Below are 72,089 nucleotides of genomic sequence, written 5' to 3' on the forward strand. Positions count from 1 at the left end.
TTTTTTTCAGTCTAACTTTATTTGGGCTTTCAATGGCTAAATTGAAGATCTCTCTTGGTAAATGGTATATTGCACTTGAAAATGTGTGGGTTATTTTCAAATATCTTTTGATATTGATTTCTAACATAATTCCACAGTGATAAGAGAACAGACTGTATAATTTCAACATCTTTAGATCATTAAATTTTTGTATTTTTTTTATTTCCTTAAATATATTCCAGTGTCTCCTAGTTTATAGTCTATCAGTTCAGTTCAGTTGCTCAGTCATGTCCGACTCTTTGCGACCCCATGAATTACAGCACGCCAGGCCTCCCTGTCCATCACCAACTCCTGGAGTTCACTCAAACTCACGTCCATCGAGTCGGTGATGCCATCCAGCCATCTCATCCTCTGTTGTCCCCTTCTCCTCCTGCCTCCAGTCCCTCCCAGCATCAGGGTCCTTTCCAATGAGTCAACTCTTCGCATGAAGTGGCCAAAGTACTGGAGTTTCAGCTTTAGCATCATTCCTTCCAAAGAACACCCAGGACTGATCTCCTTTAGAATGGACTGGTTGGATCTCCTTGCAGGCCAAGGGACTCTCAAGAGTCTTCTCCAACACCACAGTTCAAAAGCATCAATTCTTCGGGGCTCAGATTTCTTCACAGTCCAACTCTCACATCCACACATGACTACTGGAAAAACCATAGCCTTGACTAGATGGACCTTTCTTGGCAAAGTAATATCTCTGCTTTTGAATATGCTATCTAGGTTGGAACTTGAATAGAATTTGTATCCTACTGTTGCATGAAAATTGTATAAATCTTAATTATGGTGAATTGGTTCATAGTGCTTTTTAGGTCTACTATATCCTTCTACTTCTCTGTATATTCATTCTATTAATTTTTGAGAATTTGATATTGAAACTCCAACTAAAAACCTGAATTTACTTAAAAAATAATTGTAATATATAGTGGAACTATATGTAACTGTATTTTTCAAGTCTGTGTTATCATAATTTCATAATTAAAAAAAAAGACTTCAACCCTTTCACTCTATAATCCATTCATAAAAATATATCCAAAGGATCAGATTCAGGTAAAGATTTATGTATAAAGATACTCATGAAGTCATTATTTATAATACATAAACCACTGAAAACAGACTAAATACCAAAATGAAATGAATAAATTATGGCATATTCAGACATTGTTCTGCTATTAGTTTCAAAGAGCATATATTGATATGGGGAAATATGAAAGTGTAAAAGCAATATACTTTGAAAAGTTTAATTATATACACATATACATAAAATTGTAGTATATAGTAAAATTATGGGAGATTTTTTCTTCTTCATACTTCTATTTCATATATTTTCTAGTAGATGTAAGTATTTTTATAATAAAGAAAAACTGATCTTAATGGCCATATTTTCCATCCATCACACCCTAATACAGATCCTTATTTAAGCATAAACTGATTTATTTCTGGTTGCATTATCTGAACATATTGAATCTAATTTATTCTTGAAATGTTTTTCCAAATTAAAAAAAATTAATATCATTTTGGTTCAACATAGTAAAAATGAGAAAAAATAATCAGTAGTCCTAGCTAAACAAAACACAGGACAGGTTTTATAGATTCTTACCTAGAGTTCTTAACATGGTGGTATCACCTTAGGCAATATTACTCTCGAGGATAACAAGGAAGGTGCTGTTTTGGGTGCATGGCAAAACTTTGTTGAAAGTTATAATGTAAAGATCAGTTCTAACGTGTTGGTCCTACCTGCTTGTGGCTGTGTTTCTCCAGATGGGGTCTTTGATGCTATTGTTTGGAAGCCTGGTCAGTTTTATTAACACCGTCACTTCATCATCATCAACAGGCCCTCAAGGCAAAATAATTTTAAATACACCTATGTCACAAAATCATCTCATGGACACTCAGAATGTCAGATTTAAATGAGGCTGTAACAATTGTCTAGTTTATGGAATCATTAAATCAAGCGTCCATTATTACTAGGTAACATCAATGAATGCAATACGTGAACGTGAACGTGAAGTCACTCAGTCGTGTCCGACTCTCTGCGACCCCATGGACTGTAGCCTACCAGGCTCCTCTGTCCATGGGATTTTCCAGGCAACAGTACTGGAGTGGATTGCCATTTCCTTCTCCAAGGGATCTTCCCAACCCAGGGATCGAACCCGAGTCTCCCGCATCGTAGACAGACGCTTTACCGTCTGAGCCACCAGGGAAGTCCAATGAATGCAGTAGGTGCCGACTAAAAAAATGCACAACCTAACAGTTGAGAATTGTTTTATTTGGTGGACAAAATTGAGGCCTTAACCCCTAAACACAGCCTCTCAGGTAGCTCTGAGGGACTGCTCTGAAAGGGAGCAGGAGTTTTGCAATAAAAATCAGGTAGTTTGAACTTTAAATTAAAAAATTAGTTAATTAAAGAAAACCAGACTTCTAAAGTTGATGAATTAGGTGCTTTTGTGTGTGTGGACTCATCAAAATTACTCTTTTGATATGCACCTTAACTTGTAGAGCCAGTATCCTGCTGGCCCATTGTAAATCACCTCAGGATGCACAGTTGGGGGTGGCTGCAGTGGCTGCTGGCTTGCAGGTTGCAACATCCTCCTTTGTTTACTGATATGGCAGGTGACATTTTTCATCCACATAGGTCATTAGTAAGTAAACACTTCCCTTCCACAAATAAGGCACTCTCTCCATACCTCCAACCAAATGAATATTAAATAATACATGTAGCTACCGTGGTCTGCATCTTTTCCTCAATTTTGAAAGAGATACGTGTTCAAGAAATATATTGCTTCCTTTTCAACTACATCATAAGACAAACAAAATAATCTGAGTCTCACGGGGACAAGAGGGAATAGTATTACACTGGAAAAACAGAAAATAAATACTCCAATCTCACACCAGTCAGAATGGCCATCATCAAAAAGTCTACAAAGAATAAATGCTGGAAAAGGTTTGGAGAAAAGGAAGCCCTCCTAAATTGTTGGCAGGAATGTAAACTGGTACAGCCACCATGGAGAACAGTATGGAGGTTCCTTAAAAAACTAGAGTTACCATATGATCCAGCAATCCCACTCCTGGGCATATACCCAAAGAACACTCTACTTAAAAAAGACACATGCACCTCAATGTTCATAGCAGTACTATTTACAATAGCCAAGACATGGAAGCAATTTAAGTATTAATTGATAGATGAATGGATAAAGATGTGGTAATATACATACAGTTATAAAAAGAATGAAATAATGCTATTTGGAGCAACATGGATGGATCTAGAGATTAACATACTAAGTAAGGTCAGACAAATATATCACTTATATGTGGAATCTAAAAAAATTACATAAATGAACTTATTTATAAAACAGAAACAGATTCACAGACATAGAAAACAAACTTATGGTTACCAAAGGAGAAAGCGGGGGGCGGGGGGGAGACATAAATTCAGAGCTTGAAATGAACATGTACCCACTATATATAAAACACCAAGTTCCTGCTGTATAGCACAGGGAATTATATCAATATCTTGTAATCTATAATGGAAAGAAATCTGAAAATGTATATGTAATAAAAGAACAAAAAGTATACACACATATAACTGAATCACTTTGCTGTACACCAGAAACTAATTCCACATTGTAAACCAACTATACTTCAATTAAAAATAAAAACCAAAACACAAATTGATAGCATTGCATTGTGTAAATGTACCAAAATTTACTTAGTTGGTCCCTCTTAATGGCTTTATTTTCCAAGTGTTCTGTTCTTATAATGAGTCATGCTGATGTCCATTTTCTTATTACACATATATTTGCACAAATGCTCCCCACACCCATTTGTTGTCATTGTCTTTGCTTGTGGTATGTATAAAGATCAATTTTGCTTCAACTGTATGTGGTCAAGTTTATCAAATATTAAAAAGAGACAAAAAGAAAAAATACTCCATCAAAAAGGGGCAGGTTGCTACTCAGCTCTTGCTGACTGTTTACATGTGGAATTTCTCACAAAGACAGAAATCTGGTTTTCTACATGAAATCACTTAATTGCTGGCAACTAATTCAAAATGTGTTAAAAAAAATTCTGCAGGTCAAAAAGACATGTATCTGAGAACTGGTTATAGTTTAGTTTGCAACCTTGCTCTAACCCAACTTCCTACCTTAGGGATGATGGATAAAATCAGACTAAATGACCTGATTTTTGCTAGAGGTCACTCGGGTGATAGAACAGGGATAACAACTCAGATTTATGGTAGTTACAACTGGAGAATTTTCTATCCCGCAGAGAATTTCCTACATTTAGGTAAGTGAAGTATCCCATAAACTGTTAAATATTATTTAATGGCAGATTTAAAGGCCTGGCTCTGCCCTCAACAATATAAAATGCAATGTAAAAGTATTTCTTACATAGCACATCCTATACCACATCCAAGAAATTATCAATGAAAAGTATAGATCTTCATCCACCCATATAGTAACATTTCAAAAAAGAATTTTAAAACAAAACATGAAACTTCTCTGTATGTTTAAGTGTGTCATCTTCAATTTAACATTTTGAAATTTACAGTCTTTGAAATGTTCAATACAATTGACAAAGATACTGGGAAACATTAAACAGTTTTTCTTGTTATTTACATTTTGCCGTTTTGCTAAATTTGCAGGAGTTTGGAATAAGTTTTTAAAAATCTAGTATTATTGCATGTTAACCACCTTGAGTTAACACTTAGTGTCATATAGTCTGCTGACAAGAGTCAAAACTTTTGCCAAATAGCTTCACATTTCAACATTTCTTGTATTAAAACATTATGCTTAGTACGGTGGAAATCCACTTGTACTTTATTTTTATAATTCATAAGTAGGCATACAAGGTGAATGCAAAGTTGTTTAGAAACAAATTCCTACTTAGTCAAATGCCAAACCCTGGGCACAACAAAGGCCCACAAAACCAACAGAGAGCGTGAATTACAGTATTAGACATAACACTAGCAAATGTGGGAGGGGGCAATATGCAAGACAAACATTTTAAAAGGAATCCTTAGTTACCTTATAATGATGAAAGCAGGGATGGAAGAAGGAAGATGCACCAAAGAATACACAATTCATTAACAGAGATTTGCACTTTATTGTAATTTTGCATCCTGAGAGAATAAAATTTAATATCTGACAATTGAACAACAACAGAAGCAGCAGTGAAAGTTTCAGAGAGGTAGGTATCCTTCCTTTTGGCACAGGTATATAGGTTGAGTTTTTCCAGGAGAGTCACTCCGGAACTCAAGGGAGAAAAAAATGATTCATTCCACAGGCTATATAACAATACAATATGCATGAAAGTTCTTGGCTTAAATGGACATATTCACTTTTACCCTTTTCTGGTAAAACTGTCTCAACAGGAATCCTCTGCCCCAAAGTAGAAATCCTAGGTTTTTCAGACAAATATTTTGATCAGTGCCCACCTTCTAGCAGGATTTCCTATTTTTGCAGCTGACTTACATTTGTACATGGTTAGTTCAAGGATGGCAAACTAGCTTGTAGATCATATAATTTCAAACATAGGTAACTGGTTTCAAAGTCCAGGCATTAAATCAATTTTATACTATTTGCTTACTATAAAATGAAAAATTAAAAAATTAAAGATCATAGCAAACAAAATAAGCAGGAATAAAAGAAACATTTGAGAAATTATTGCTTAAAGCAATAATTGACTTCATGTTGACTTTATACACAGAACTACTTTGAGACTCAGATATTGGTGTTTACTCCAATGCTAGAAGACAACATTATAACACTTTCCACACTTGTAATCCTGTATGTGTGTATATGAATGATTTACACATATATACCCAGATAAATTAGCTCAATTATATCATCTTGAAACAAAAAAAAAAACTGAAGGCAAATTCTAACCTGAAGTTATATAGCCCAGTCTAGCTAAAACACACACACATACTTTAGCATTTCATTATTTAGGGACTAGGTAAGCAACCTGTGGAGGTCAAATAATTTCGGTTCCTTTATGAAAGTGGCTCCTAACATTTCTGCCATGAGGATTCCTTTATTATTCCTTCCCCATATTTTCAAGTATTTATTAAACTGCATATTACAATAGGCTTTCTCATTTAAAAAAATAATTAAAAGCCTAACCACCATTCACAGTTTCTGATCAATATAGATAACCAGTATTAGAATTGAAGAAATATAAGCAAAATGTGTAAAAATTCTGTCTTAGTTGGCTTGTGCAGTAGAAATGTTATGGGTAAATGCATGATTTCTAGTATACTTTTTAAAATGCTGAAAAAGGTTCAGGATGACCCCACTGCTATTTTCATCTGCCCCAAGTTGAGAACCATTGGTTTATATCCACGTGCTTTTCCTCTCTCAATCAAGTATTATAACACAATATAACACAATTATAACACAATTATCCATATTAACACATAAGGGATTAGTAACAAAATTACTACCAAAACTAGATTAATTGCAATACTCTTTCTGTAAGGTTTGACTGAGAAAGAAAACATAACAACATAGATTTAAAGGACTCTATTTAGAAGTTACAAAATTATGATATGCAATATATCCTTCAGTCAATTTCAAAAGCACATTTATATATGAAAAAATCCTCAATTCCCCTGTGAGGTAGGTCCAGATTATTGTCCCCACTTCCACCATGAGGACATGAGGTATAGAGGAATTAAGCAGCAGAGCTAAGAATTAAACCAGAAGTGACTTGGGTTTGACTTCTATACTACTTTCCTTTCTAATATTACTAATTTGTTCCAACAGATGTTTTTGAGGATATGGAAATAATTAAGACACTGAAGCAGATATTGGATGGGATATAAAATTCTTTTTCACATCAATGTCAAGGTGGGTCTTACCATACCTCCACATCTGTTGCAGCCGTAATTCTTGCTCAGGTACCAACGGCATATATAGTCAGATTCCACATAGGTAAAGCCCACAGACCTCAGTCCTCAGTTTCTAGAGAAACTACAATCATTCTTATCAGCAGGGAGGTGCTGAGATCTCACAGGCATCAGGTTCTTTGAGTCTGTATGATATGAACACATACCAGCTAGGTGCCTGTTGGCAAATCAAACTTTTATTGTGTGCAAGGCACTGCGAGAATTTCCACAAAGGGTAGTAGATTTGAGAAAAATCATTTCTGAGATTTTGTAGAGTAAAAACTTTCTAAGGATTCCTAGTATCACAGAATGTCAGGTGACCTCTAATTTTCTGTCCAGCTCTAGGTTAAATCTCATGATTTTACAGATGAAGAGACTGACATGTAATGTAAGTGACTTGCCTGGAGCACATTAGATCATTTCCTCATATAGTATGAATCTGACAAAGTTCACAGAAAATGGAACATATTCTCAGGTTGCCATCATAAAAATGAAAAGGCTGGCTCAGAATCAGGAAAAGAGAAACTGGGGGCAATAATAGGAAGATGTGTATATATAATATACACACACATACATATATATATTCCACATATTACATGGACAGGTATTATTAATAAAATCTATTCATTATTCATTTTCTAGGGAAAATTTTCCAACAGTTCATCATTTAAAGTAACCCAAAGGATTTGACAATTGTTACACAATGGATTAAAGTAGAATTTTATAAGCATAAGAGGACTTAATTTCAGTGAATTTGAGCATCTTATTATCAAATTAGCAAAAAGTATTCCCACTATGTGAAACTGCTCCAATTAAATGGGTATATACAAATTTCTATATATCCTCTCAGGTCAATATAGTCAATTCTAATAAAAAACCGTTTGGAGGCTTTAAGTAGTGAGGCCTGATTTTTTGAGTGGTAATTTATAAACAAAATTAAAATGGTAATGATTTTTAAAGAGATTTTACATAAAAAAACCCATTTGTTTGAAGACTTACAAATGTTATAGAACTTCACTCAAATTATGATAAAACAAGAATAAATTTCATTAAAATGGTAGAGTGTTAAATAGTAACAGTTTGATTAACTAATCAGACATTAGTGTTTATAGGTCATGATAACATGAACAGTATGTTAAATACTTCAGTAGGCTTTAGTAGAGCTTCACTCAAAGACTACTGCTATTACAGGACCATGTTAAATTACATGTTTACTAGCATTAGAGTTATACTAGTTTTATAAGTGCCTGATACTTCTGTAATATTTTGTCACTAATATATCTCATGATTGGGGAAAACCCAGGAAATAGGCTTTAAATATACCTGTGGCGGATTCATTTTGATATTTGGCAAAACTAATACAATTATGTAAAGTTTAAAAATAAAATAAAATTAGAGAAAAATAAAAAAAAAAAAAAGAAATAGAAGAAATACAATATACTAGTAAAATATTCTTATATTATACTTAGCTGAAAAGGATGGTTTTAATGTAATGATTTACCAATTCATTTGTTCTGCTTCCTTCAACATAAAATGTTATCTTTATTCAAAGACGACAAGGCACTTCTCCATCTACTTCTAACATTTGACTACAATGGTTTCTTCCTAGATTAGTATAGAGGGTAGAAAGAATCAAAGAGTAGCTTAAAAATGTTAAAGCTTATTTCATTTTATACACAATTTATGGGGGTAGAGATGCATAATGGAAAGTCAGAGAAGGAACAGTTTTAACTTGTAACCTCAAAACTTTGTAAGATTTATATAGTTCAGCAGATACATGTTATTTTCTCTGGAAACATCCATAGCAGGTTTCACAAATGAATATTATATAACAAAGAAAACTCAAATTTGTTTCTTTAATCTAAAAACAACTGGCACAAAAATACTTCATTAACTTGATGTGCTCTATCCTGAGGATATAAGAAAAAAGTCAGTGAGTGAGAAATTAATGTCCACAGTGTACTCTGTCATTTCAGCATTCACTGCTGCCAATATCACTGAAAAGAAAACAAGTCTCTTAAAGGACTCAAAAATACTCAACTGCTAATTAGTCCCCTCCAAAGGAAAAGAGCTTGAAAAAGTAGTCATAGAAGAAAGAAAAAAATTGGGTATTTTCTGAGTAGTTCAAGAAAATAAGTCAATCAACATAATGAATAATAAGATAATAAATTTAAGAGTTACTAGAATAGGTTTTAAAATTAAGTTTACACATGCTGGTAAATTTTTTTATGATAAATACTACTGTAACTTGAATTATATACTCTGTTACCTCCAGATGCACTCTATTCCTGTCTCAATATTTGTTTTATAGAAACAATTCACCACTTCCTGCTGTTCTTTGAGCAAAACAAGTGTGATCTATACATGGCAGAAAAAGTTACTATGACCATCATATGGCCAAATTCTAAGTTTACAGGAAAAAAATGAGATTATAAGGGTTGACTCAAAGTAATTATTCTATCAGTGATAATTAGAAATTTTGTATTATGCTGAAATCAATTTTGGTATTAAACTGTCATAATTTGAAACCTAAACATGATATTAGCTGGAACATAAACCACAGATGCAATTTTTCCCCGTATTAATCTATAAAACAAGACATTTGGTATACATTTTCAGAGGTTTCCACTTTGTCTATAAAAATACACCTTCAATTTTGCAGCAGACAGACAAATGATATTTGCGGGCACACACAATATATTAAAAGTTAGAGATTCTGGGTGGTATGGGGGTAACAGGGTTCTACAGAGAGAGGTGGAAAAGTTGTTCATGCAATTATATTCACATATCAAAAATCTCTTTTTTCCCCTCTTCTTTTACTGGTCCAGGACTGTGGATTTCAAATTAGGCATAAATTTTAAAAGTGGCTTTAAAAGGCTTGACCTTGTATGAAAAAATGATTGCTTCTTCATTGGGATTAATGTTTGCCTAAAAAAGTTAACTAATAGACTAAAATAATAAATAAAATATTATTCAGTCTCAGATACTTTTATTTTTAACACTAGGAATTACAAATAGTGTCTGCATACAGGCATAAATTTGCAGTTGAACTAATGCAATGTAAAGCTTTCATTATGTTAAAAACTCAAATTCTAGAAGAATTAAGAGTGCCTGCTCTTATTCCAATGTGAAGAGAAATAGAGAAATATGCACATACCAATGAAAAGGCTGCATGTGTGGCTACTTTAGAAACTATTTTAGTTAAATTCTTGTCTTTCCTCATTAATAGTATCCATACCTTTACAAAAGATCCCCAAAATGAGGATTAAGAATATTTAATCAATTATGAATCTGCCACTTTAGGTAGAGCTTTTCAATTAGCTCTCTCTTTCTCAAAGTGGATCATAACTCCAGATAGGGGTTAGCGGTGGCTTTCCTGGGGATGGGGTCTGCTGCTGCTGCTGCTAAGTCGCTTCAGTCCTGTCTGACTCTGTGTGACCCCACAGACGGTAGCCCACCGGGCTCCCCCATCCCTGGGATTCTCCAGGCAAGAATACTGGAGTGGGTTGCCATTTCCTTCTCCGATGCATGAAAGTGAAAAGTGAAAGTGAAGTTGCTCAGTCGTGTCTGACTCTTAGCGACCTCATGGACTGCACCCTACCAGGCTCCTCCGTCCATGGGATTTTCCAGGCAAGAGTACTGGAGTGGGGTGGGTGGGGTCTAGATACTTCCTAAAACACCTGAAACTTGAGACACTCCTTAAAAGGTCATAATCCTGTGTATTTCCAAGTGAAGAAAAGGATACATAAAGGGAGACAAATGAGGAGAGTGAGGCTGTGAAATGTGTCAGACGTCAAATGAATTCTTTTGTAAGTGGAAGACAAAATGGGATGTATTGAACTAAATGGAAAAAATAAGGTTCTTGGTTTCAGGTGCAATGCAGAAGATCTCAGACAATGATTTCAATTTTAATCTTCTCATTACAAAGGGCCATCCTGCCCACACCTGAAATTTTTAACATACTTATTATGGCTTTGCCATAACACAGCATGTTAACAATCTATACATTCGAAAGGATGCTTGCAAACTTCATTCACATTAAAATTTATGCAGAATTGTTGGCAACATATTAAGAATAACAGTACATTCTGTAAACCATGACATATCACATTTTTTTACTTTATGCAAAGAAACAATATTTACAGGTCTTTAGGAGTTTAAATATTTTATCTACTAATGTAAGTGATAATTAAGCAAAGTGCAGGACAAAACCAGTGCTATTAACCGCATGTCCTTTAAAAGCAGGTAAGAGTAAAACCGTTTCTAAAAGCTACCAAAAGCTTATTTATGTATGTTCAGTAAGGGATTACAGAGCATTAAATAGCCTAGAAAAATGATGCATATTTAGAAACAGTAAGTATGAAAATTATAAGGCAGCATGCTCAGAACATGTTTTTGTTTTTTAAACACCTGCACTGATGTTATATTTAGTGGCAACTATATATATATATATATACACACATATACACACACACACACACATATATATGTGTGTGTATTTATTTAAAAATTGACAGTGCAAAATACAAGCCTCATTTAACAACAACAAAAAGGATGTGCAAAATTTCTTCTTAAACCAACACAAATGAAGTGTGAGGAGAATATTCTACGATTATAAAGAATAAATTGAAAACAGCAAAGGAGACCATCTTCATTCCAAAATCATCTACAAGGCACTAAGGGTAGGAAATGACAGGTAAAACAGAAGTGACTGAATAAAATTCCTCAGTCAGGTCGGAATATGGGATATTTTGGTAAGAATTCTATTAGTATTACCTGTAAAATAAAAATAAACAAGAATATATTGACAAAATTTTCATTTACTGTAACTTATACATAACCCAAAAAGTCTATAATCATTTCTCACAGGACTATGTTTTGGTCTTATACTATAAAGCAAGTGAAATATATAAAACAGTTACAAAAGGAACTTACCACAAGTTATTGTTAGATTGGCAATTAAACTGAAAAACATAATTACTTGCTATAGCTCATAGTTTTTATTATCTGATTTACAGTAACCGTTTAGTTAACAGAAAAGCAAACCCTATTATATTTTAATGTCTTTTCCATTTTCCCTTGGTTCCCTTTTTTTGTAGCAAAGTGGAAGGGATTAAATGGGAAGGATACAAATTTTATTAGAATCTCTAACAAAAATTTATTAGGATTAGGATTAGAAAAAAATACCTTCACTTATATTACATTTATATATTTTTCAATTAAAACAGCTGATATTGGTTGAGTATTACTATCTTTTAGAAGCTTTTTTGTAAAAAATAGTGTTCAAATGGATTGATTAAAACATTTTAATTTAAAAAAGGTTTGGGAAGAAAAACAATATATTTATAAAGTTACATAAAGTTACAATAATTTATACAAGGTTTTACCTACAGAGAATTTTAGATTTGTGGTCATTTGCACATTATCCTCAAGACTATTCAAAGTGGAGAAAGATACATAATAATCCTTACTTATGAAATAGAAATGGAATGTTTATTATTAAATATATATTACATGTCAGCAACTTAAAGTTTGGATAAATTTCATATTCTTTTGAATGTTAATGATATTCAATTTATCACATTGGCTATATGTGACTTTATGCATTGTGACTAAGATCGCAGATCTTTCAGTTTAAAAAAATTAGAATCTATAGTTTCTTCACTGAAAGCTATTAATAAATATCAGCTAAGGGAACAAAAAAAAGCCAGGAATATGAATCCAGAAGTCAATTCCTATTTTATGTAAGTTTTGACAAGATTACATTTAGGAATATTTGTTCATCTGCGCCCATCAACATGTGTTATGGTTTGCACCCGCGTTAGAAGATTAAGGTTTTACCACGTTTTCATCTGAGCATAGTAGCTAAAGTTTCTCTAAGATATAAATAATTGTCAGCTTTCAAGATATTTTATGTTGGCTACAAACCTAAAAATGTGGAAGGAAATCTCTATGTTCCAAATGACAAAAGTTCAAGCTGAGAAGAAAAAAGGTAGAAAGAAGATGTGACAAATGATAAATACAGTAAAATGTAACATTCAGGATGGAATCCAAAAATATGCAATTAAAGATAACTGCATACTTACATACTCCATCATATTGCTAGTTTCACATTTCCTTTTAGTCAACTTCCAGTGCAAAGCAAGCTAAGAAGGTAAAGTTTGTTAAGAATTTTAACAACAATTTATATTAATTATTACCTACACATTAGAATAAACCACTGAACAACAATCCAGGAATAAGATACTTTTAAAAACACTTTGTAAAGAATAAATATTAAAAAGTGAGTATTCTCTAATCCATGCTTTTGTGGCTGAAAACTTTCCATTTTTTCAATTTATTAATGCAAATATGAATGGAATACTTATTTGCTTAAACTTTCTTACCTTGTGATACAATCTGTTATTTTCCCATTCTAACAACTTCTGAATTGATCTTCTGGTCTATGAGAAAGAATAAGACTTTGTTACAAGATGAAGAGCTTTGTAAACTATGTGTATATTCTTCTGCATACTTGTAAGATCCCATTATTTTCTCCTCTTGCCTTTTCTTTTCAAAACAAAATATGTACAAATTACTCTGTGTTGTGAGTCCATTAAATGGACTATATAAAAACATTACCAGTACTGCTAGTAGTCCATTTATGAACCTAAATCTAGACTTTCGTATATCTATTCACAAGGTTAGTTTTTTAATATACATATAATATGCCAAGCTAATCTGATTACTCATCAAATGTTTTCCTATCAGAGTTCTTAGCATAATACCTGACAAATAGTAGTCAAGGTCTACAAGTTGAGTAAAACAAACCAACACATATCAGAATTTACACTGAAAAGAAGTACAAAATCAGGCAGTTGAAAAATTTGTATTTAGAGGAAAAAGTAAAAACAAGAGAAGCAGTACTGTAGTAAACAGGAGGACAGAGGCTGAGTTTATCATTTGGAGTGCATGTATTTTGAAAGGAATAAGAAAAGTTCGCAAAATGTTCCAAAACATTAAAAGACTGTTAGGCATTTTTGATTTTTAACCAAACTTGGGTCTCCTGCATTGCAGGTGGATTCTTTACCATCTGAGCCATCAGGGAATCACAATAAATGGAGAGAGACTAAATATTTTCCTCCTAAGATTAGGAACAAAACAAGGATGTCTCCTCCCGCTAGTTTTATTCAACAGCATATAGATGTTATAGCCAGGGCAATTAGACAAAAATAATAAAGGCATCCAAATTGTAAAAGGAAACATGAAACCATCTTCATTTGCAGAGGACATGATCTTGTATAGAGAAAACCCTATGGAATCTAAAACATTACTTGAACTAATAAATAAGAATTCTGGCCCCCATGATCTTTACTTCCTGGAGTTACACCTGTGAATGTTATACTACATTGCAAAAGGGACACTGCAATTGTAATTAAAGTTATTAATCATTTGGCTTTAAAATAGGGAGATTATTCTAGATTATTTTGGCAGACCCAATGTAATTCCATGAGCCCATAAAAGCAGAGAATTTTTTCCAGCTGATGGAAGAATACCCAGAGGGGTCTGAAACACAAGAAGTACTCGAACCATCATTGCTGGCTTTAAGATGGAAAGGTCACATAGAAAGTCTAAGGAGGAGATGATTTCTGAAATCTGAAAGAGGCTGGGAGTAAATTCTTTCCCAGAATCTCCAGAAAGGCATGCAGCTTTGCCAACACCCTGATTTTGGCCTTATAAGATTCTAATAAAAAAAAAAATGTGAAAGTGAAGTCACTCAGTTGTGTCCAACTCTTTGTGAATAAGAGAACCCAATTAAGCCACACTGTACCTAGACTTCTTACTGTGAATTAATAAAATAGTGTTAAGTCATTAAGTTTGTGGAAATTTGTTATGCTAGACAAAAAAGTAATACAAGGTTCTTACATATAAAAATCAATTATATTTCTATATACTATCAGTGAACAATCTGAAAAAGAAAGTAAAAGATTAATTCCATTCACAATAGATTTTTCTTTTTATATGTTAATCCCATACTCCTAATTTATCCCTATTCACAACAGATTTAAGTATAAAATATTTAGGAATAAATTTAACAAAAGAAGTATAAGATGTGTAAGGTGAAAACTAAAATACATTGCTAAAGGGAATTCCCTGGTGGTCCAGGGAGCCTGGGTTGGATCCCTGGTTGGGAAATTAAGATCCTGTAAGCTGCACAGTGTGGCCAAATAAAAACTCCAAAGAACAAAAAACACTGCTAAAATAAATTTCAAAAGAGGTAAATAAATGGAAAATATCCCATATATATATATTCATGAGTCAGTCCTCACATTGACATTCTGGGTGGGCTCTTACTAACTTGATGTTATATTTGACACATAAAAACTTTTAATTTGATTAAGTCAAATTTATCTTTTAAAGTAGTGTATGCACAAAACTAACTTAAAATGGATCAAAGACCAAGTCATAAGAAACATTAAAACAACTAGAAGAAAACACAGGAGTACATCTTTTAAATCTTGAGTTAGGCAAAGCCCTCTTAAGATATGATATAAAAGGCACAAGCAACACTATTTTAAAAGATAAATTTGACTTAATCAAATTAAAAGTTTTTATGTGTCAAATATAACATCAGGTTAGTAAGAGCCCACCCAGAATGTCAATGTGAGGACCTTAGGGAAATCTCTTTCCTGGAGAGACAACTATTAAGCTTATCAGTATTACCAAGTACAATCATTCAAATGTTCTAGAGATTGATCAAAGGGTTTACAACAGATTGAGAAGTAGTTATTCAACAAAATCTATGGGAAATAACAGTGGGAAGCCTTGGCATTGGAGCTAGACACTATACTCATATCTGCCTTGTGGAAGAACTGCTTCAGTGTAAGGCAGTTTCCACATCTCCCAGATACGTGGAGTAGAACAGTTCTTCTGGTTAGTTTGGGCAGACAATGAAAATAGGTAGATCCCATTTTCTATAGTTCTGTGCAATAAAAGGCCTAAATCAAGTGGGTGATGTCAGGAGAGCAGCACCTATTTCCCTACCCACAGCTTCTGAAAAATAGGCAGGATAGTTGGCAAAGAATGCAGTCCCTCTTTCTGGTACACATCTACGTTGTAGGTGAGCTGTTACAGTTGCTCTGACAACTGAGTGGCAGTTGCTATCTTCCCAGCATCCTATGGCAGACATATTCTGGGTAGATATGAAAGATGGGGAATATTAGCAGACCCCACTCTCCCTGGCTTTAGGTTAAGAAAAAATCCACAACTAATATCATACTAAATGGTGAAAGATTGAAAGCTTTTCCTCTAAGACAGAAAGAAGACAATGATTGCCACTTTTATTCAACATATTACTGGAAATTCTAGACAGAGAAATTAAGCAAGAAAAGAAATAAAAGGCATCCAAATCAAAGAGGAAGAAATAAAATTATCTCTCTTTGAAGGTGACATTATATTATGTGTAGAAAACCTTAAAGAATCCACAAAAAACCCTGTTAGAGCTAGCTAACAAATTCAGGAACATTTCAGAATATGAAATCAACATGCAAAATTCAAATGCATTTCTATATAACAGCAGTAAACAATTCAAAAAAGGAATTAAGAAAACATAACATTTCTAATAATATCAAAAGAAGAAAATACTTAATAATTAATTTAAGCAAGGAGGCAAAAGACTTGTACATATAAAATTATAAAATGATACTAAAAGAAACTAAAGACTTAAATAAATGTAAAGAATCCCATGTTCATAAATTGGAAGACTTAATATTGTTAAGAAGACAATATTATCCAAAATGACCACAGATCCAATGCAATCCTTATTAGAATCCCAGTGACTTTTTATATAGAAATAGAAAATTTCATCTTAAAATTCACATGGAACCCCAGAAGACTCTTATTAGCCAAAAAATCTTGAAAATGAGAAACAAATATAAAGGACTCACATTTCCTGATTTTAAAACTTATTACAAAGCAATAATAACCAAAAGAATATAGTACTGGCATAAAGATAGACATATAGACCAATGGAATAGAACAGAGAGCCTAGAAATAAACCCCTCAAATAAACAGTCAACAGATTTCTGACAAAAGTGACAACCGTTCAATGGGGGAAAAGGACTTTTAAATACTGCAAAAACTAGATATCCATATGTGAATGAATTAAGTTGAATTTTAAATTTATGCCATATGCAAAAATTAACTCAAAATGGATCAAAGAATTAAACATAGGAATGACAATCACAAAAGTCTTAGAAGAAAATACAGGAGACAATCTTCACGACACTGAATTTTGCAATTATTTCTTAGATATGACACTGAAGCACAGGCCAAAAGGATGGCAGAAAATATCTGCAAATTACATATCTATAGGGAATTAATAACAAGAATATATATGCCACAACTCAACAACAAATAACTAAACAAGCTAGTTACAAAATGGGCAAAGTACCTAATAGACAAATGGTCAATAAGCAAATGTAAAATGCTCAACACTACTAGTCATTAAGGAAATACAAATCAAAACCACAATGAGATATCACTTCACACTCATTATGGTGGCTATTATCAATAAAATGGAAAATAGTGAATTTGGTGAAGATATGGAGAAACTGGAAACCTTGTGCACAGTTTACCAGAGTAGAAATGCAGAAGAGGAAAACTCTGTGGGAACTAGGACTAGGATAGCAATTTTTGTTGTTGCTGTTTGTTTGATATCAATGCCTGAACTTTAATTGATGAATTGTTGGAAGCTCAGTGGGGACAAGTTTGAGAGTTTGAAATTCCAAAGGGGTCCAGTCTTGGTGGAGACTCCCACACTTTTATGACTTTATTACCAGGAGACCTATCAGGTTCTCACAGTGATTGCAGAAAAATCCCCTCATCCTTCCAGCAGGAGAAAGGGAAGAACAGTCAGTCACATTTATATATGCCCATAACATTCTGTTCTTCTTAGCAAAGCCTGCTCTTCAGAGAAACTACTGTACCAGAGCCTAATCTACTAGGATATTACTAGAGCCTAACCAATCTCGGAGAAGGCAATACACAACTCTAGCATCCTCTAGCTTTCCTGTCCCACCTAAAGGGGAAAACAAAACGACAAAAAATCTGAGAAGCACTTCTGTAGGGTACAGCCGAGGAGCACAGTCTCAATAAAAAATTAAGCCTAGACAGAATACAATAGAACATGTCCAGTCCCCCAACACCTTGTTTAGTTGTTAAGTTGGTCCTACTCTTTGAAACCCCATGGACTGTAGCCTGCCAGGCTCCACTGTCCATGGGGTTTCCCAGGCAGAAATACTGAAGTGGGTTGCCATTTCCTTGTACTTGGGATCTTCCCAACCCAGGGACTGAACCTGCGTCTCCCTCATTGGCAGATGGATTCTTTACCACTGAGCCACCAGGGAAGCCTCCTTCCCCAGCACCTTACCACTAAATCAATAAGGTTTCTGTATTATAATACAAGGAATACAATTAAAAGAACTGTGCATCTCAGATGATATCTAAGAAGTCTGTAGGGAAATCCAAGGAAAATAGGCCAGACAAAAACAAGGACACTAAGAAATATTTAGCCTTCTATTTCTAATAGCTATGTGCATGTGTGCTCATTTGTGTCAAACTCTTCGCAACCTCACAGACTGTAGCTCTCCAGGCGCCAGTGTTCATAGAATTTTCCAGGTGAGAATACTGCAGTGTACTGCCATTTCCTACTCTAGGGGATCTTTCTGACCCAGGGATCAAACTTGTGTCTTCTGCATTGGCAGGCAGATTTTTTTTTTATCATTGCACCACCTGAGAAGCCCTGTAACAGCTACAGTAAACAGTAACACAGTCAAACAAAAAAATAAAATCTCACTTTAAACGCCTATTTATCTCAGTTCCTTTTACCTAGGACATCATGTATAGCTTTCAAACAAAAATCAGAAGTCATACTAAAAGACAAAAAGTTTGAAAAGACAGAGCAAGCATTAGAATCAGACTCAGAAATGGCAGAGATGTTGAAATGATCAGACTGGGAATATAAATCAACTATGAAAAATATACTACATGCTCTAATGAAAAAAGTAGATAACATGAAAGAACAGATGGATAATGTTAGAAGAGAAATGGAAACTATAAGAAAAAAATCAAAAGGAAATGGCAGAGAGCCAAAATATCATAACAGAAATGAAGAATGCCTTTGATGGGCTCATCAATGATTGGAAATGGCTGAAGAAACCACCAAAGAAGATTGAAGGCATATCAGTAGAAACTTACAAAACTAGAAGAAAAAGAAAAGAAAAAAGAAAAACAAAACAGAATATCCAAAAACTATGGGACAATTACAAAAGGAGCAATAGACCCATAATAGAAACTCTACTTCTGTGCCACCAGGGAAGCCCTACATAATAGAAATATCAGAAGGTAAAGAGAAAAAAGAGGAGATGAAATAGTTAAAGCAATAATGACAATACAATTTCCCCAAATTAATGAAAGGCATCAAACTCATAGATAGAAAAAGCTCAGAATACAAAGCTGGATGGTGGTGGTAGTTTAGTCGCTAAGTTGTGTCCCGACTGTTGTGACCCCATGGACTGTAGCCTGCCGGGTTCCTTTGTCCATAGGATTCTCCAGGCGAGAATACTGGAGTGGGATGCCATTTCCTTCTCCAACAAAGCTAGATAAATACTCCAAAATCTACACCTAATCATCTCATATTCAAACTACAGAAAGTCAAGGAAAAATGTTCAAAGATGCCAGGGGAGAAAATACCTTACATATAAAGAAGCAAGGATAAGAGTCATATTAGCCACCTCCTTAGAAACTATTCAAGCAAAGAAAAAAGTGGAATGAAATGTTTAATGTTTTAAAATAAAATACTACCAATCTAGAATTCCATCTGTGCCCAGCAAAACTGTCCTTCAAAGATCAAAGGGAAATAAAGACTAAGACCAAAAATTAAGGGCCTCTGTTGCTACTAGACCCTCCTTGCAAGAAATGTTAAAATAAGTTTTATTTAGAAAGAAGTAAAGCCTGACGTGCTGCGATTCATGGGGTTGCAAAGAGTCGGACACGACTGAGCGACTGAAACTACTGAACTGAACTGAAAACACTACAACTAAGAAATCTGGATCTACATACAGAAAGAGTGTAGAGAAGAAACAAATGGATATAAAATAAAATCTTTTATTTCTTCTATTCTCAACTGATCTAATAGCAGTTTGTTAATAACAATAATGTATTCCATGATTATAGCTTATGGATAAGTAAAGTGAATGACAGCAATGTTATAAGGGATTGGAGGGAAGAGCTGGGAATATTCTGTAATAAGGTAATTGTTCTACCTGGGAAGTGGTACTGTGTTATTTGAAAGGGGACCTGGATTGGTTTTATATGTATATATATTGCAAACTCTCTTTAGTGAGCAACCACTAAAAAGATTAAAAAGTAGGATTAGTGATATAGTAAGGGAAGATAAGTAATACTGTCATACAAAAATAATTAAGCAGAAGGCAAAAAGACTGCAAGATGAAAATATGAACAAAGAACAAGAGTAATGAATAGAAAACAGTAACAAACAAGGTAAATATTAGTCAAATTATAACAATAATCACTTTAAATATCAAAGGTTTAAATATATCAATTAAAAAACAGAGACTGTCAGAAGGGATCAAGAAATAAAACAACTAAGTGCTGTTTACAAGACAACCACTTTAAATATGAAGACATACAGAGACTATAAGTAAAAAGACGGAGAAAGATACACCATAGTAATACTAATCAAAGGAACGCTAGAGTCACTTTAGCAATTTTAAACAAAGCAGACTTCAGAGTAAAGAAAATATTCAGAAATAAAGAGATATTACATAATGAAAAAGGGTCAACTTTCTAAGACATAACAATTCTTAACTGAATTTAACTCAGATGACCATTATATTACTACTGTGGGCAAGAATCCCTTAGAAGAAATGGAGTAGCTATCATGGTCAACAAAAGAGCCTGAAATGAATTACTTGGATGCAATCTCAAAAATGACAGAATGATCTCTGTTTGTTTCCAAGGCAAACCATTCAATATCATGGTAATCCAAGTCTATGCCCCGGCCAGTAATGCTGAAGAAGCTGACGTTGAATGGTTCTATGAAGACCTACAAGACTTTCTAGAACTAACACCCAAAAAAGATGTCTTTTTCATTATAGGGGACTGGAATGCAAAAGCAGGAAGTCAAGAAATACCTGGAGTAACAGGCAAATCTGGCCTTGGTACAGAATGAAGCAGGGCAAAGGCTAATACAGTTTTGCCAAGAGAATGCACTGGTCATAGCAAACACCCTCTTCCAACAACACAAAAGAAGATTCTACACATGGACATCACCAGATGGTCAATACCAAAATCAGATTGATTATATTCTTTGCAGCCAAAGATGGAGAAGCTCTACACATTCAGCAAAAACAAGACCGGGAGCTGACTGTGGCTCAGATCATGAACTCCTTACTGCCAAATTCAGACTTAAACTGAAGAAAGTAGGGAAAACCACTAGACCATTCAGGTATGACCTAAATCAAATCCCTTACAATTATACAGTGGAAGGGAGAAATAAATTCAAGGGATTAGATCTGATAGACAGAGTGCCTAATGAACTATGGACAGAGGTTCATGACATTGTACAGGAGACAGGGATCAAGACCATCCCCAAGAAAAGAAATAGAAAAAAGCAAAAAGGCTATCTGAGGAGGCCTTACAAATAGCTCAGAGAAGGTGATGGCACCCCACTCCAGTACTCTTGCCTGGAAAATCCCATGGACAGAGGAGCCTGCTAGGCTGTGGTCCATGGGGTTGCTGAGAGTTGGACACGATTGAGCGACTTCACTTTCACTTTTCACTTTCATGCATTGGAGAAGGAAATGGCAACCCACTCCAGTGTTCTTGCCTGGAGAATCCCAGGGATGGGGGAGCCTGGTGGGCTGCCGTCTATGGGGTTGGAAAGAGTCGGACATGACTGAAGTGACTTAGCATAGCATACAAATAGCTGTGAAAAGAAGAGAAGCAAAAAGCAAAGGAGAAAAGGAAAGATATACCCATTTGAATGCACAGTTCCAAAGAATAGCAAGGAGAGATAAGAAAGCCTTCCTCAGCAATCGATGCAAAGAAATAGAGGAAAACAACAGAATGGGAAAGATTAGAGATCTCTTCAAGAAAATTAGACATACCAAGGGAACATTTCATGCAAAGATGGGCTCAATAAAGGACAGAAATGGTATGGACCTAATAGAAGCAGAAGATATTAAGAAGAGGTGGCAAGAATACACAGAAGAACTATACAAAAATTATCTTCACGACCCAGGTAATCACGATGGTATGATCACTCACCTACAGCCAGACATCCTGGAATGTGAAGTCAAGTGGGCCTTAGGAAGCATCACTACAAACAAAGCTAGTGGAGGTAATGGAATTCCAGTTGAGCTACTTCAAATCCTAAAAGATGATGCTGTGAAAGTGCTGCACTCAATATGCCAGTCTATTGGGAAAACTCAGCAGTGTTCCACAGGACTGGAAAAGGTCAGTTTTCATTCCAATCCCAAAGAAAGGCAATGCCAAAGAATGCTCAAACTACCACACAATTGCACTCATCTCACACACAAGTAAAGTAATGCTCAAAATTCTCCAAGCCAGGCTTCAACGTAAATGAAGCATGAAATTCCAGATGTTCAAGCTGGATTTAGAAAAGGCAATAGGAACCAGAGATCAAATTGGCAACATCCACTGGATCACTGAAAAAGCAAGAGAGTTCCAGAAAAACATCCATTTCTGCTTTATTGACTATGCCAAAGCCTTTGACTATGTCGATCACAATAAGCTGTGGAAAATTCTGGAAAATATGGGTATATCAGACCACCTGACCTGCCTCTTGAGAAATCTATATGCAGGTCAGGAAGCAATAGTTAGAACTGGACTTGGAACACAGAGTGGTTTGAAATAGGAAAAGGAGTACATCAAGGCTGTATACTGTCACCCTGCTTATTTAACTTATATGCAGAGTACATCATGAGAAACGCTGGGCTGGAGGAAGCACAAGCTGGAATCAAGATTGCTGGGAGAAATATCAATAACCTCAGATATACAGATGACACCACCCTTATGGCAGAAAGTGAAGAAGAACTAAAGAGCCTCTTGATGAAAGTGAAAGAGGAGAGTGAAAATGTTGGCTTAAAGCTCAACATTCAGAAAACTAAGATCATGGCATCCAGTCCCATCACTTCATGGCAAATAGATGGAGAAACAGTGGAAACAGTGGCAGACTTTATTTTTTTGGGCTCCAAAATCACTTCAGATGTTGATTGCAGCCATGAAATTAAAAGACACTTACTCCTTGGAAGAAAAGTTATGATCAACCTAGACAGCATATTAAAAAGTAGAGACATTACTTTGGCAACAAAGTTCCATCTAGTCAAGGCTATTGTTTTTCCAGTAGTCCTTGTATGGATGTGAGAGTTGGACTATAGAGAAATCTGAGTGCCAAAGAATTGATGCTTTTGAACTGTGGTGTTGGAAAAGACTCTTGAGAGTCCCCTGGACTGCAAGGACATCCAACCAGCCTATTCTAAAGGAAATCAGTCCTGAATATTCATTGAAGGACTGATGTTGAAGCTGAAACTCCAATACTTTGGCCACCTGATGCGAAGAACTGACTCATTTGAAAAGACCCTGATGCTGGGAAAGATTGAAGGCGGGAGGAGAAGGGGATGACAGAGGATGAGATGGTTAGATGGCATCACTGACTCAATGGGCATGAGTTTGAGTAAACTCCAGGAGTTGGTGATGGACAGGGAGGCCTGGTTGCTACAGTCTATGGGGTCGCAAAGAGTCTGACGTGACTGAGTGACTGAAGTGATGCCTAACAAAAGAGCATCAAACTACATGAGGTAAAAACTGATGGAAATGCAAGGAGAAACAGAGGAGTCCCCTATTATAGTTGGCAAATTCAATAGCCCTCTATCAGAAACAGATCAAGTAGGCATAAAGTTGGTAAGGACACAGGTGAACTCAAGAGCACTACTGATCTACTGGATATATTTGACATCTACAGACTACTTTATCTAACAACAGCAAATGATAGATTATTCTCAAGCTGAGGTGGAACATATACCAAGACAGACCACATTGTGGGTCATAAAACACATCTTTAGAGATTTCAAAGAACAGAAATCATACAATATATGCTCTCAGACCACAAGAGAAAAATAGTGGAAAATCCACAAACACTTGGAGATTAAACAGCACGCTTCCAAGTAACACATGGCTAAGAAGACATCTCAAGAGAAATTTTAAAATATTTTGAACTAAATGTAAATGAAAACAAAACATCAAAATTTGTGGGATGCAGTAAAATCAGTAGCACTGAATGTATATATTAGTAAAGAAGAAATACCTTGAATCAACCATACATACTTACACCTTAGGGGAAAAAATAGCAAACCAAAGTAAGAAGAAAAGAAATAAAAATTAGAGTAAAAATCAATCAAACTCATAATAGGACTTCAATAGAGAAAAGCCAACAAATAAATAACTGGCTCTTTGAAAGATCAGTAAAATTAATGTGTCTAGGCAGGTTAACTACAAAAAAAAGAAAGGAGACAAAAATGTTACAAAGTTTCAGAAACAAAATACAGGTTATCACTACTGAAGCCATGGAGATCAAAAGGAAAATATAGGAACGTTATTAACAAATCTATGCCCATGAATCTGATAAGCTAGATGAAAAGGGTGAAAGACACTGTCTACTAAAGCCCATGTAAGGAGAAATAGACAATCTTGATAGGCTTATATCTATTAAAGAAACTGAGTCAATAATTAATAACCTCCCCAAATAGAAAACATCATGCCCAGATGGGTTCAAACATTTAAGGAAGAAATACCAGTGCTCTACTGTTGCAGCCTGGTGGAACAGAGACCAGACTCGAGGGTGTGGCAGACTGTGCCCTTGTGATCATCCAAGTATGCCGAACAGACATTCTTGGGGTGGGACCTGCTCTCTGCTCCACTTCACTGCATAACCCTGCATCCATCTCCATGGAAACAAAACAAGATATTCCTGATCAACAGCAGAGCCTGTGCTAATCAAACTCCCCAGTATAGCTATTCCCTAATGAGCTCATGTGACTTCTGCCAATAAAAGTGCAGGCTGAAAGGAGCCATTTTGTCTTCCTGCCATGGAGAGCAGGAGGGCCCCCTGATTCCTCATTTGCCAAATTATATGTGTCTGTCTTTTCATTATGTGCTCACCCCTGTTTTAGGTCTTTCTCACCTGTTGTGCTGGATGTGGCACTCTACAATCTCTTCCATAAAACAGAAACAGAGAGAATATTTCCTAATTCATTCTATGAGGCCAGTATTACAGAACCAGACAAAGGTATTATATGAAAAGAAAACTGCAGACCCAATATTTCTCATGAACATAGATGCAAAAACCTGTACAAAACATTAGCAAAGAAATACAACAATATACACTACAATAAGTGGGTTTATCTGGTTTATGTAAATCTGGTTCATCATTCAAAAATCAATTAATATGTAAGCCATCCCATTAACAGATTAAAAAATAAAAATCACATAATCACATCAACGGAGGCAGAAAAAATATTTGACAAAATACAACACTCATTTACGATAAAAATTCTTGGCAAACTAGGAAGACAGGAACTTCTTCAAGTTGATAAAGAACATCTTACCAAAAAACCTACAGTTAATATCATACTTGATGATGAGAAACTCAAAGCTTTCCTATTAAGATCAGGAACAAGGCAAGGATATTCCCTCTCACCACTGCTTTTCAATATCATTCTAGAAGCCCTAGGTAACGCAATAAGATAAGAAAAAAAGGTATACATAATAAGAAAGAAGAAATAAAAATTATCTTACTTCATAGATGACATGATTGTCTATGTAGAAAACCTGAAAAATCAACAAAACTCCTTGAATTAATATGCAATTATAGAAAGGATGCAGGATACAAGATTAACATACCAAAGTATACTGGTATACATGATGGTACACATCTTTATACATTGTCAAAACCCATGGAATGTACAACATGAAGAGTGAACTCTTATGTAAACTATGGACTTTAGTTAGTAATAATGATGTGTCAATACTGGCTCATCAGTTTTAACAATTGTACTTCAATAGAGCAAGATGTTAATAACAGGGAAAATTGGGGGTTGAGTGAGGGAAGTATATGGGAACTTTGCTTTTTCTCAATTTTTTCTGTAAACCTCAAATTGTTCAAAGATAGTCTATTAATTAAGATATTATCTATAAAAAGTACTAATGAAATGATATTCTTGGATAAAAACTGAGAGAATCCACTGCCTACAGACCTACCATATAAGAAATACTGTGGGGAGTTCCTCAGGCTGAAACCACAGCACATCAGGTATTAGTATGAGTCCACATACAGAAAAAGGAAAACTGAGAAGCTCAATGAATTCCAAGTAGGATAAACTCAGAGACCAATACTTATAGAAACTTTATTCAAACCTTTGAAAGCCAAAAACAAAAAGAAAAATCTTGAAAGCAGCAATAGAGAAGCAACTTATGTATAAAGAGCTCTTCAGTCAGATTAACAGCCAATTTCACATCAGCAACCAAGAGGTTCAGAAGAGGTAGAATGACATTTTTAAAGTGCTAAAGGAAAAAAAAAAATGTCATTCAAGAATTCTATACTTAACAAAACTATCCTTTCAAAAAAAGGAGAAATTATGATACTCCCAGATAAGCACCGAGGGAGTTCACTGCTATTAGAATTGCCTATAAGAAATGATCGGAGAAGGCAATGGCACCCCACTCCAGTACTCCTGCCTGGAAAATCCTATGGATGGAGGAGCCTGGTAGGCTGCAGTCCATGGGGTCGTTAAGAGTCAGGCATGACTGAGCGACTTCACTTTCACTTTTTACTTTCATGCATTGGAGAAGGAAATGGCAACCCACTCCAGTGTTCTTGCCTGGAGAACCCCAGGGACGGGGGAGCCTGGTAGGCTGCCGTCTCTGGGGTCACACAGAGTCGGACACGACTGAAGCGACTTAGCAGCAGCATAATAAATGATAAAAACTGTCCTTCAGACTGAAATGAAAGAACACTGGACAATAACTCAAGCTATATGATGAAATAAAGAACATTAGTAAAACTGAATAAATAAATACAAAAGCCAATATTGTTGTTTTTGTTTTGAAATTTATATTTTCATCCTATATGATTTAAAAGACAAATGTATAAAATGATAATTATAAATACATATTAAAAGATATATAATATATAAGATGCAATTTGTGATAATAACACATATGGGGAGGTATATGCATGGACAGAAGCAGAATCTGTGTATTACTGAAGTTAAAGTGGTATTAATTCAAACTAGTGTGTTATAAGTTTAAGATATTAGTTATAAACCCCAGGGTAACAAATAAGAAAATAGCTAAAAATACATACAAAAAAGGAAATGAGAAGGCACATGGCACACTATAAAAATTATTTAAATATAAAATAAGGAAGTAATGGAGTGAGTATAAAAAAAAAGATATGACACATGGAAAACAAAAGACAAAATGACAGAAGTCCTCCCTTATCTATTACAGATTGAATTATGTTCCCCCCAAATTCATATATTCAAGTGTCACAATCACCAGTACCTGGGAATGTGACTATATTTGGAGATGTGGGCTTTAAAGTGGTAATTAAGCTAAAATGAGATAATTAGTGTTTGTGTGTTTAGTCACTCAGTTGTGTCCGATTTTGCAATCCCATGGACTATAGCCCACCAAGCTCCTCTGTCCATGGGGATTCTCTAGGCAAGAATACTGGAGTGGGTTGCCATGCCCTCCTCCAGGGAATCTTCCCAACTCAGGGATTGAACCCAGGTCTCCCACACTGCAGGCATTTTCTTTACGATCTGAGCCACCAGGGAAACCCCAAAATTAGGGTTTGCCCTAATCCAATATGCTGCTGCTGCAATATGACTAGTGTCCTTATAAAAAGAGATTAGGACACAGATATGTATAGAGGGAACCAGGTGAAGGCACATGAAGACCCAGGGAAAAAAACAGCCATCTATAAGCCAAGGAGAGAAGATTCAGGAAAAAAAATAAAAAGCATCAGCTTTCCAAAAACCTTGACTTCAGACTTACAGCTTCTGGAACTTTGAGAAAATGCATTTCTGTTGTCTAAACCACCTAGTCTGTGGTACTTTATTAAGGCAGCCCTGGCAAACTAATATATTATCATTAATGACTCTAAATGCAAATAGATTAAACTCTCAATTAAAAGGGAGAGATCTACAGCATGGATATAAAAATATGATCCATGAGTCTACAGGAAACTCAGTTTAGATTCAAGACACAAGTAGGTTGAAAGTGAGAGGACAGAAAAAGACTTTCCACTGTAAATAGTAACCAAAAAAAAAAAAAAAGGGCTAGGGTAGATAGTACTGGACAAAATAGATTTCAACTAAAAAAAAGTTACAAAGATGCTCAGTATATGTGTTAATATACTCAGGCTACTATGACAAAAGACCATATTCTAGGTGGCTTAAACAACAGCTCTAAAGTATGGGAAGTCTTAGATCAGAGTATCAACATGGTTGGTTGAATTCTTATGGGAGCACTCATCCTGGCTTATGGATAACTTCCTTTTTGCTGTATCCTCACACAGTAGAGAGATAGAGAACAGCTCTCTGATCTTTTCTTATAAGGGCATTAATGCACCATGAGGACCCCATGTTCATGACTTTATCTAAATCTAATTACCTTCCAAGGGCCAAAGTACCAACCACCTGTAAATACCATTAGATTAAAGGGGAGGGCTGGAACATATGACTTTTGAGGGAACACAATTCCATAACAATATATAGTGATGAAAATAAAATCTTTCATTTCTTATACATGTTTTAATGCCATTCTCCCAAAAAAATAAAATAAAATTAAAAAAAAGAAAAATAATAATAAAATCTTTCAAGAGGAAATGACAATTATAAACATATATACAACTATCAACAGATCTGCAAAATACATGAAGCAAAAACTGACAGAACTGAAGGGAGAAATAGACAATTTTACAATAATAGCTAGGACTTCAATACCCCACTTTCAATAGTGGATAGAACAATTATGCAGAAGATCAATACAGAAAGGCAGGACTTGAACAACACTGTGAAACAACTAGATCTAACAGGCATATATAGAACCTTCCACCCCACAACAATACAATTTTCTTCTTGAGTGTACATGGAGTATTCTCCAGGATAGGCTATATGTTATACCACTAAATAAGCCTCAATAAATTTAAAATGATTAAAATCATACAAAGCATCTTTTCTAATAACAATGGAATTAAATTAGAAATCATAAGGAAAACAACATTATTGGTTCATGTTGTAAGCCTGAGATAATAGTCCCTTCCCTCTGAACATCCCTCTCAATTTAGTAAATATTATAGCAAAAACAAAGGTAAATGTTAAAAGTAATTTCAAATTTAAGGATGGTAGTATGCTTAGGCCTGAAAATTGATGTAATATCACTGTGGTAAATATAAAAATGGTTAAGTGAAAACCTTCATTTCATATATCATGTAGCCATAGAATCCTATCAGAGCCAAGAGAGACTAGGAGCAGCTCAGGGCATTCTGGTTTGTATTTCTTTTCTTTCAACTAATTTGCTAGAAAAATAACCATGATGTATACTGGCAAAAAATAGTTTACAAGGCAGACTGTTTACATAGTTCTTTCTTGGAAACATTTTATAATCATTCATTTATACAGCAATGACCTTTGACACAGGGCAGATTAATTATATTATTTCCATTTTATTTTGTGGCTAAACACAGACATGACTGTCATGAAGCTAGATTCCTCATTAGAAAGGCAAGAGCCGCTCTTAAATTGTTGCATTTTATTTTTTATTTCTCCATGTAGACAAAAAAAGCAGTGAGGTATCTTAAATCTCTTCATCTTCACAACCACCTTAAAGTAAGTAATATTATCTGGATTTTATAGGTGAAGAAGTTGAGGCTCCAAAAAGGACAGTGTCTTGTACAAGGTTACTAGAATATGCTTGCTGCTTCATTGTCTAGTGTGTTTAACAAGTTAGTATGTACAACATTGAGGGTCCTAACGATAAAGTGTACAGAGCAAGGCAGATAATGTAAATGCTGGGTAGTTCTGTGGTGAATCAGAGACCACATGTCCTATTTAAAGGAAGCAGCCACCACTCAGCAAGGGCCAACTGCTGAAATGTAGGCATGTGGGTCCCATATTGCCAGACTTTTAGATTTGACAAGAGACACTGGCTATTTCAAATTTTATTTATATATGGAATTTAGAAAGATGGTAACAATAACCCTGTGTACGAGACTGCAAAAGAGACACTGATGTATAGATCAGCCTTATGGACTCTGTGGGAGAGGGAGAGGGTGGGGAGATTTGGGAGAATAGCATTGAAACATTTATAATATCATGTATGAAACGAGTCGCCAGTCCAGGTTTGATACACAGTACTGGATGCTTGGGGCTGGTGCACTGGGACAACCCAGAGGGGAGGGTAGGGGAGGGAGGAGGGAGGAGGGTTCAGGATGGGGAATGCGGGTATACCTGTGGCGGATTCATTTCGATATTTGGCAAAACTAATACAATATTGTAAAGTTTAAAAATAAAATAAAATTAAAAAAAAAAAGAAATATTCTAATTTTTAAATGCTAGCAATTGATTTAAATGTTTAAAGAACAGAGTGGGCTGGATTTAGCCCACAGGACTACAGTCTGCATATCTGTACTTAATAGACTGTAAAAATTGACAGATCAGTGATCTAAGAATATACTGATACCTTAATTTCAATATGAATACTTAATTAACCATAGAGGGCGTAGGGAGAAATCATAGCATCAGCGTTAATGTCAAATCAGTAGTGCTCATAGTGAAATCACATGACTGAATAAACTGCTTCTATTTCAGGCCTTGTGGTGGAGGTGTTAATAAACAGGCAACTATGTAAACAGGTCATCAGAAAAAAAGATCCTGGATAATATTAAAATCAAAAACTCTGTTCTTAAAGTAACTGAAATTGGCTATATCTGTGTGATGAAAAAAATCCCATAATTTAACTTACAGAAAGCCATTTGAGAACACTGTTCATGCTTTGACAAACAATAAACTAAGCTCTATTTAAAATAAAGCTCTGACCTACTGGTAGTGACCAAAACGATTAATAAAATGTCCAATTTTCCATTCAAAAAATGATAGGGGTGGCAGCATTTTATTTTTTGAAGCAGACATTAAGAAGGGCAGGAGAAAGATGGAGAGGAAAATATGAGTACTTGGTGGGAATCTTTCTGGTTTTTATGAAACAACTGTACCATTAATTATACCCCATCAAGGTGCTGTGAATTTGAATATGCTTATTATTTAGAAGTTTAAGTGAATCATCAATGTTGTACAGGGAAAAGAATTGGAGGTAAATGAATTAATTTTCCTCATTGACTTGAATTAAAAAGTGTAAAGATATCTTTCCAGTGGGTAAAATATCATTCTGAAGATCAAAATAAAATTTTAAAGAAAATCAGATTAAGATAGTAGTCTTAAATCTATGCTGCAATGAGTAATGTCATGCCAGAACGTTGTTTCAACATGTTCAAAACTAACCAAGATTTCCCCCACCAACTTTGTAGATTACTTTCACTTCTTCAGATCAAGAAAAAACTCTCCCATACACTTGTGACTTGGAAATACTTTAAATCATAACTTCAGATTTTGTAAAAAGAATAAGTAGCCAAGTTACATTTACTTAAGTACTCCACTTACTTTGTACTTATTTAAAATAATGACTGGAACCCATATTAAGTAATAAAATGTTGATAAAGATTGGACAAATGGCTCAATATCACTGGCCCTGAGTTTCTTTATGTCTAGAATGAGGACAGCATTGCTAGGAGAATTAAATCCTGTAAAGTACTTGGCACACAACAAGTGTTCAATAAATGTTAGCTCATTATTATTACACAATAAAATGGTTACTCACTCTTTTGTTGAGACAAATAACAGGCCACAGGCTGCAACCCAATGTGCAACAGCAGCAGAGACAACCACAGAGCAACCATTTCACATTGACTGGGAGAGCCTTTTTCAAACATGCATTCACACGGCCAATGCTGGTCTTAAATTCTTCTGGGGCCACCTACAACAAGGGCACAATCTTTAACACTTTGAGGGCAGCTTTCTACTATTTATCTCTAAACCTAAATAAAATGTTTGTCTTATTACAAACACTTTAAGGAATTAACATATTTATTTCCTCCCTATCTTTTCCTATAAATAGGTATTACATGCTCTTGGATGACATTAGAAAGCAAAACAATGTAATTTCATGTTTACAGAACTTATTCTGATGTTTGAAAACAATCTTCTGAAATTACCAATAATAAAATGACAACAGTAAAATTCGTAGTAAAGGATACCGTCACACAGTTTTCTTACCAGTTATTCTTATTATTATGGCAATATTATTTATAGTTTCCAGTCACTCTGACTAAAGGTTGAATAAGACTAGAAGCATAAAATAACAATAAAACCTCAATACTACTAGAGGAAATAGAATTAAATTTAGACCTCGGTAATATTCCTGGATTACTTTTAAAAAGGCAACTCTCAAATCTTTTCTCCCTGGTAAATTTGCAACATAACAACTTAAACACTTGCCATTGTTTGTAGGGAAAAGGTACATTAACAAAAGACAGTGAGAAATGATCACATTCAAAAAACACTTTAGCGTAAAATGGATTCATAACTGCTGCAAATTTTAGAAGTTGAGAGATCCTTAAATATACAAATTTAATATTTTTAATTACTACCTCCATTCCTGGAAGTGGATGCTTATGGTTCTCTGTAAACAACGACAAAGTCAGTTCAAAGGCACGATCATGACAAGCATAATTAGATTTATACCGAAAATTCTGCTTGAAGGTTATACAATTCAAAGGTATACTAAAAAGACTGCTTTCAGTGAAATCACATTTCTAGATCACAAAAATGATTCCCTTTCATTTAGAAAGCTGTCACACTGTAAAATCTATAAGAAACAATTCTACCATCTGGCTATGCAGGCAAGAATTAGGAAATTGTTAAGAAAAATAAGTTGCTGTAAAATAAAAATCCCATTAGCATGTTTGGCATCAAAAATATAGAGCTCCACAAACCTTCTAAGTAAAAACTGTTCTACAGGAATCAAATTATTACATTTTTGTCTTTTAATAGACATGTCTTAGAATCAATAATACATACTGATTAATGGATGTTAGAAAGATACACGACCACAGAATTCAGTACCATCATGATTAAAACATTAAGTAATTATATTAGCTTTATTAGAATTGTTCATGCTACCTAATAATGCTGCTTGCTTAACCTATAAATTTTCCTTTTCTCCTAATATGTTAATTAGTTATGAACTTGTAAGGCTCAAAATTGTATTTACAAGAGGAAAGTAAATTTATTTCATTCTCCAATATGATTTAAAGACAATCACCGAGGAAAAAGAGTTCCAAATAAATAACTAAATTTCTAGAGTCAATATGAAAATAAATTCAGGGAACTATGGCTGACAACTGGAAACAAAACACCAACAGGCTAAGCACATTAAGACAATAAATCAAGATCTAGATTCTTTCTTATTAGTTATAAAAAATTCTAGGTAAGTTCATTTAATTTTTGTGAGCTTTAGTCTCCCATCTGTAAAATGAGAAAAATAATATTTCTATTATATACCTCATGGGGAATGGAAATTATACCTTAGAAAGAACCTCCTGCCTAGAATGCTTTGAAAAAGGACGATAGTGAATCATATCTCTGCTTAGATTTGGGGAAAAAAAGCAAGGCTTTTTTTTGCATGGAGTATCAACTGAAGGTTTGGATCAGGTAACTTAACAGTGTTAAACTCCACAGGTTTTCTACACATTCTATTCTACATAAAAGGATAATCTGCTACATTTTGAATGCAAATTTAATGGTTTTCAATTCTTTAGAGAAAAAAATGTTCTTTTTAAAAATCTAGGTACTAAGTTGCTATCTTCATTTACCTCTTAAACAGTGACATTCAGCTTCTTTTTTCCTAGTGAACCAGTGAGCAACCAAATGGAAGCTAAAATAAGGAAAATGTATTTATATATTTAGCTCTAATCTGTAATATACCATTATCAATTTTCTTTAAATTGTGTATCTAGAAACACTAATACATTTTTAAAATATGGCAAATTTTGATATACTCATATTAAATCTGTCCATTTACAAATTTAAGTACCTGTAATTAGAATTTAAATTTTGTTTAAAAAGTAAAATTTTTATATATAACTTTTATTTAAAAGTGTGTAATGTAAGCACAGATGAAAAAAAGTAAAGAATGAGGCTAAAGCCAGAAAAGAATCAATCCAAAAAGTAAAAGTTGATTTTTGTTTAAAACACTGTGAATGAAATAAATTGCATGCCAAGGTATGTAAAATTTGTTATAAGATTTATCTGTCATTACATGCTTCTGGAAATGAATTAATAAAACCATTTCTAAAATGTGGCAATTTTCCTTCTTCCCCACCAATATTTTCCATATGTAATACATAATATTCATAGCTTGTACTCTATCACTATGGACAAATTAAAAACTAAAACATTCAAGTTTCTAAAAATGACAATTCAAATTTTTTGAAGTCATAACATAAACATACCGAAAATAAAACTTTTACTAGAATTTCACACAATAAACTAAAATCTGCATTTTGACTTTAAAAGGAAGCCAGAATTGTCTTTGAAAAAAAAAATCTGTATTTGAATAACAGTAAAAGTCATAAAACAGAAATAAAGGCATAGGAAATGAGAACTGGTTAACTCCCAATTTTAAACAATGTGAAAGAAATGTTTAGTTAATTGTGTGGAATCAGAGTTAATAACATTTTACTCATTTACTTCCATATAATTTGAGTATCACTAGTAATGAAGGTTAGATGGAAGTCTTTTACTTTGTAGCTGAATGGCAGGTTGTAAAGAAACATTTAATTCCTCTTGACTTTCTTAGAAAAAAGAAAGTCACATCATGAAAGTGGGGGAAAGGGTCATAATATTTTATAACAGGATGCAAGAGACTTTGCAAACAGAAGAAAATCTAAGCAAAACCCAGCAGGACTGATTTGCCTCCTTCAGTCACGGGGAACACAACCCCATCAATCACTTGTCATACTGGATCACAATAGTAAAGGTGGATTTTATGGTTTACAATTCCCAACACTGCACGCTAATTTCCTTGTAACACCATTTAACTGTTTCAAGCTGAGGGCTGAAAGCTTTTATTTCTTTTCTGAAATTCTGTGGTTCTTTCATTTTCTGGTCACCAAAATTTGTATGTACACACCTGTTCCATACATCCTATCATGACAGGACTTATCTTAGTGAAAGATGGAAACAATCTTTGCTTAATTTAATGTAAAAGATTATCTTTTTATTTATATTAAAAGCACTAACACATAAGAAGCACAAAATTAATACTAAGCCATAGAGCTTAACAAAATGGCTTTTGAGATTTTTGGAATTCACCCTGCAATTTTGCTTAGTTTAGGCATAAAAGCTATTTAAGAATTCCATTCATGCTAGAATACTGGTTTTATAAAATACAGATTTAATTTTCTATTTTAGCTACTGCATTTATTCATTGTGAAATATATTTACACTGCTGCTCAGTCTGGAATTCAAACTTTTTTTCTTTAGCTTTTTCCTGAAACATGTAAATTTTTTTTTCTGCTTCTTCTTCATAGTTATCAGAGATGCATTTTGATAATCCAGAATAACCTTTACACGTGAAATAGTGCCTACTGGAGAAAAATAATCTCATGAAAGGGAAAATAAAGAGAAAACAAAGCCACCATATGATTTTTCAAAATCAGATTTTCAGAATTCCTTCAGCGTTTTCCATCATCAAACACTAAACTAGGATCACTGTATCATTTATGCCTCATTCAACATATGAGAAATTTTGTGCATTTAAATAATGTACACTAGAATAAATATCCAATCATTATGTGTTACAAAAGTGGTCACCTGAAAAGAATGGATGTCTTTAAGAACAGTTCATATCCAGCTTAATATTCCTGGTGCTTCTGCTTAGTTACTTCAGTTGTGTCTGACTCTGTGCGACCCTATGGACTTCAGCTTGCCAGGCTTCTCTGTCCATGGGATTTGCTAGGCAAGAGTACTAGAGTGGGTTGCCATGCCCTCCTCCAGGGGATCTTTCAGACTCAGGGATCGAAACCAGGCCCAGGTTGCAGGCAGATTCTTTATCAATGAGCCACCAGGGAAGTCCAATATTCCTACTTCCCTAGTTTAAAGAACTGTACTATTCTTTGCGCTGGTGGAATTTCAGTTTTTAGAAGACTTGGAAAGGTGAAGAAATATTCTGAAGATTACTTGAGCATATAAAACTGGCCAATTTCAAAGATGGAAAGATGGATAAGTCTTATACCTGGAAACTCTATTCTCTGACTTTTTCAATTATTCAGGTTTTAGAATTACTTGGAATTGTAATTCAAACTCTTTCTAACTAAACCAATATTAAAACTGGATGCAACTGCTAAGACCACACATTTGGCAGCAACAAGGGAAATATAAAGAACAAGTTTTCCATTGGAGACATCTTAATTCACATTGTCTTTAATTTTAATATTGAATTTGCCATCTTTCTACAAACCAATTATTATTCAAGAGATTTTTTTTCCCATAGCTATTTTTCCTTGGAAAAAAAGTTTATCTAAAACAAATCTAAATCTGAACTGCTGCTTAAATTGGTGAACTATTCTATATGATCAGGACAGGAAGGTATAACATACTAGAAAATGAGGCCAAAATCTCAAACCAAAGGGCTCTTTGTAACCTAAAAAGATAAATGGCCACATATTTTCTAATGTTCACTTAGCCAGGGACTATCACTACTTGTTTATTACTGTATGGAATGATTTGACATCATATATCAGGAGAGAGAACAAATTATTGGTGGGACTGAGAACAAAAAATTACTCAGAAGAACAAGGTTAAAGTAGCAAAAGCAATTAAAATGGAAAGATGTTGAGTAGAGAAAACTGGAAAAACAATCAGGGTGAAACTAGGATATACTGATGAAGAATTGTCAATAACAATCACAAACTTACACTGTGAAACTAATAAGTACCTGACAATACACTAGGCGTTCTATATACTCTCTTTTGTCTTATCACAGCCTTTTCCTTTGGGCTTAGAAGTTAGCATTACTGTTGTAAGAGGATTTTCCAAACACTTTTGAATCCTAGAAGCTCTCTGAAGATTGAACCTCAATGCTAGAAGATACTACTGAGTGTAGAGGAACCAGGAAACAAAAAGGTTGGTAACAATTTATTGCAGTGAGTCTAATTATAGAAACTCAAACTGTCTAAAGTGCAGAAAATTTTGATTTTTTTTTTATGTACTGGTATAACAAATCACATCACAGGATACTTTAAAATTCACAGAGTGATACAAAGTTGAACAATAATTTTGTTAACTCTAAAATCACTGGAAATTACTGATCTAAATTAAAACAATCATAGCTACCAGTGCTGAGAAAAAAAAGCAAAACTGGAAAAACTGAATAGATAAGTAAATGATAGCTGGCATTATTAGACAATGAACAAAATAACTGGTCATAGGCTAGTAGTCACGGAGACAGTTTTCAGTCACTAATGATACAGCCTAAAATTATCCTGGCCTCTTACTATTAGACTTCATTACAGTGCATCAAAGCACCTGTCATAACACTAAATCAGCCATACACCAATGCTTTTAGAATTGAAAAGTTCAATGCAAACTCTCACTTACCTTCCCTGTTAGAACTGAGGGAAATTCAGTATCAAACTTGTTGCTCAAGCCAAACCTTAAAAACAAAGAACAAAATACATTCTACCCAGCGTATTTAACTCTTTTCCTTAAAAAAGTTACAAAGCCATGCATTTTTCCTTTGATTCTGTGACCTAAAAGCATGTCCTATAAATAATTTTATATTTATAGAAAATAAGTGTTTGACTATTAATCCAAATTAAAAGTAAAAGGAAGTTAAGGAGCCAATGTTAAAGTAGGATTCCAACAAGAGCCATGATATGAGATTAAAAAATAATACAGAAACACTGATATAGAGCTGGAAATATTATACTTTTTGATTGAAATATTTCTATTAAAACCCATTGTAGTTGATAACTGTTGGAACTGATGGGTTGTATGCGGGAGTGGATTATACTGTTTTCTTCTACTTCTGTGGATATTTCTGGTAAAACCCATTTTAGTTGATAACTGTTGGAACTGATGGGTTGTATGTGGGAGTGGATTATACTATTTTTTTCTACTTCTGTGGATATATAAAAATTTTCCTAATAAAAATTAATGCAGCTTTTAGAACTATAGAGCTTGATAACTTATGATCAGTGACTATTCAGATAATCAAAGGTTGATCCTTATGAATGGCTTTTATGTATATGCAACCAATTTTAAGAAGACAGATCCCAGCCTCAAAAGCTCTGACTTTCTTTAAGTACACTTAACTGAAATCTGTACTATGTCAAGATGATTTTTATAAGCCTTCCTTCACCTCCTTGTTGATTTCAGTAGGAACAACAAAAGTCACTTCCTGCACATTAGATGATATATCAGAGCGACTACAATTTATGTTAGTGTAAGCAAAAGGAAAAAAAAAAAACATCCAACAGTTAATAAGAACTCATTGTGAGGTAGACAATAATAGTAACAGTTATTAGTAACTATCTATTTACCATGAGTTAGACACTGTTATAGGTAAATATATTACCTCTAAACTTTACAACCCTGCAATAGAGGTATTGTTTTCTCTGTTTTACAGAGAAGGAATCTGACAGAAAATTTTTATTTCAAAAAGTAATTAAATGATTTGCCCAAAGTTATTATAGTAAGAGATTGTGCTTATTTATTTATTTTGTATTCTCTTGTGCTCAGTCGCTCAGTCGTGTCCAACTCTTTGAGACCCTGTGGACTGTAGCCCACCAGGCTCCTCTGTTCATGGGGATTCTCCAGGCAAGAATACTGGAGTGGCTTGCCATTCCCTCCTCTGGGGGATCTTCCCAACCTAGGGATGGAACCCAGGTCTCCCACATTGCAGGCAGATTCTTGACCCTCTGAGCCACCAGGGAATAAGAACAACCAAAATTCAAATGCTAATCCTTAAATTCTTTCTGTTCTATATTAAGCTCCTGAAGAACAAAAACTATGGCTTATTTACTTTGCTATCTTCCATTATGCTTAGCAGCACAATGGAATCTAAGTGCTTAATAAAAGTTTGTTGAAAAATGAGCTACTGTGTGTACTGTTTGATTCTACTGATGTATGGCATTTCGGTCTTAGGGTCATTTTATAGACATCTTAAGAATCCAATGTCCTATTAAAACTCTGTGAGAATATCATAGTCTCCTTGTATTATTTATGCTAATAGCTCCTTTACAAGGACCCAAGTGAGTCTTAAACACAAAGACTCTATACTTAGTAGCTAGCAGCAAGGAACACATCCATACATAAATAAATTTTACTTTATATGTTTAAAATGTATTTTAAAACAAAAAATTCCAGTTTTTAAAAGAGTTGAGAAAATTAATTAGCAATTATAAAAAGACCATAACTTCATTAAAAATATCATTACTTCTCTAGGTGTCAGTACATGTAATGAAAACATAGTATTTTCAGGATAACATCCTCATAATAACATTTTCTTTAAGTCTTTACGTAGAGGAGTACAGTCAAACTTAAAACAGTACTCTTGTACATAAATTTTTATGACAACTTTCATGTGCTGTTACAGAAATTGATAACTCTAGTATTATTTATATATTTGCAACTGTGTACTAAGTGATCAGTAAAACAGCAAATATTTAACAGAGCAAGAAACATTTCATTTAAATAATATTTAGCTAAACAGTGGCTTTATCACTAGTCAGGAAGGTGTAATTCAATTCATTATTCCACAGAATTCTTATTGTATAACAAAGAAACAGATATAGTTTTCATGAAAATAGACATGATACATTTGAAAGTAGAGTTCTATTTCCATTCTTTTACCTTGTCTTTTATTTTTCAAATCCAATTTTATTTATGTATTCATTTATGACCATGCCACCTGGATGTTAGTTTGACAGGGGATCAAACCCATACCCCCTGCAGTGGAAGTGTGGAGTCCTTTTCCTTCTTGTCTTTTAGATGCAATGTTTATAATTTGTTTCTACCCCTATTAGAGATTGCCGCCATTATAGATTTTTCCAAGTTGCCATTCTTTTATCATATACCAAATACATAGAGGATATAGACATATGTGTTCCTCAAAATGTATGGAATATTTCTATTATTAAAAAAATTAGCTTTGCTATTCTCTCTTTGCATTTATCATCAGACAAATGAACTCAGACAAAAGAACTTTTTGTCTCTGTTTCCATTTCCTTAATATCCCATCCTTTAATCTTTTGGTTTGTCTTTTGATATTATTTTACTGAAAATAATTCCTTATTTGGCAAATTTATTTAGAAAGACAAGTTAATCTTACTGCTAAGTCTCTTCAGTCATGTCCAACCCTGGGCGGCCCCATAGATGGCAGCCCACCAGGCTCCCCCATCCCTGGGATTCTCCAGGCAAGAACACTGGAGTGGGTTGCCATTTCCTTCTCCAATGCATGAAAGTGAAAAGTGAAAGTGAAGTTGCTCAGTCGTGTCAGACTCTTGGCGACCCCATGGACTGCAGCCTACCAGGCTCCTCCATCCATGGGATTTTCCAGGCAAAAGAGTACTGGAGTGGGGTGCCATTGGCTTCTCCGAAGTTCATCTTATTTATTGCTAAATTCAATACCCTCTTTTCAGAACTTCCCCTCCTGACTTTGCACTCTGTGATGCTGTTTACCACTCCCTTCTCAACACTCTCCCATTTGTTCACTCTCTCCTAACACTCTTATCTTTTCCCAAAATTTAGCTTTTAGTCATCTGCTTCTCTTTCTAAAGGAATTATAACAGTTCATCTATTTTAATAGCTTTGAAAAATCACTTCTATTCTGATGACCATCAAATCTATATCTCCAATTCTATATTTCCCAACATGCTCTAGACCCTCACCTCTAACTGCATACTAAAAATTTCCATTTGGAAATAATGCCTTTTGCAACAAGATGGATGAACTTAAAGGTTATTTACTAAGTGAAATAAGTCAGAAAGAGAAAGACAAATACCATATGATACCACTTATATGTGGAATCTAAAATATGACACAAACAAACTTATTTATGAAGCAGACACACAGACATAGAGAACAGACTTATGGTTGCCAAGGGGGAGGGGAGTGAGGGAGGGATGGAGTAGGAATTTGGGGTTAGCAGATGTAAACTAACATACATAGAATGGATTAACAAGATCCTAATATATAGCACTGCTGCTGCTGCTGCTGCTAAGTCGCTTCAGTCGTGTCCGACTCTGTGTGACCCCAGAGACAGCAGCCCACCAGGCTCCCCCGTCCCTGGGATTCTCCAGGCAAGAACACTGGAGTGGGTTGCCATTTCCTTCTCCAATGCATGAAAGTGAAAAGTGAAAGTGAAGTCGCTCAGTCGTGTCTGACTCTTAGCGACCCCATGGACTGCAGCCCACCAGGCTCCTCCGTCCATGGGATTTGCCAGGCAAGAGTACTGGAGTGGGGTGCCATCACCTTCTCCGAATATATAGCACAGAGGACTATATTCAATATCCTGTGATAAACCACAGTGGAAAAGAATATGAAAAAGAATACATACATATGTAAATGAATCACTGTGCTGTACAGCAGAAATTAACACAACATTGTAAATAACTATACTTGAATACAATAAATTAAAACAACAACAAAAATAAAAACTTCCATTTGGATAGCTTTATACCTCATGTGAACACATGTAAAATTAAATGTTACCTTTTATTTGAAACTGGCTCCTTCCTTTCAAATCCTTCATCTCTTTCAATGGCGCATTGACTCTCTTTAACCTAGATCCTGGTATCATTTTTGTACCTTTTATCTCCTACTTTTCACACCTTGCTTATATCCAAGTGGTCCCAAATACTGTTATTTGTTCCTTTGAAATCATTCTTATAACATTTACTTCCTTTCCACTGCCACTGTTACATTGGCTCTTTGCTTATGAGGTTTCTCTTGCTTCCTCAGTTCAGTTCAGTTCAGTCTCTCAGTTGTGTCCGACTCTTTGCGACTCATGGACTGTAGCACACCAGGCTTCCCTGTCCATCACCAACTTCTGGAGCCCACTCAAACTCATGTCCATCGAGTCAGTGATGCCATCCAACCATCTCATCCTCTGTTATTCCCTTCTCCTCCTGCCTTCAATCTTTCCCAGCATCAGGTTCTTTCCCAATGAGTCAGTTCTTTGCATCAGGTGGCCAAAGTATTGGAGTTTCAGCTTTAGCATCCTCTTGCTGGTTTTGCTTCCTCTCCCTGGTTTAAATCCAGTGCAGTCTTTATGGCTCAAGCCAAGTTCCAACCCTTGCTGCAAGTCTTCATGGATTTCCCTTTCTCTGAAAACTGATAACCAATTTTAATCTGTACTATACAATTCAAAAGTATTAAAGATATTTTCCTTTATTCTTTGCTGATCCACATGAGTTTCTTAAAGGCAAATTTCCTGTAACTTTGTAAAGCAAGACCTATTCTTTGCTTTTTCTGTATTCTTCATAGTGTTTATCTCAGTGCTCAGGTTCTCAAAAAATTCTTTCTAAATTCACATTACAAATTTTCTTCTCTAATATAAAAAGAGATTGTCTTTTCTAACACATAAAAAGTATATTAGAAATGGTAAAGCAGGGAATTTCCAGGCAGTCCAGCGGTTAGGACTTCGTGCTTTCACTGAGGAGGGCCCAAGTTCAATTCCTGGCTGGGGAACTAAGACCCCACAAGCTGTGCAGCATGGTCAAAAAAATTCAAAAAATAGAAACGGTAAGGGAAGGGAAGGAAATGGTACGGAAGTCATTTTACTTCTTAAAATACTCCATTATGGCCTACATTTATCTACTTTAAAAGGTATAAAGGTAGGCAAACTAGGGCCAATATATTCTCATGCTACTGCTAAGTCGCTTCAGTCATGTCCGACTCTGTGCGACCCCTTAGATGGCAGCCCACCAGACTCCCCCGTCCCTGGGATTCTCCAGGCAAGAACACTGGAGTGGGTTGCCATTTCCTTCTCCAATGCATGAAAGTGAATAGTGAAAGTCAAGTCACTCGGTTGTGTCCTACTTTTAGCGACCCCATGGACTGCAGCCCACAAGGCTGCTCCGTCCATGGGATTTTCCAGGCAAGAATACTGGAGTGGGGTGACATTGCCTTCTCTGATATATTCTCATAATTTTGGCTAAAAGGCAGTAGCAATTGCATTCTTGCCTACCAGCGTTTTTTTCCCTTAACTTTTACATTAGATATTTATTAAGCACCTAAAATGAGGACTTAAATAATCTGTGGTACAACATTTTACTTAGTAGTTACTAGGAAAATGTTGAAATGGCTACTGCTAAATGATGAACATCTCAGCACCATTAAGTTAATAAGATCTGTGAGTTCACAGAGGTTAGATAAACCCATCTACCCATTAGTGAGTGATCAGTGAGAGACATGAGTAAAGATGTGGAGTTTGTCAGCATTAGACAGAAGAATTTGAGAACTGCTCACATTTTCATTTTATCAGGTTCATTAAATAAAGAGCATATTATGTGTTTGAAGCTGACCCACTGGTGGTTCTTAATGATTGTATTTGTCAAATGTCTGCAACGTCCCAAGTTTTAATTTCTTGGACAATTCTTTGCAGTAAAGGAAATTGAGGCAAAGAAATGTGGGTCTTCTAGTTGCTCTTCTGCTTTTCTTCCTCTTTACACCTTGCACTGTCTTTAATTCTTTTGAAAATGGCTGTACATCAGCCTCTGAAAATCCTGCACAAATTTTAAGTTTATATGTTAAGTTGTTTAAGAAAACAGATAAAATGTATTAAAATTCTGCCAAAGAAAAACACATTTCACTAGAAAACTTTGCACTTATAGTAACACTGTTTCTGAAGCATGTGCATTGAATTCTATTTACTACACCAAGAAAAAGGAAAGTCTATGACATATGATTAAAAGATATTTTGAAAAATTAAATTTCTCTAATCTTCCATATGGAAATATGTCTTGCTGCTTTGTAAAATGACAAATTACTATAGCTTCAGTATTCTCAAAGCCTAAAATCTTATAAAAGATTTACCTTATACAAACACAAATTAACAATGCTTCACTGTTATTTCTCAAAGACAGCTGTTTACAGAAAAGGCAACATTTGCATTGCTATTTAACTTTTTGCAGAAATGCACTGTTTGACAAATTTGGCTATCTTTTGAAATTCTATATGTAATAACTTCAGCTTTTTTAGATTAATTTTAATGAGAATTTTATATATCTGAGCATTGACAAACTCTCATCTCTACTACTATATACCTCTACTATAGAGGAACCAGAGATCAAATTGCCAACATCTGCTGGATCATGGAAAAAAGCAAGAGAGTTCCAGAAAAACATCTATTTCTGCTTTATTGACTATGCCAAAGCCTTTGACTGTGTGGATTATAATAAACTGTGGAAAATTCTGAAAGAGATGGGAATACCAGACCACCTGATCTGTCTCTTGAGAAACCTGTATGCAGGTCAGGAAGCAACAGTTAGAACTGGACATGGAACAACAGACTGGTTCCAAGTAGGAAAAGAAGTACATCAAGGCTGTATATTGTCACCCTGTTTATTTAACTTATATGCAGAATACATCATGAGAAACGCTGGACTGGAAGAAACACAAACTGGAATCAAGATTGCCGGGAGAAATATCAATAACCTCAGATATGCAGATGACACCACCCTTATGGCAGAAAGTGAAGAGGAACTCAAAAGCCTCTTGATGAAAGTGAAAGTGGAGAGTGAAAAAGCTGGCTTAAAACTCAACATTCAAAAAACAAAGCTCATGGCATCCGGTCCCATCACTTCATGGGAAATAGATGGGGAAACAGTGGAAACAGTGTCAGACTTTATTTTTCTGGGCTCCAAAATCACTACAGATGGTGACTGCAGCCATGAAATTAAAAGAGGCTTACTCCTTGGAAGGAAAGTTATGACCAACCTAGATAGCATATTCAAACGCAGAGACATTACTTTGCCAACAAAGGTTCATCTAGTCAAGGCTATGGTTTTTCCAGTGGTCATGTATGGATGTGAGAGTTGGACTGTGAAGAAGGCTGAGCACTGAAGAATTGATGCTTTTGAACTGTGGTGCTGGAGAAGCCTCTTGAGAGTCCCTTGGACTGCAAGGAGATCCAACCAGTCCATTCTGAAGGAGATCAGCCCTGGGTTTCTTTGGAAGGAATGATGCTAAAGCTGAAACTCCAGTACTTTGGCCACCTCATGTGAAGAGTTGACTCACTGGAAAAGACTCTGATGCTGGGAGGGATTGGGGGCAAGAGGAGAAGCGGATGACAGAGGATGAGATGGCTGGATGGCATCACTGACTTGATGGACGTGAGTCTCAGTGAACTCTGGGAGTTGGTGATGGACAGGAAGGCCTGGCGTGCTGCGATTTGTGGGGTCGCAAAGAGTCGGACATGACTGAGCGACTGATCTGATCTGATAGAGGGTAAATAATTATATACTTTAAGAAAAATAAGGAGTTTAATAATACCTAAAAATAAGAAAATAATCTCATGAGATAAAATTTTTCTTGTATTTCAATACACTGGATCCAAATATTTACCCTAAAAATATCAAGAAGAAAAATCATAGCTATTAAGCTATATCACTCAGATGTACAGTGTTTTTGAAACAACTCTTACAAGAGACATTTCATTATTTCTGTTTTCTAAAACCTTAAATCTGTGGGAGCTAATTTAGCCATGTATGTATTTTGGAAAAAGATCATTAAATATCCATTTATGATCATCATCATCTCAGATTTAGAACTACAATTATTGTGGTTAGGTTATTCGACTTCCCCAAAATTATAATTCATTGATAAGGTATTAAATAACTCTTGTTAAATATATTTAATATTAATTAGAGACTAAAGATCTCTTCAAAAAAATTAGAGATACCAAGGGAACATTTCGTGCAAAGATGGGCACAATAAAGGACAGAAATGTACGGACCTAAAAGAAGCAGAAGATATTAAGAAGAGGTGGCAAGAATACACAGAAGAACTATACAAAAAAGATTGTAATGACCCAGATAACCACGATGGTGTGATCATTCACCTAGAACCAGACAGCCTGGAGTGAGCGGTCAAGTAGGCCTTAGGAAGCATCACTACGAGCAAAGCTAGTGGAGATGATGGAATTCCAGCTGAGCTATTTCAAACCCTAAAAAGATGACGCTGTGAAAGTGCTGCACTCAATATGCCAGCAAATTTGGAAAACTCAGCAGTGGCCACAGGACTGGAAAAGTCAGTTTTCATTCCAATCCCAAAGAAAGGCAATGCCAAAGAATGTTCAAACTACCGCACAAGTGCACTCATCATACACACTAGCAAAGTAATGGTCAAAATTCTCCAAGTTAGACTTCAACAGTACATGAACTGAGAACTTCCAGATGTTCAAGCTGGATTTAGAAAAGGCAGAGGAACCAGAGATCAAATTGTCAATATCTGTTGGATCATAGAAAAACCAAGAGAATTCCAGAAAAACATCTACTTCTGCTTCATTGACTATGCTAAAACCTTTGACCACATGGATAACAACAAACTGTCGCTGCTAAGTCGCTTCAGTTGTGTCCGACTCTGTGCAACCCCATAGACGGCAGCCCACCAGGCTCCCCCTCCCTGAGATCCTCCAGGCAAGAACACTGGAGTGGGTTGCCATTTCCTTCTCTAATGCATGAAAGTGAAAAGTGAAAGTGAAGTCGCTCAGTTGTGTCCGACTCTTAGCGACCCCATGGACTGCAGCCCACCAGGCTCCTCCATCCATGGGATTTTCCAGGCAAGAGTGCTGGAGTGGGGTGCCATTGCCTTCTCCAACAAACTGTGGAAAATTCTTAAAGAGATGGGACTACCAGGCTACCTTACCTGCCTCCTGAGAAATCTGTATCATGTCAAGAAGCAACAGTTAGAAACGGACATGGAACAATGGACTGGTTACAAATTGGGAAAGGAGTATGTCAAGGCTGTATATTGTTACCCTGCTTATTTAACTTAAATGCAGAGTACATCATGAGAAACGCTGGACTGGAAGAAACACAAGCTGGAATCAAGATTGCTGGGAGAAATATCTGTAACTTCAGAAATGCAGATGACACCACCCTTATGGCAGAAAGTGAAGAGGAACTCAAAAGCCCCTTGATGAAAGTGAAAGTGGAGAGTGAAAAAGCTGGCTTAAAACTCAACATTCAAAAAACAAAGCTCATGGCATCCGGTCCCATCACTTAATGGCAAATAGATGGGGAAACAATGGGAACAGTGACAGATTTTATTTTCTTGGGCTCCAAAATCACTGCAGATGGTGACTGCAGCCATGAAATAAAAAGACGCTTGCTCCTTGGAAGAAAAGCTATGAGCATGCTATGAATAAGAAAATACAAGCAGTAAAGGGAAATGTCAGGAGATCAGGCTGATGGATAGGCAGGGTCTAGTCATATATTCCATGCTTTAAAGCTTAGACTTGATCCTACAGATGAAGAGAAAATGACAGAAGTCTTAAAGAGGAAAGTGGTGTCTCCATTTAGCAGCAGACTGAGGGACGACTCGATGCACATGAGTTTGGGTGAACTCCAGGAGTTGGTGATGGACAGGGAGGCCTGGCGTGCTGCAATTCATGGGGTCGCAAAGAGTCAGAAACGACTGAGCGACTGAACTGAACTGAGGGATCGATGTGAAGGTGATTAGGATGAAGACAAGATGATGAGTAGAGTGGTGAAAGGGGCTTGAATCAGGGAAGTAAGTGGTGGTAGGGAGGAAAAGAAGAAAAATTTAAGCCATATATTGTTTATACTCACTGATTTCTTAGATGTGAGAAGACTGAATGGGGAAGATGAACCACTTGCCAGAGTTAACTGGGTTGGAGAACTCAGAAATAGAAGGAATTTTTTGAGGGGTTGGGATGGGGGTGTGAGGATATGTTGTAGGAGAGGGGAGGATGAGTTCTGTTTTGAACACGTTGAATTTAAGATGTCAGTGACTCATTAGGTGAGGAAGCCCAGATAAGAGTCTTAGCAGAGTCTGGTATAGCAATACATATTTGGGAGACATCAGATAACTGAAACCATGGGAATCAAGATGAGGCCACCTATCTAGAGTAAGGAATGAGAATAGTGGGATGAGAACAAAACTCTGGAGATCACTGGTATTCAAGGAGCAAAGGAGGAAGAAAAACCCATGAATGAGACAGTTCAGGAATAACCAGAAAAATAAAAGGAAACCAGGGAGAGTAAAGTGGCCAAGAAATTCCTAGGTTTGTTTGGCTGGTAAAATGTTTTGTTTTTTTAACAGAATTTGAAACCCTTGAGGCAAAACACATACCTTCCAGTTCAACTAAGGCCCATCATTACTCAAGCTGCAACCATTTTCTGTGACCTGTCTTGCCTCTGAAGGCCTGTGTGTTTGTGACCCCTGGAGTAAAAGCCTCTAAGAGAGAGTCATTATAAGTCTCATATGCAATAGAGAGGACCAGAAAGATAGAAAATGGAAGATGCCCATTAATTTAGCAACAGAAGGTCATGATGATCTTATTGATGCCAGTTTGTCTGAGGTCATGGTGGCAAAATCCAGGTAACAGAAGGGTGAAGAGGAAATAGACATGGTGAATGTAGCTACTCTTAAGAAATCTGGAGAAAGAAAAGAGATTAGACAGTAGCTAATGGGGAACATAGGTCTAAGAAGGCTATTTTATTTTTAAAGAATTAGATTCTGAATACAGTTATAGGCTGAGCTAATAGAGGACAAGTGAGGTAATAGTATATAGAGAGGGGCTGCCTGGAAGGAGGTTGCAAAAGAAGGTTTTGGAAGGCATCAGTGGAGGGGTGAGCTCTGAACAAGTGGAGGGACTCCTTGACCTCTGAAAGTGGAGAAGGAAAGCATAAAATTCAAACCTAATTAAGATCCAATGCAGGTTTTTCAGCAGGAAAGTGACATTTTAAACTGTGTTTTAAGAAAATTAGTTTGGCATAAGCATCCAGATGGATTGGAGTGGGAAGACGCAGCAGACTGTGGCTGCAATTCAAGTAGAAGATGATGATGACCCAAACTAGCAAGGTGCCAGTAGAAATGGAGAAAAATGAATAATCTAATAGACTTTTTAAAAGGCATGAAGACATAATTCTGGGACAGACTGGCAATGGACAATTGAAGGAGAAGGAAGAGTTAAAAATGACTCAATAACTTGAAATATTACCTGGGAAGATTGGAATGGTAGTATCAGAGTCAGAAATGGGGCAACTGGAATACACAGACAATGTAAGGAGAGAAAATATTAGGTTTAAGATATACTGAATCTGAAGTGATGGTTCTCAGATCTTAAACTTTGAAAAGAAACAACATCCTCTAAAGAACAAGTGACTACACAAAGAATGAAAAAAATAAGGATGGGAGAGAATAAGAAATATTTCATTCAGATAGGGCAACTAATACTCCCATGTCAGAAAAAATTAAACAAAGGCTGATATATTAGACATTTCAAAATTAAATTTACTATTTCCTAAGGACTTTACTTTATCTGTTGTAAGGAAGATTTTACTATCATAGAAAGACCAGTTTCTCAGATCCAGTAAAACTTTCTCCTAAACATTCAACCTTTTTTTTTTTTCTCCAAATCTCAGACATTTAACATCAAATGTTCTCTCTAGGTCAGAGAACATGTACAACGAAATACTTTTCCAAACTATGTACATTGGTTAGCAATTCAAGTACTGGTTTGCTGCTTTTCAGGTTTTGCCTTCAATTAATGCCAACAGTTACTAAGAGCACCACTATTTCACGCTCTTTATTCCATAATTATTAAGCTAGGAGGGACATTACACTTATCAAAAGGGCCTGAGCATGGCAAGTGTCATGGCAAGTGCTTTTAATTGAAAATAGATTTATAAGTTGTGTGAAGAGTAAAATGAAACCACAAATAAGTTTTGGAGAACTTAAATTCTGTTTTCTTGCTTGTTCTTTGTTTTCTGAATTTTAGAAAATAATGAGGGGAAGGAGTGTTGGAATATAAAATTACAGACTAGAATAAAAAGTCTTTTTCTGTTTAGTCATGTGAAATAATCTGCATGAAAGTAAACTTTGGTGCCAGAATCATAATCAATTTGAGTAATAGATTGTCTCCATAGTGATGAAAGGAATCTAAGTAAAACTGTGTAGTAAGCTGGCATCTGAACATTGTAGACTATCTGCAAAATTCTTGAACCAAAAAAATTGTGTTAAACTTGCCTAACCAAATGGCAGATCTAAAAATCTCCTCACATTCTTCCACAATTTCAAAATCTTTCTTGCAAAATCTTTTCATGCAAAGATCACAAAAGTATATTACAATCAAGATACTCAACATCTTAAAATTAAAAGCTAACATGATGGGGGGAGGTGGTGCATATTACATGATTTCAGATAATATGGACTCAATTTAAAGTCAATGTGGTAGGTGAGGCATTATCAAAATTATAGGCAGCATGACTTAATAGGAAAAAATAGTCCTGTTTTTTAAATGCAGTAAATGACAGCATATTTAAGATGATGAACATGATATAATACTCAAACTTTCAAGTATTTACAGTCCATTGCATTACATAAAAATGAGAAAGCACTCTTCAAAGCCCAGAAAACCACTACATTTTTCTTTGGCTTTGCAACTACTATGCTATGAGGGCCCTCTCCCTTTTATTTTCTCAAATATGATCCAAGATTTCAATTTTTAAAAACTCTGCATAAGTTTTCAAAAAATCATCCTCAGCTCCTAGGGGATTCATGTCCATACATATTTAATGTTTGCATATTTACTATTTGCACATACAAAATCTCCTGAAGGTATCTTAAATTATCTCAGAGGTGAAAGAGTTTAGAAACCATCTAACTCCAAACCCCTCATTTTATGGATAGAGATATTACGGCCCAGAAATACGAAGTAACCTGACCAAGGTCACAGGGCCAGTAAGAAGTAAAGCTGGGACTAACATACAAGAGCCCTCACTCTCAATCTATTGCTCTTTCAACGTTTCATAGCTGCCTCTCAACCTGAACATCTAATTGTGTGATATTCAAGGAATGTCAGAGTGATCAACACATAGAAAGGATTATTGTATTCATTTACATAAGAATTAAACAGAAGAATGGATGCAAACGTAGGTGAGTGGATATTCTATAACGTTATTCACAAAATATATCCTGTTTCTGTTTTGAAGAGTCCAAGCCTCAGTCTTGTCACTTGTTACAGCAGTCACCGTTTTCCACTAGACACCAATCTTAACAGCAAAGAATCCGCTGGTACATCCTGCAGTTTAGACTATTCTCGCCAGCATACACAGAAGCAAGGAGACTCACCTCTACTCCAATCCCTCTGGCTCCGAACCCCAGACTTCCCTGTCTTATACTCACTCTTTACCTGGTGTTGGTGCATCGCATTTGCATTCTCCTCACTTCCTTTACACCTATCTCCCTCAGTTTCTCCATTTAGACTAGGTGTCCTTTTCTAACTGTATGCCTCAGTCACCCTCCCCCACACCACACGCCCCTCGATCGCCTTATTCCTCTGTCGCCAAATCTCAGCCTTTTCAAACCCCATAGCTCCCTCTGGCTTACACAGTGATGTGGCCGGCGCCCCGCACCAATACAGGGTCGGGGGCATATCTCCGTAGATGCTCTTCGCTCACTACCCGAGGCGGGGGCGGCGTTTCCTCCACCTGCTCCTCTTCTTCCTCCTCCTCCTCTTCGTTTTCTTCCTCCTCCTCCTCCTCATCTTCCTCGTCATCGTCAGGCCCTGATACCGACGACGACGACGACGGCGACGACGACGACGACGTTGCCGCTTCTTCTTCCTCCTCCTCCTCCAGTTCCGAGATGGTATCGAACTCCGCCATGTTGGGCAGCAAGATGCTCATCACGTGACCTCTCTATCGCCGCCACCCTCACGGAGAAGAGTGAACCTGCTGAGGTGCAGAAAGAGGAGGGAGAACTTAATGCAGGCAAACAGGAGGGGTGTAGGGACTGGATTTAAGGAGATGCGCCTGCGTGGTGGGGTGGACGTAGGGGTGGCGGGGGGAGGCGAGGGCACAAGGGAGAGAGGAGCAAAATCAGTGTACGCTTGCGCGGCTCCAAGGGAAAAGGGACGTTAGAGGTGAACTCCAGGGAATTATCGAGGTCCGGTATGCGGGTGCTGCTCTTAATACTGCTGTTTGGGCTTCTGCTGCTTGTCTCCCAGGGATGTATCTTCTGATTTTACTTCCTACTAATTAATAATGGTATTATTACCCGGTTTGCCTCCAGTGCAGAGAAAGGATAGTCTATAAAAGTGAGGTTAGAACTTTGCATCATATATCTTAAAATATTCACCAATCCCTTACACATGTTCAGCATTACAGTTTAAAAGACTTGCTGCAGAACTTTGCCACACCTTGGGAGGCATTTTTATTAACATTTTACTGAAAGGGAAACTTTCTATTACTTCTTCTACTATGTAATACTTATGGAGGACTTACTAAGTGTCAGGGACTGTGCTAAGTGCTCTGTGTACATGTCTCATTTAATACTAAACAACCCTATGAAATATGTACCATGATTTCATTTTATGCATGGGAAACCTAGATGCAGAGAGGAGAAGTAACTTGCCCAATGCTTCTGATTCCAGAAGCCCAGCACTCTTAACTAAAGGGCTATACTTCCTAAAGTTGTTTGGAAGAGCTTCATGGAGTGGTGCCTTTTGGGCGTCTTGAAAGATGTTTGAATTTTGAAATTTATTTCTTTTTCCGCGGGGAGGAGGGAAATGGGGGGAGTAAAGGGAGCGTTCCAACCCAAGGAAACATCGATAAACATCATCCATTTTCCAGACATTGGGCTAGACTCTAACATACAATATCTCAATTAACCCTTAAACAATACTGTGGGGGTAGGCATCATTATCATTATTTTATAGATGACAAAGCAGTCTCAGGAAGTTTAAATAATGTATTAAGGTCTCTGGTGACCTTTCGTCTAAGATTTTCTTTTTCAAACACCTCCTTCCTTACATCTGCTAAATGTTACAGAGATCACATATTTTGAGTTTCCAATCCATGTCTCAAACTATTTCATATTTGGCAATAGCACAAAAATTCATGCCATAATTCAAGGATCATTAAGACAAAGTAACACAGCTGCTAAGTGATAAAACAAATACTGTAATCCAGGTATTCTAATATCAGTTTCACTGCTCTCTGCTACAAGACGGCTGCATCCCAATTAGTTGATGAGACTGAAGAAATAGATGTAGCCAAGCCACACTTTAATGTATGGTGAGTATTATATTAACAGTATAGCAGTGAAAACAAAGCATTTAGGCTGTCTGAGTCAAATCATCATTATTATCAAGAAATTTGTGTTATTAAAATAAAAAAAAACTTGTACTCAAAAACTTGATTATTTTGGAACTTTAAAAATAAGTTGCAACACTCTCAGCAAAAAAATCTAGGTTTTTATAACAGAGAGAACTTTATCTACTAACCAGAAATTGTAATTAAAGATGGAATGTTAAAGAATTTTATAATAGACTTCTGTTAGGTCTGTTACCTTGGGCATTGATAATTTGTCATATGTCATTTATCAGAGCAAAATACCTTAGACTTAAGATCAAATCAATATTCTGCACCAGTTCTCTTTCAAAAAGCAAAAGACAAAAACAAAAAACCCCACAGGCAATATTTAAAAAAATTTCCAAACATCTTATATTATCCATGAAAGTCTACCAAGTCAATCTCTAGAGGGAAGTATTATGCTGATGACTACTTAACTGGTCAGTCGGTCAGTCAGTTCAGTCGCTCAGTCATGTCCGACTCTTTTAGTTTCTTCTTTTCACCACTCAGGATTAGACTAGGTAGGGATATTTGAAGGGAAAGGATTATAAGGAGTGTACTTGTGATAGGTATAAAATAGGTATTGGAACTATGGTGAAAGTGAAGAAATTAAGGCTGTGGGAAATGGGAGGGAAGGAGAGGAACAGTGAAATTCCATAGTCAAGATGCAAAGAAGCCCCTGACAGTCAGATGTCAAAAGAACAAAGCAGTTAAGAGAAGTGCTATGCTTTGAGAAACTCACAAGTATAGTTAAATTTGCGCATCTGTTTTTACTGTATATATGGTGGGCTGAAAAGGCATATATGATTTCAAGCTTAATTTGTTTTGCAGAACTATAGAAGAATTTGGAATTGGTCAAGCTGAGAAAAACACATTTTTTTCAGCAAAACACAAGAACATGATTTTCAAATGATACTTTAGCTGCCATCAAGGATAGTAAAGCTAGGAGTGGATGGAGAAGAAAGCGCACAACTTCTGTCCAACGTGCTAAGCAGGGCATGGGGGTAATTGTCCCATCTGATGGCAGGGGACCTGAGGCAAGAGATCACAAGTTTAACTATTTGAGGGGGTGGATTTCAACCTTAAAACAGCTGAAACCAATTGCAACTTATGAAAAACAACTTTCATCCTCCCTCCCTCCTTCTGTTCCTCCCTTCCTCTTTTTCTATTTAGATATTTATTTATTAAAGCATATGACTTGGTGATTTTAGTGAATTTGCAGAGTTGTGCAACTATCACCACAAACTACTTTTAGAACATTTCTGTCACATTCAACAGAAATCACAGTCCCACTTTCAGTCATTCCTCACTCTTTACCCCAGCCCCAGGAAATAATTAATCTACTTTTTTTTTCTGTATAGATTTCTTTTCTGGGCATTTCAAATAAATTGGACCATACAATATGTGCTCTTTTGTGTCTAGCTTTTTTCACTTCAGTTCAGTTCAGTCGCTCAGTCATGTCTGACTCTGCGACCCCATGAATTGCAGCACGCCAGGCCTCCCTGTCCATCACCAACTCCCGGAGTTCACTCAGACTCACATCCATCGAGTCAGTGATGCCATCCAGCCATCTCATCCTCTGTCATCCCCTTCTCCTGCCCCCAATCCCTCCCAGCATCACAGTCTTTTCCAATGAGTCAACTCTTCGCATGAGGTGGCCAAAGTACTGGAGTTTCAGCTTTAGCATCAGTCCTTCCAAAGAAATCCCAGGGCTGATCTCCTTCAGAATGGACTGGTTGGATCTCCTTGCACTTAGCATAATGTTTTTGAGGTTTGGTCATGTTGTGTCTTGTATGAATACTTCATTGCTTTTAATTGATGAATAGCATGCCTTTGTAAGGATATATCACATTTGGCTTATCCATTCACCAATTGTTGACATTTGGATTGCTTCCACCTTTGGATATTATGAAAATGCTGTTACGAAAATTCACATACAAGTCCTTGTATGAACATATGTTTTGATTTCTCCAGGGTGAATACCCATGGGTGCAATTGCTAGGACATATGGTAAGACTGTTTTGAATTTAAGAGAACTGACAAACTGTTTTCAAAGTTGCTTACTCAGTTTACATTCTCATCAGCAATGTATGAGGATTCCATTTTTCTCCACATCCTCTCCAACATTTGTTATTGTCTTTTCGGTTATAGCTATTCTTGTGGGTATGAAGTACTATTGCTTTGTAGTTTTACTTTGCATTTCCTGAATGACTAATAATGTTAAGCATATTTTCACGTGCTTGTTGTTCATTTACAAATGAACTTTCTTATACTTTCTTTGATAAAATGTCTATTCAAATTTTTTGGTCCATTTTAAAAAATAAACTTTAAGATAACTGGAGATTCATATACAATTGTAAAACATAATACAGAGAAGTCCCGTTTAATCCTTTACTTAGTACCCTGAATGGTAACAACTTCCATAACTATAGTACACTATCACAACCATGAAACTAACATTGACACAATCTACCATCTTACTCAGATTTCTAGTCATACATGTACTCATTTGTGTGTGTGTATTTAGTTCTATACAATTTTATCACAGATGTAGGTTCATTTAACCACCACCATAGTTGAGATACAGAAGAGTTACATCACCACAAGGATGCCAGTTGTTATCCTTTTATAATCACCTTCTCCCTTCTCATAACCATTAAGCTGTTTACCACCTTTAATTATTAGAGTTTCAAGAATATTATGTAAATTGTATTATACAGTGTGTGACCTTTGGGCCTTGGCCTTTTTCACTCATTATACTTGTGAGAATCATCTAGGTTATTGAGTACATCAGTGGTTCATTCCTTTTTATTGCTGTGTACTATTCCACAGTATGACTGTACAGCAGTTTGTTTACTTATTCACCTACTATTGTTTCCCCACATTTTAAATATTATAAGTAAAACTACTATGAACATTTGTGTATAGCTTTTTCCTTCTTAAGACATTGGTTATTTGTTTACATATTATTGGGTTATAAGGTGCCTGTTCTTTATTCTAGATAGAAATTATTTATCAGATATATGGTGTACAAATATTTTCTCCCAGTCTGTGGCTTGCCTTTTCATGTTGTTAATGGTGTCTTTTGAACTAAAAAAGTTTTAAATTTTGATGAAATTCAATTTATCAATTTTTCTTTTATCACTTGTACCTTTGATAATATATCTTAAGAAATTTTTGCCAGTGCATTGTCTAAAAACTTGGTCTTTGTTTACTTCTAAAAGTTTTTCTAAATATCTGTGATGAATTTTGAGTTAATTTTTGTGTATGGCATGTAGCATGGGTCTAAATTCATATTTTTGCATGTCCCAGCATCGTTTCCTGAAGACTGACTTTTTTCCCCCTGTTGAATTGCCTTGATACCTTTGTTGAAAATCAGTTAACCATAAATGTATGGGTTTATTCCTGGACCCTTAATTCTATTCAGTTCATCTATGTCTATCTTCATGCCAGTACCACACCATCTTGAATACTATAAATTTTGTTAAAATTGGAAAATGTAAGTCCACCAAATTTGCTCTTTTACAATAATATTTTGCCCCCCGAATATTTTACATTTCCACAAAAATTTTAGGATCATCTTATCAATTTCTTATAGAAAAAACAAGTGGAATTTTGATAGGAATCACATTGAGTCTGCATATGAATTTGGGAATATTGGCAACTTAATAATGTTAACGCTTCTCCTCTGTTAAGGTGGGATACCTCTTCATTTATTTAGATCCTTAATTTCCTTCAGTGATGTTTTATAGTTTGCAGTGTACAAAATTTGTAATTTTTTTTGTTAAATTTATTACTAAATGATTTTGTTCTTTTTAATACTATTGTGAATGGAATTGTTCAATTGATTTCCTTTTGGATTGCACATTGTTAGTTTATGGTAATACAATTTATTTTTGTGTATTGACGTGTAGCCTGTGTATGTGTGTCTATGTGTATGTGAAATCCTTAGGATTTTCTACATATAAATTGTGTAACCTGTAAATAAGCATAGTTTTATGTGTTCCTTTTCTTCTCCTTCCCTTCCTTTCTTCTCCTTTCCTTCTCCTTCTCTTCCTCCTCCTTTCCTTCTCCTTCTCTTCCTCCTCCTCCTTTCTCTTCTCCCTCCCTCTCGTTTCCTCCCTTTCCTGTCTGATTACCTGGCCTTAAATTTACAGTAAAAAAATATTGAACTGAATGGTTGAGAGCAGAATTCCTTGACTTGTTCCCAATCTCAAGAGAAAATGACTCAGTCTTTCACTTAAAATATTTTATTTATTTTAATTGGAGGCTAATTACTTTGCATTATTATAGTGGTTTTTGCCAAACATTGACATGAATCAGCCATGGGTGTACATGTGTTTCCCATCCTGAACCCCACCTCCTACCTCCCTCCCCATCCCATCCCTCAGGGCCATCTCAGAGCCAAAGCAGTCTTTCACTTTTAAGTATGATGTTAGCTGTAGTTTTTTTTTTTTTTTTTTTGTAAATGTCCTTAATTAGGTTGAACAAGTTTCCTTCTATTCCTAGATTGTTGAATTAAAAAAAAAATTAAATCATGAATGGGTCTTGGGTTTTTATCAAATGCCTGTTCCATGTCAATTGAAATGATCATTAAGTTTTTGTTCATTATTCTCTTATATGTTTTATTACATAATATAATTTCTAGTTTTTGTTTTGTTTTGTTTTAGCTGCCTCTCGTGGCATGTGGGATCTGAGTTCCCTGACTAGGGATTAAATCCATGCCCTGCAGTGGAAGCATGGAGTCCCGACCACTGGACCAACAGAAAATTCCCTGATTTTCAGTTCTTAAACCCACTTTTCATTCCTGGAGTAATTCCCCTTGGTCTTAGTGTATAGTCACTTTTATATGTGGGTTGATTCAATTTCTTAATATTTAAATTTTTGCATCTATCTTCATGAGGGATATTGGGCTCTATTTTTTCCATGTGATATTGGTCTGGATTTGGTATTATGGTAATGACAGGCTTTTATAATCATTTGGGGATTTTGTTTTCCCTTTTCCTTTATTTCCTGGGAGAATATGTGAAGAATTGTTATATTTCTTCTTTAAATGTTTGAAGGAATTAACCAGGCCTAGGCTTTTTTTTTTTTTTCCTTAAAATGGGTAGTTTTTAGTTACTAATCCAATCTCTTTGTTAAAAATCTATTTAGATTTTCTATTTCTGCTTAAGTCAGTTTCAGTACTTTTTGTCTTTCTAGGAATTTATCTGTTTCTTATAAGTTGTCTGATTTGTTGGCTTAAAATTGTCCATAGCATTCTCTTATAATCCTTTTAGTTTCTGTAAGTTTTGTAGTAATAGCTCATCATTTACTATGTTTTTAAAATTTTTTATCTTATTTTTCTTTCTTTATTAATTTTTTTTATCTTTTGGCCATGCCACACAGTATGCAGGATTAGTTCCCTCATCAGGGAGTGAACCGTACCCCCTGCAGTTGAAGCGTGGAGTTTTAACCACTGGACCACAAGGAAAGTCCTGTCCTCATTCATTATGACTTAGTAATTTATATATTCTTTCTCATTTTTCATGTTTTCAATTTTGTTTATCTTTTCACAGACGCTTTACTGTCTGAGCCACCAGGGAAGCCCCTTTTCACAGAACCAACTGCTGATTTCATTGATTTTAAACTATTTTTTCTATTATCCATTCCATTGATTTATGTAGTAATTTTTATTATTTCCTTCTTTTTGATTTCTTTAGTTTAATTTGCTCTTTTCTTCTGTTTATTAAGATAGACATGTAGATTATTGATTTGAGACCCTTCATATGCATTATATTTACTCCTATTAATTTCCTTTTAGGGACTGCTTTAACTATCAGAGAAATTTTTCTCTGTGTGTTTTTGTTTGCATCTAGCTCAAAATTGTTTCTACTTTCCTTGGTGATTTTTCTTTGACCCATCGGTTATTAGGAAATGTTTCCATATATTTGAGGATTTCCAAAATTTTGTCTCTTGCTGATTTCTGATTTACTCCCAGTGTTGTTTGAGACCACAAATTGTGTGATAGCAGTCCTTTTAAATATACTGAGACTTGTTTCATGGCCTGTCATATCATTTACTTTTGAGAAAGTTCCATCTACATTCTGCTCTTATTGGTTGGATTGTTCTAAAAACGTCAGTTATGTGTACATTATAGTGCTCTTCATGTCTTCTATGTGTTGTTCAGTCACTAAGTTGTGTCTGACTCTTTGTGACCCTATGGACTGTAGCACCCGAGGCTCCTCTGTCCTCCACTATCTCCCAGAGTTTTCTCAAATTCATGTCCATTGAGTCAGTGATGCTATCTAACCATCTCATCCTTTGCCACCCCCTTCTCCTTTTGCCTTCTAATATCTTCTATACCCTCATTGATTTTTTGTCTCATTTTGCTGTTCATTTCTTAGAATGGGTCACTGAAGTCTCCAAATATTATTGGTGAATTTTCCATTTCTTATTCATTTTTGTTAGCTTTTGCTTCATGTAGTATGGGACTCCTTTGTTAGGTGTAACTATTTTTTCATACTGTATTTTAAATTGATCCTTAATAATTATATAATATCCCTTTATATCTCAAGTAAAAACATTATTTTTTGTATTACTGTAGATACTTCAACTCTCTTATTGTTGCTGTTTCCATAATATTTTTCCATTCTTCTACTTTATTAAAATTTTTATTGATATATCATTGATATATAAGTTTAAGATGTACAACATATTGATTTCATAAATTTATATTGCAAAAATATTGCCATTGTAATGATAGGTAACACTTCTGTCATATCACATAGTTATCATTTCTTCTAGAGGTGATAATTAGAACAATTAAGTAGAACAATTAAGATCTACTCTCTTAGTAAGTTTAATATTTATAATACAGTTTTGTTGTCTGTAATCACTGTAGTGTATATTATATCTCTAGGATTTACTTATTTACTGCTTGCTAAGTATGTACCCTTAAACAACATCTCTCCAGTTCTCAGTCTCCAACCTCTGGTAACCACTATTCTACTTTCAATTCTTTTGCGATCCCATGGACTGTAGCATGCCAGGCTCTTCTGTCCTCCACTATCTCCCAGAGTTTAGATATCATACAGTAGTTTGTTTTTCTCTGTATGACTGATCTCAGCAAAAAGTATTCAAGGTCCATCTGTGTTGTTAAAAATGGCAACAACACCAAATCTTTTTTATCCACTCAGCCACTGATGGACACTTAGGCTGTTTCCATATTTTGGCTATTTTGAATAATACTACAAAAACCATGGGAATGCACATATCTCTTAAATAACTTGTTTCCATTTCCTCTGAATATATATCCATGTGGTAGTACTAGTTTTAACTTTTTCTCGAACCTCCATACTGTTCTCTATAGTGGCCGAACCAATTTACAATCCTACCAACAATGTACAAGGATTCCTTTTTCTCCACATCCTCACCAACACTTATCTCCTGTCTTCTTGGTAACTGCCATTCTTAAAAGTCTGAGGTGATATCGCATTGTGGCTTTGATTTGCCATTTCCTTGATGAATAGTGATGTTGAGTACCTTTTCATGACCTACTGGCCTGTTGGATATACCTGTTGGATTCTTTGGAAGAATCTTTATGTAGTTCCTCTGCCTATTTTTAATTAGATTGAGTTGTGTGAGTTCTTTATAAATTTTGGATATTAACCCTTTATTCAATATATGCTTTGCATATTTTTTTTATTCTGTATTTTTCATCTTGATTCTTTTTTGTGGTGCAAAGCTTTTAAGTTTAATGTGCTCACGTCTGTTGATTTTTTGTTGTTGTTGTTTGTCGTTTTGGTGTCAAATCCAAAAAATCATTAACACCAAAGAGATTCTTCCCTATGTTTTCTTTTTTAAATTATTAAGATATTGTTGATTTACAATATTATGTAAATATCCAATGTACAACATAGCGATTCACAATATTTAAAGGTTACACTCCATTTATAGTTATGATAAAATATTGGCTATGTTGCCTATACTGTACAATATATCCTTGTAGCTTATATAATACATAGTAGTTTGTACCTCTTAATTCAATACCCTTATCTTGCCCCTCCTCCCTTCTCTTTCCACACTGATAACCATTAGTTGTTCCTTATATCTGAGTGTTTCTTTTTTATTATATTCACTATTTTGTTTTATTTTTAGATTCCACATATAAATGATATCATATAGTATTTGTCTTTCTCTGACTTATTTCACTTAGCATAATACCCTCCAAGTTCATACGTGTCATTGCAAATGGAAAAATTTCATTCTTTTTATGGCTGAGCATTATTCCATTGTGTGTATGTGTGTGTGTGTGTGTGTGTGTATGTAAAGAAGATGTACTTCTTTATCTATTCATCTGTTGATGGCCATCAATGTTGCTTCCATATCTTTGCTATTGTAAATGCTGCTGTGAACATTGGGGAGCCAGTATCTGTTCAAATTAGTGGTGTGGTTTTTTTTTTTTTTTTTTTGATATATCTACCCAGGAGGGGAATTACTGAGTCATATGGCAGTTCTAATTTTAGGTTTTTGGGAAACTTCCATACTGTTTTCCACAGTGGCTGCACAAATTTACATTCTCACCTGCAGTGTATGAGGATTCCCCTTTCTCTGCATTCTTACCAACATTTGTTATTAGTGTTCTTTTTGACAAAAACCATTCTGGCAGATGTGAAGTGATACTTCATTGTGGTCTTAATTTGCATTTCTCTAATGATAAATGATGCTGAGCATTTTTCCTGTGCCTGTTCACCATCTGTATGCCTTCTTTGGAAAAATGTCTATTCAGGTCTTCTGCCCATTTTTTGATTGGATTGGGATTTTTTTTTTGATAATGGGTTGTATGAATTGTTCATGTATCTTGGATATTAACCTCTTGTTGGTCACATTATTTACAAATATTTTCTCTCATTCCAGATGTTGTCCTTTGGTTTTATCGATAATTCTCTTTGCTATGCAAAAGGTTTTTATCTGTTTAAAAACTTAAAAAATGTTTATTAGGTCCCATTTGTTTATTTTTTCTTTTATTTCTTTTGCCTTAGGAAACTTATCCAAAAAATTTGATATGATATATGTCAACATGTGTTCTGCCTATGTTCTCTTCTATGAAGTTCTGTGGTTTCTGTTCTTATATCCAGGTCTTTAAACCATTTCAATTTTTTACATGGTGTGAGGGAATATTCTAATCTCATTCTTTTACATATTGCTGTCCAACTTGCCCAGCACCACTTGTTGAAGAGACTGTCTATTCTGCATTGTATATTCTTAACCTCCTTTGTTATAGATTAACTGACTATAGGTGCAATTTCTGGGCTCTATTCTGTTCCACAGAACTATGTAACTGTTTTTATGCCAGTACCACACTGTTTTGACTACCATAGCTTTGTTCTTTTTTTCTCAAAATTGTAGTCTTTTGTGGTTCCATATGAGTTTTAGAATTATTTGTTCTAGTTCTTTGAAAAATGTCATGAGTATTTTAATAGTGATTGCATTATGTCTGTAGATTGCTTTGAGTAGTAAAACCATTTTAACAATATTAATTCAATACAAAAGCAAGGGATATCTTTCCATTTTTTGTATCATCTGCAATTTCCTTCATCAGTGCTTTATAGTTTTTAGGGTACAGGTCTTTCACCTATTTGGTTTATTCCCAGATATTTTATTCTTTTTGATGCAATTTTAAATGGGACTGTGTTTTTACTTCCTTTTCTGATATTTCATTATTAGTGTATAGAAATCCAAGAAACTTCTGTATATTAATTCAGCAAAATTTCTGAATTTATTTATCAGGTCTAATAGTTTTGATGTGGAGACTTTACTGTTCTCTATGTAAAGTATCATGTCATCTGTAAATAGTGACAGTTTTACTATTTCCCTTACAGTGGGGATATCTTTTATTTCTTTTGCTTCTCTGATTGCTGTGGCTTGCCTTCTTGCTATTCTGTCTGTGATCTATCCATTGATGTTAGTGGGGTTTAAAGTCCTCTACTATTATTTTTTTAGGACTTCCCTGGTGGCTCAGACGGTTAAGCATCTGTCTACAATATGGGAGAGCCAGGTTCAATCCCTGGGTCGGGAAGATCCCCTGGAGAAGGAAATGGCAATCCATTCCAGTACTATTGCTTGGAAAATCCCATGGACAGAGGAGCCTGGTAGGCTATACAGTCCATGGGGTCTCAAAGAGTCGGACACGACTGAGCGACTTCACTTTCACTTTCACTTTCATTATTATTTTAGTTATGGCTTCCCAGGTAGCACAAGTGGTAAAGAACCTACCTGCCAGTGCAGGAGGTATAAGCAACACAGGTTCGATCCCTGGGTCAGGAAGATCCCCTGGAGGAGGGAATGGCAACCCACTCTAGTATTCTTGTCTGGAGAATTCCAAGGACAGAGGAGCCTGGCAGGCTAGAGTCCATAAGGTCGAAAAGCGTTGGACACAACTGAAGTGACTTCGCATGTAGCACTTGATTTAAACTAAAAAACTTGATTTGATAGTCATTTAAGTTCAAACACACTCTAAAAGATCTATGTTTTTAATCCCCTGACCTACATTTTTGTTTTGATGTCATATTTTATATCTTTCTGCTTATTCTTTTACTGTTTATTGTAGTTATAGTTGCTTTAACAATTTTTTTTTGTCTTTTAATCCATATACTGGCTTATTTAAGAAATTTTCGATTCTTACTATATATTTGCTTTTCCTATTGGGATTTTCTCTTTGCTATAGATTCTCACTTTTTCATTTAGACAAGACCCTACAACGTTTCTTCTAGGGTAGATTTAGTATTGATGATTTTTTTTTAGTATTTGCTTGTTTGAGAAGTTCTTTCTCTCTCCTTCTATTCTAAATAATAATGCTGCTCAGTAAAGTATCCTAGGTTGCTGATTTTCCCCTTTCAGCACTTTGAATATATCATACCACTCTCTTCTGACTTGCAAAACTTCTGCAGAGAAACCAACTGATAGCATTATGCTGTTGCTGCTGCTGCTGCTGCTGCTGCTAAGTCGCTTCAGTCATGTCCGACTCTGTGTGACCCCATAGACGGCAGCCCACCAGGCTCCTCTGGCCCTGGGATTCTCCAGGCAAGAATACTGGAGTGGGTTGCCATTTCCTTTTCCAATGTGTGGAAGTGAAAAGTGAAAGTGAAGTCGCTCAGTCGTGTCCGACTCTTAGCGACCCCATGGACTGTAGCCTACCAGGCTCCTCCACCCATGGGATTTCCCAGGCAAGAGTACTGGAGTGGATTGCCATTTCCTTCTCCAGATAGCATTATAGGGACAATTTTATATGGCTGTTTTTCTCTTGCTGCCTTTAGACATTTCTCTTTATTTTTAACTTTTGCCATTTTGATTATGATATGTCTTGATGTGTGTGGACCTGTTTGTGTTAATCTTGTTTAGGATCCTCTGTGCTTCCTGTACCTGGTTATCTGTTTCCTTCTTTAGGTTTAGGATATTTTCTACCATCATTTCCTCAAATACAGCATTAATCCCCTTCTCTCTCTTCTCCTTCTATAACCCTGTAATGCAGCTGTTGACACATTTAATGTTATCCCTTAGATCTCCATGTTGTTGTTGTTCAGTCACTCAGTCATGTCCGACTCTTTGCAACCCCATGGACTGCAGCACACCAGGCTTCCCTGTCGTTCATTATCTCTTGGAGTTTGCTCGTACTCATGTCGATTGAGTCAATGATAGCATCCAACCATTCTCATCCTCCTTCACCCACTTCTCCTCCTGCTCTCAATCTTTCCCAGCATCAGGGTCTTTTTCAATGAGTCAGTTCTTCACATCAGATGGCCAAGTACTGGAGCCTCAGCTTCAGCATCAGTCCTTCCAATGAATTTTCAGGGTTGATTTTCTTTAGGACTGACTGGTTTGATCTCCTTGCTGTCCAAGGGACTCTCAAGAGTCTTCTCCAGCACCACAGTTCAAAAATATCAGTTCTTTGGTGCTCAGCCTTCTTTATGGCCCTACTTTCACATCTCAGATCTCTATGTTACTTTCTTTTTTATTTTCCATTTGTCTTTCTGTCTGTTGTTCTGATTGGATAATTTCCCTTATTCTATCTTCCAAATCACTTATGCATTCTTCTATGTCAGTTAGTCTGCTCTTCATTTTCTTTAGAGTGTTTTTTAATCTAAAATATGGAGTTATCTGTTTTTGGTTGAGTCTTCTTTATATTTTCTAGCTCCTTATCAAGTTGATCTCTTTAGATTAATTATCTTACCTAATTCAGTTAGCATTTTTATTATCAATGTTTTGAAATCTTTATCTGATAGATTATTTTTATTATTTATTTTTTCAGAAGTTTTATCTTATTCTTTCATTTGAGAGTAGTTTCCCTGTCTTTTCATTTTACTTAACTTCTTCCTTCACTATGAATTTAGATGACAGAATTATTATTGTAGCCTTGAAGCTGTGTTCTTGGGTGGAGCATCCCTTTCCAGACTCTGTGTACCCATTGTGTTTGGTGAGAGGGCTGGATCTGAGGTGGATGCCAGTAATGTCTTTCCTTAGGGTGTGCTGGCAGCTATCGTTTTTGTAGCAGGTGTGGCTGTGAGGTGGGACTTTTCTATTCAGTGGCTGCCACCATCCTGTCAGGGGTAGGGCCTGATTCCAGGTTGCTGGAGTGGAAGCCCTGAGAGTTGGTCTCAAGCTGGCTTTCTTTACTTTAATTGTGTATTTTTCCTTCTTCCCTAATGGGACTTTCATGCCAAAGGAGTGGAGTGCTCAAACAAGTGGAGCTTGTGCACTTACAGAGATTGGATGCTTTTCTTGTGCAGGCATCTGTGGTTAAGTTCAGGTGCAGCCCACAGTCACATCATTTCCCTGGGCATGACTATCCCAGATCTAGTGTTATACCATAACATGGAGTTTGTGGGGCTGGAGCATTTGCTTGGCTTGGCTGGAGTGCACAGCAAGGTAGATGTGAGAATTATGGTATCTGCACTGCCATCAGAATTCTGGGGTGCTTCTGGGACCCCATTTGAGCAAATGTCCAGCAGCTACTACACCCTGTCCTGGAATATGCCCTGGGTGGCCACTGTGTCCATAGGTCTCAGTCTTTTCCCAGGTTGTGGATGCCCTAGATCCAGTGCCAAGTTGTGGCCTGGGGTGAGCAGTGCTAGGGTGTTTACTCAATTCACGTTGGGCTGCATGGCTATGTTACAACCAGTGGGTCAGACCTCTCTCTGCCCTTCCTATGGGCAAGCCAATATCCTCACACTTCTCATGAGCTCAGTGTAAGCTTCTCCATCCCTTCTATCCATTTCAGTGGTTCTCTAAGTAGCTAAGGGTCTTGTCTCTTACGTGTAAGATCCCAGGACTGGGATTCCCAGTCTGTAGCTTCATCTGCTCACTCCCCAGGGAGAGTATCCACCCTTGTGATCTCCCTTTTCCTCTGAGTCCCCTACTTGGGGCACAAGTCCCAAACCAATCACTCTTCTTCTCTTCATAATTGATTATATGTGTATCTTTCTTACTACCTTGCTTGTACAGAAGTCCTTCTTCCAGTTTCCTGTTAGTTTTCCATGTCTAACTGAAATAGCTGTCCCACATATATATGTATTTTTGATGTGTTCATGGGGGAATGTGAACTCCATGTCCTTTTATTCTACCATCTTGATCTCTTACATCTAAAAACCTATTTTGATATAGAGTTGCAATTTTATGATTCTTTCTGTATATTTATTCAGTTCAGTTCAGTTCAGTTGCTCAGTCGTGTCCAACTCTTTGCAACCCCATGAATTGCAGCACGCCAGGCCTCCCTGTCCATCATCAACTCCCAGAGTTCACTCAAACTCATGTCCATCGAGTCAGTGATGGCATCCAGCCATCTCATCCTCTGTCGTCCTCTTTTCCTCCTGCCCCCAATCCCTCCCAGCATCAGAGTCTTTTCCAGTGAGTCAACACTTCGCATGAGGTGGCCAAAGTATTAGAGTTTCAGCTTTAGCATCAGTCCTTCCAATGAACACCCAGGACTGATCTCCTTTAGAATGGACTGGTTGGATCTCCTTGCAGTCCAAGGGACTCTCAAGAGTCTTCTCACCACAGTGCTTTTGAACACCACAGTTCAAAAGCATCAATTCTTCGGCACTCAGCTTTCTTCACAGTCCAACTCTCACATCCATACGTGACCACTGGAAAAACCATAGCCTTGACTAGACGGACCTTTGTTGGTAAAGTAATGTCTCTGCTTTTTAATACGCTATCTAGGTTGGTCATAACTTTCCTTCCAAGGAGTAAGCGTCTTTTAATTTCATGGCTGCAATCACCATCTACAGTGATTTTGGAGGCCCCCACCCCCAAAAAATAATCTGACACTGTTTCCACTGTTTCCCTATCTGTTTCCCATGAAATGATGGGACCAGATGCCATGATCTTAGTTTTCTGAATGTTGAGCTTTAAGCCAACTTTTTCACTCTCCTCTTTCACTTTCATCAGGAGGCCTTTTAGTTCCTCTTCACTTTCTGCCATAAGGGTGGTGTCATCTGCATATCTGAGATTATTGATATTTCTCCTGGCAATCTTGATTCCAGCTTGTGCTTCTTCCAGCCCAGCGTTTCTCATGATGTACTCTGCATATAAGTTAAATAGGCAGGGTGACAATATACAGCATTGACGTACTCCTTTTCCTATTTGGAACCAATCTGTTGTTCCATGTCCAGTTCTAACTGTTGATTCCTGACCTGCATATAGGTTTCTCAAGAGGCAGGTCCGGTGATCTGGTATTCCCATCTCTTTCAGGATTTTCCACATTTTATTGTGATCCACACAGTCAAAAGCTTTGGCATAGTCAGTAAAGCAGAAATAGATGTTTTTCTGCAACTCTCTTGCTTTTTCCATGATCCAGTGGATGTTGGCAATTTGATCTCTGCTTCCTCTGCCATTTCTAAAACCAGCTTGAACATCTGGAAGTTCATGACTACAAGTTTTGTGTACTTTTTCCTTTTTGTTTCTGGTAGAAGAACTCCTTTCAACATTTCTTGTAAGGCAGGTCTAGTGTTGATAAACTCAATTTTTGTTCTAGGAATCCCTTTAGTTCTCCTTCATATCTGAATGATGACCTTACTGAATAAAGTATTTTTGGCTGACACTTTTTATCTTTCAGTATTTTGAGAATGTCTTTCTACTCCCTCCTGGCCTGGACAATTTATGCTGAGAAACCTGCTTATTGCACAACAGGGGTTCCTTTGTAGGCTTCCATCTCTTTTTTCCCTCTGGTTGCTTTTACAGTTTTCTTTGTTGTGGATTTTGACAGTTTTATTATAATGTGTCTTGAAGAAAATATTTATGTGTTTAATCAATTTGGTGTTTTCTTAGCTTCTTAAACTTGTATATTCATTTCCTTCCCCAGGTTTGGGAAGTTCTCAACTATTATTTATTTAAATAAACTCTGTTACTTTCTCCCTCTCTTCTTATTCTGGGATACCCATTACCATGATGTTACCCTTCCTAAAAAGGTAGTTCTAATGAAATTTCACTTTTTTTGAACTTTCTATTTTGTACTGGGGTGTAGCCAGTTAACAATATTGTGATAGTTTCAGGTGAACAGCAAATGGATTCACTGATACATATACATGTATCCATTCTCTCAACCCCCTCTCCCATCCAGGTTACCACATAACACTGAGCAGAGTTTCACATGCTATATAATAGGTCCTTGCTGGTTATCTGTTTTAAATATAACAGTGGGCATATGACCATTCTCCTCAAATCCCTAACTATCTCTTTTCCCTGGCAACCAAGATATACTGAGAGAGTCAATTCCTAGGCAGGTTGATAAGAAGTCCAGCGGTCCCCAAGGAGAGAGGGGTCTGAAATTCTCAAGGAGGAAGAAAGGACAAACTTTTTTTTTTCCCCCTCTATATTCCTTAGGATTATATAACAAAAATGTATCCTGCTTGAGGACAGTCTCTGGAAAAAACCTTCTGGCTAATCCTGTTATCTTAAAATGTAAATTATGGGAGTGGGTCTAGTAAGGTCTTTACAACCTCCAGACATTCTTTTGATTCACTGTAATAACTAATTAAAAGTATATAACTTCATTGCTAACAGTAGCGAGGGGGTACTCTTTCTGCCCCCTTCTGATGTCTATGTCAGAAGCTTTACCCATCCCTTTTATACTTAAATAAAACTTTATTAAACAAAAGCTCTGAGCAATCAAGCCTCATCTCTGGCCCTGGATTGAATTCTTCTCCTCTGGAGGCCAAGAATCCTGGTGTCTTTCATGGTTCAGCAACAACCTTTCATCTTGGGGGCTCATCTGAGATTCTTCAGGACAAGGTAAGGATGCTTGGAGCTCTAGTTCTTTGTTCTCCTAGCGAACACATTTTTCTGCTGTACTTTACTAACTCTATGGTGTACTTGTATGAATGAATGACATGGCATGTGTGAAGCAATTGAGGAGCCCTGCTCTCCAGTTCCATGGTGACCTCATATGGCTTATGGCAGAAACTTGTTGGGGGTTTATACCGACCTGCCAATGCCAAGAGGCACCCAGCGTCTCCTTTGTGAACTGACCAGAAATGGGCAAAGCGTGTGGACCAAACTCCTTTATTGGTAAAACTTTCCAGTCTCTTTGACCATTTCATAACTTCTTGGGAATTAGAACTACTAACCTAGTCTGTCAGATCATAGACTTTGAAGGGACTTGTGATCTATGCTGTTACTATGTACTCTTACTTAGGTCCCAAACTTGGATTGGTAGTCAGGAAGTGCCTAGCCTTGCTAGGGATTGAAAGTTTGGAAGTTAGATGGAGCTCTAGCTCCAAGAGCATCTCTGAGGTTAAAGGTTACTCAAATTGGAAGTGCAATGCGTTTCTTCCTTTAGTAACACTAGCTCTTAGTGGACCAGAGGAGGCTTTCCAATGGCTTTGGTCCCAAACTCCTTAGATATTCTTTCTGTGGAATCTGTGGGAATGGACTAGAAGGACTGGCCCTAATAACTTGAGGACAAAAATCACTTTTTCCTCACTGGCCAGCCTTTCACCATCTCTTTTGCTATTGCTTATACTAGAGAAGGAAATGGCAACCCACTACAGTATTCTTGCCTGGAGAATCCCAGGGACAGGGGAGCCTGGTGGACTGCCGTCTATGGAGTCGAACAGAGTCGGACACGACTGAAGTGACTTAACAGCAGCAGCAGCATACTGGTGTGGTGACTCTTGGAAGGAACATCTCAGTTTTATGTTCGTACCAGTCTTACTGTGGTCAGGAATATACTCAGGGTTGTGCACAGGCACTCAGGTGATGAATGTTTCCCCCAGCAGTCTTAGCTTGGGAGGAATTCTGGAAGGTTACTCTGATTGCACCCCAGGTGGCATCAGAGGCAAGCAAGGTTTTAATGATGAGAAACTGGACATCAGTCTAGGATGCCATCAGGTCTACCCCTGGTGCATCTGTACCCCATCTTGGTGGTAGAACTGCGAGGGACGTGTATGGTGCCTGTGTCAGTAAGGGACAGACTAAGTCTGACCAGGGAAGGAAAGTTTTGGTGTAAAGTCTGTCTATACCCCCATCTAGAGCTGGGAGGAACACCTCTGGTAGAAAGATGGCACTGGTCACTTTTTTCTCTCTTACAGATGGGAGCTAACAATTAAAGCCTCACTCCTTTGAACTGTATCCTGAAAAACTGGGATAGGTTCGATCCCCAGAGCTTAAAGAAGACACGCCTGGTCTTCTTATGTTATACTGCATGGCCACAGTATCCATTGGAGGATGGCAAATGGTGGCTGGTTGAAGGATCTCAATTATTGCTGTTCTACAATTAGACCGGCTCGGTAGAAAACAAGGGAAATGTGTAGAAGTAGCATATGTATTGCCCTTTTTCGCTCTGTGAGGTATGCCAGACTTATGTCTTAAGGGTATAGAGTTGGGTGTGAAACCTTCAACTCCCTCCTGTCCTCCTACTTTAACCCTATGGGGCTCCAAACTAAGCAAATTGAAAGTCAGGGAACCTCCCTAGGAAGGGTTGCCTTGGTCTCAGTAAAAACCCAGACTGAGATTCAAACAGCCCAAGTAGAGGTCCAAACAACTCCTGTCTCAGTATGACCTCAGACTACTCTGGTTTCAATAGAAACTCAGACAATTGAAGTAAGAGAAGCTCAGACAGTAAAAACTAAGGGTGAAATGCAGGATGAGATGGAGGACAGGAAGCAAAGAGATCAAGAAAAGCAGGTTTCTCCAATCTACCCCTGGGATTGTATGTGCAGAGCAGCCAGAGTGGCTGAGGAACAGCCACACAAGCTGGCCTCTTCATGAAGCACCCACCAGGAGAAGTAATCAGTCTATGAGAGTTAATAAGCCCTTTTCTTATCAAGAAGTACAAAGAATCAAGGAGGATCTGGGAGACTATTTAGAGGACCCAGAAAAATATATTAGAGCTTTTAAAGGTGTTTTATGACTGCTTTATGACCTTACTTTGAAGGATGTGATGTATATCTTGGGACAAACGCTGACTCCCGACTCAAAAAGTCGAGTTTTGGGGAAAGCAGTTGCCTATGGAGATGAATGGCTTGGTAATGAATCAGTAGGGAAGAGGGAGAACGAGATAGCTGCCCTCCCCACTGGGATTCAGGTGGTCCTAACTATAGAAACAGATTG

General features: G+C 36.2%; 1 protein-coding gene across 5 annotated transcripts; it reads right to left on the bottom strand.

The window, feature by feature from the left end:
* Positions 1–5,110: 5,110 nt before the first annotated feature.
* CHIC1 (cysteine rich hydrophobic domain 1) lies at positions 5,111–52,271 on the bottom strand. 5 transcript variants are annotated; one of them, XM_005227983.5, is made up of 8 exons: positions 51,757–52,271; positions 37,774–37,828; positions 31,934–32,089; positions 25,793–25,825; positions 13,300–13,356; positions 13,000–13,059; positions 12,842–12,890; positions 5,111–11,689 (listed from the first exon to the last, which is right to left on the bottom strand). In XM_005227983.5, exons 1-7 carry the CDS (start codon positions 52,053–52,055, stop codon positions 12,864–12,866), a joined length of 687 nt encoding a protein of 228 aa, XP_005228040.1. In that variant the 5' UTR covers positions 52,056–52,271; the 3' UTR covers positions 5,111–11,689; positions 12,842–12,863. The 5 variants fall into 5 exon arrangements, with proteins under 5 accessions (XP_005228040.1, XP_005228039.1, XP_024844009.1 ...); XM_005227982.5 differs by lacking the exon at positions 12,842–12,890 and having other exon boundaries at positions 51,757–52,262; XM_024988241.2 differs by lacking the exons at positions 12,842–12,890; positions 13,000–13,059.
* Positions 52,272–72,089: the final 19,818 nt, after the last annotated feature.

This window comes from Bos taurus, chromosome X, assembly GCF_002263795.3.
Source record: "Bos taurus isolate L1 Dominette 01449 registration number 42190680 breed Hereford chromosome X, ARS-UCD2.0, whole genome shotgun sequence".
NCBI classification, from domain to species: Eukaryota; Metazoa; Chordata; class Mammalia; order Artiodactyla; family Bovidae; genus Bos; species Bos taurus.

Bases quoted from the DNA above. Each gene is read 5' to 3' on its own strand.
- CHIC1 (XM_005227982.5), bottom strand. From the start codon at position 52,055: ATGAGCATCTTGCTGCCCAACATGGCGGAGTTCGATACCATCTCGGAA. The intron at 13,357-25,792 runs GTAAGATAATTT...TCTTTCTCATAG, and splicing joins ACAATCATGTCATCTATGAA to ACCAGAAGATCAATTCAGAA. The intron at 13,060-13,299 runs GTAAGAAAGTTT...TTACCTTCTTAG, and splicing joins ATAACAGATTGTATCACAAG to CTTGCTTTGCACTGGAAGTT.